At 40.0% G+C, this 72,089-nt stretch overlaps 1 pseudogene; it reads right to left on the minus strand.

Moving 5' to 3' along the window:
• Window positions 1-14,424: 14,424 nt before the first annotated feature.
• Window positions 14,425-58,654, minus strand: LOC124722801 (annotated as a pseudogene).
• Between the last annotated feature and the right edge of the window lie 13,435 nt (window positions 58,655-72,089).

Consider the following 72,089-nt stretch of genomic DNA (forward strand, 5'->3'; position numbering starts at 1 on the left):
GAGACTCATCTGATACAATGACACAGTGCCATTCCTGTGTCTGGCATTGTTGTCAGTTGCACCGCTGTCAGTTCACCTCTCTCTAGAGCTGCATTAACCCTGCTGTTCTGTTCACTTTTACTTGACATATATACTGTTCGGGTCAATATGACCCGACATATCAAAATGCTTTAGAAACATAAATTTTGGTACAGTTTTAGCTATCGACATTGTTGTTCTATTCCAGTACCTTGTTAGTAATAATAATAATAATAATAATAATAATAATAATGGTAATAATAATAATAATAACAATGCATACAACTTTATTGAGGGATATTTTTCATTTAAATATGCACATAAATTTGAAACAACAGACAGTTTCCATTACAGGCATTCAACTTAGAAAGCACTACAGTTTTTCCATACTTCTATTCTTATTGTTGACAGTTTAGACGTAAGTATTGACATTTTCTAACAACAGACAGTTGTCATTACAGATATTCATCTTAGAGCACACTACAGTACAGAACACACTACAGTTTTTTTATTACATTCCAACATAGAAAGCACTACAACTTTAGAATCCTCTCTTCTTACTGATTGTAGTTTAGGCACAAGTATTCACATAAATTTGAAACAACAGAATTTTCAATACAATCATCTTATAAAATACTACAGTTCTTTTCTTACTGCTTGCACTGTGGACACAAGTAGGTTACATGTTTCTTGCAAATATGTTTACTACATTTTCCACACACCATGTTTGTTTTATTGTCATTACTTGATGGACAGAACTTACAGCGTGCACGTTTTGTAGATTTTCTTGTTGTTACCGATTCTGACACACCACCCACATCATTCGGGTTTTGGATGCTTGTGACCATTCTCAAAGAATCTTCTGTTCTTGGGAAATGCGTTCTTGATGCAATATGTTCTTTTATCAGTGACTTTCCAAGTTCCTCCAAGAATATTCTCCTTCTAGTCAATTTGCTTGCATTCCAATTAGGGTCAACCGAAATCCACAAAACGTATGCATTATAAGCAGAAACATCAAGAATATTGTAGAAAACTATCATTGGCCACCTATTACTTTTTCGTTTGCATGTATATGTACCTAATAACTGATCAAGCGTGTCTACAGCACCTTTGGTTGAATTATAGTCCAAAATCATTTTTGGCTTCTTATCAGCCCTGTCACTGATTTCCGCATCATGGTGGAGAGTGCTCATAAGTACAACATTCTTGTGTCTCTTAGGAATATAATTAACCACAGTAGTGTCATTTGTGAAGTAAAATGAAGAGCTGTGTACCTCCTTGTTGGTCATTTTGTGTGGAAGCTCCGGCTTATTTTTCCGTATAGTTCCCAACATAGTCAATTTCCTTTTCAGAAGCAGCTGCCCCAAATTGTACGACGTAAAAAAGTTGTCACACGTGATATTCTGACCACGTAACTCAGAAGTGAGATCAGATACCACCCTCATTCCCTGATTTCTTTCTGGTGCCGCTCCACTCACCTTTCCTGTATAAATTTGGGCTTTCAGTACGTATGAAGTTTTGCTGTCACACATGGTCCATATTTTGATCCCATATTTTGCCGGTTTACTTGGGATATACTGCTTGAATGGACAGCGACCTCTAAATGCTACTAACTGCTCGTCAACAGTAACATTTTCTCCTGGATTATACAGTTTAGGAAGGACCTCTACCCACTTCTCCCAAATACTACGAATTGCGGCAAGTTTGTCAGTACGTCGTCTTTCCTCTCTAGTAGATTTCTTGTCAAATCGCAGGACACGTGATATCTTACAGAATGTTTCATGAGACATGGTTGCTCGAAATATGTTTCGCCCAGTATCTTTATCCCACAAACTTTTTGTAGACTCCCCATGAGATCGATATACACCCGCTAGGAGTAAGAGTCCTAAGTATGCATGGAAAACAGAACCATCAATATCTGTCCACTGTTCACCATAAACTCGCTGCCCTTCAATATTTGTCATCTCTATTATTTCATTTTGAAGCGCTGTGTGAAATACTGCTTCAAATGAACATTTTACATCAGATATTCTGCTGACTGCATACCTGGTAACTCCTGGGGTACTCTTGATGATGTTCGAAGCTGGTAGGCGACCATGTTGTGCTGGTGGATGCAACTGCCATTCTATATTCCCATTTTTAGAAAGAAAAGTCTCTACACTATTTTGTATGGGCTGTGGACTGTCGTAACTGTCATCGGAACACTCGCTTTCAGATGCATTGCTGATGTGATCTTCAAACTCAGAAAGTGATCCTTCATCTGGTGAGGCATTTACTATTTCTTCCAACTCACGATCATTCAATGGTCTCATCGCCATGGTGTCACAAGTCAAACTGGGCAGAAACAAAGCATTCCAATTATTGAGAACTGCCAATTATTATTTCCTGGGGAAAGCAACAAACAAGCCCATTGTTGTGAACGCATGGAGCTTTAGGTGATTGTTGAGAGTAAGTTGGAATGATGCAGTCACTATTCCCACACAACACAACAAAAATAATTTTCGCCATTTCCAGATTTTAGAAATAAATACGAGTTACACTAAACATATTTGTGTCGGGTCATTATGACCCGAACATTACATATGCAACTATTACAGTTGAAGCCCAAACTTCTTAAACTTTTTTAAAACCTTTTAAAACACATGCTGCTCATCCATTTTCAGACAAAGTCACAAAGTTTCATAAATATATATTGGTATTTACATAATGTAAAATAACGTTCATATTCGTTTCGGGTCATATAGACCCGAACAGAACAGCAGGGTTAAGGGCTTGACAGTCTGTGCTGCTCCAGATGCCATCACATTGTCTGTGTGGATACCTGTCTCACTGTATACAAGCCCACTTCCTGACTAAATGTACACAACTTCACTGCAGGATCACGTACGCATGAGTGAACACTTGTCTGCCCTCTCAGGTGCTAGTTGGGTGGCACTACTGAGGCCCTGCAAGGCATTTAGCATGGCCCTCCTGAACCTACCAATTCTATGTTCGCACAAAATGAGATTCTGAGCAATGCAAGCAGCAATATAATGAAACAATAAACCAGAGCCTCAGCAGACCATGAGCCTGCCACTGCCAAATCTGGAATGCTGATAAACATTTCTCCTTCTTCCATTATGCTTAACACGGACTTCGTGTAAACAACCAACACTGAAATAGAATTTCTGAATGAGAAACCTGCTCCATAAGCTTTTTCTTGCATACAGAATATGCATGGGAGTGCTGAAAAGTAATGCCTCTGAATTATTTATTCTGTTCTCAATATCGGTCGAGGTATGACACGTCACGCATATTACTTGGTCAACTTTCCCACTTCACTGACTCGTGGCACACCCCCCTCCCGCAAACAGATGGAGTCACAATAGGCAGCCCACTCTGACCAGAGATTGTGAATATGTTTACGGTGCACTTCGAGGAAGAGGCGCTGATGTCATCCAAATGGAAATCCATCTTCTTCTTCTTCTTCTTCTTCTTCTTCTTCTTCTTCTGTTATGTGGATAACACACTTGTCATCTGGCCTCATGGAAGAGACAAACTTCTTGACTTCTTTGTACATCTGAACTCCACACGCCACAAAATCAAATTCACTATGGAGACCAAAGAAGAAGGAAGACTACCATTCCTGGACATCATAGTCAGGAGAATAATGGACAGCACCCTGTGCCACAGCGTGTATCTGACTCTATAAAACACATAAACTCAGTTCTCCCTATGGCACTGTGAATAATTTCAATAACAAAAAGTGAGATGAATGTTGCAGCGTACATTTAATTTCCACTTTGGCTTTGCATTCAAGATCAGTCTTACCTGAGAGTGCAACATTACATCTTTGGTTAATTTAATTATATGTTCATTAGATTTTGGTTATAAGGCATGTTTTGCTGCCTAATGTTTCATCTCCAAATGCTGGAAACAATCCATGGAGGAAGAGGAGTATGTAAGACATTGGTGGACCAGGTTGGAAGAATCTGTGAATTTCAATACTCTGTAGAAGAGCTCAATCATTTGAAAATAACTTTCAGACCTTGTGGCTATTCTAACAGATATACATAGGGCACTACATTCTAAAATATTTGCATCTTTCACTGAAAAACAAGCAACTAGAGGAAAAGTTCTCTTGCCATTTGTAAAAACAGTCGCAGATCGCGACCTCCGAGTGCTATGAAGAGAAGGTATTGACGCAGTGCTTAAACCAAACTGAAGACCACAACAACAGCCATACTCAAGCAAATTGTTATGCAGTAGTTTCAGTGAATTTGACAATGATGTGGCTGCTTTCATGGTGGCCCAGTCATATTGTGGGGTAGGGAATGCCAGTGACAGGGCTGGAATTGTAGGTGACAGATGGATTTTTGGCAAAGCCTTGTGTCAATACCTCCTTAATTATTGAGCTGAAAAACTGTAAAAAACATTCATACAGCAAAATCACACAAAAAAATTTCCTATTTCTGCAGGTATTGTGCCTTCTGTTTCTTTTTCATTACAAAAACATATTGATTCAAGTTTATAAAGTCACAACTATGTCACTGTGATTTGTGTATCACACATTCTGGAACATGTTCCAGGAATGTCATAAAACAGACAGCTTTAAATACTTACTCTAGCTCATCTTTCAAGACTTGCATGCCAACAAAAACACCATCTATCCAATCTGTTTTTATTTCACTTTCATGCAAAGATTTCTCCACAAAGGATATCATCTGCCATGTAGGCAGTGCAAGAGGAATTCCACACTCATATTTGGGTAATCAAGTGGATTCTGTGTCTTGTCAGAACCAAGCACAATCAACCCAATTTCATCTTTACCACTGGTAAATATCTGGAAACATATTAAATGGTAAAAATAAGTTTTGTTTATAACAAGTTGTATACCAATAAAAACATCACACACAGATACTCTTTATAAAATTATTTAATTGGATAGATAAAAAATCAACTTACCAAGCAGTGGCAGAACACACACATAAAAGACTGTTGTGATAGGCAAGCGTTTGGAGCCAGTGACTCCTTCTTCAGGCTGAAGGGGTGCAGGGGAAGCAAGAAGGGTGAAGGAAAAGGACTGGAGAGATCTAAGAAAAGGAGTAGATTTTGAGAAAGTTACCCAGAACCGTGGGTCATGGGTGACTTACCGTACAGGATGAGAAGGAAAGACTAATTGTTGGGGACTGCATTGGGCAAGATTCAGAAACCTGAGAGCTTAAAGGTGGAAGACAGGGTAATATGCAAGACAGATATTACTACTAAAACTGTACATGAGTTAATAAGAGTGAGAAGCTAAGTGTATTGTATGCAACAGCTGTGGGAGGGGGCAGTGAAAATAGACGGGAAAGACAATGAAAGATGTAGAAAGCTAAAACGGAGTGAAGCAAAGAGTAATTACAGTGAAGAAATGCTGAGACAGGAGAAATTAACGTAAATTAAGGCGAGGTGGGTGGTGAGAACCAAGGACACGTTGTAGTGCTGGTTCCCACCTGCGGAGTTCTGAGAAACTGGTGTCTGGCGGAAGAATCCAGGTGGCATGTGTGGTGAAACAAGTGCCGAGGTCATGTATGCCATGTTGTAGAGCAAATAACAGAAAAGAAGACAAAAAAGCTCTACAAACTCTTTATCAAATCTCAGTCAAAACGGGACTACAAATCTCACATGAAAAAAACTTGTACATTGACACAATGTAAAGAGACAGACACCCACTGGTAACAAAGTATGGAAAGATATCACATGAAGGAAGTTTCCAGTGCCTGGAAGAGATTACACAGAAAATGGGACTGAACTCAACATCCAATGAAAAAAGAATCACAAAACTACATAAGGTATTCAGACTTATATCGAACAATTATAACAAAAGAAGTTTTTCCATCAATGCCAAATTAAGACACTGTAGTACAGTAGTTACCACAGGCCTTGTACACCTCAGAACAACAGCAATGAAGGGAAGAACAAAAATCAAAGAGATGGAAAAACAGAAGGAAAGATCTACAGGCCAGTTCAGAGAGAGGGGATCTGAATAAACATATTGACAAAAGAACTGTACAACTACAAACAGAGGATTAAAAACAACACCAGGTAAAGAAGGACAAGGTTCTAGAGACACATACAAATTATGCACAAAAACAGACTTACCAAGAATATTTTTTATATCGTTATGACTAATAAAGGGAAAACCAACTGGGTATACGAAACCATGGAGGACCTCAAGAAACTAAACATCTCCACAGAAGACATCACAGACAGGAAAAAATACAGAGTAAAAAACTGGAAAACAGAAATTTCAGCAGATATTGAAACAGAAGAAAATGGGGAAGGACGGTACAGAAGAGAGGAAGAAGAATCACAATGAATATATGAGAAGTTTTTGAAAGACAAACGAAAGAGACAGAAAAAAAGCCTTCAAAATTGATGGTGCTTTACTGCTCTCCTTAAGGGGGTATTAATTAACAATAATTCAATATAATAATAATAATAATAACAATAACAATAACAATAATAATAATGACACTGTCTCTGTCTCAAGAAACTGATCTTCGAAGATCAGCTGAAGTTATCTCCCATGTCTTACTCTGCCTCTGTCCATGTGAATAACAGTAAAATTTAGGCTTATTTGGGAAAACAGCATCAAAGAAATTGTTTATTACAAATGGAACAACAGTATTATAGATTGCACATGACAAAGATTTATTGTCACAAATTGATGTTATCACCACTCTTGATAAATCCTGTTAATACAGTACAATAAAAAATAATAACACCCGATAAATCTCTGTACACACGCCACATTACCACAAGTGAAAACTACATGGAGTGGAAACAGAGGGAGATACTACAACGCAAAATTGTTTCCATCTTATGACCTTTTTGTTGTTGCTGTGGTAGTCTGAAAATTGGTTTGCTGCAGCTCTCAATACTAATCTATCGTGTGCAAGCCTCATCACCTCCACCTCCACATATCTATTACAACACCCACCCATTTAAACCTGCTAGTTGTCGTGAAGTCTTGATCTATTTCTACAGTTTTTATACCCCTTCCCTTCCAACACACACACACACACACACACACACACACACACACACACACACACTAGCCACCAAGGAAGAGCCTACAGCTTTGATTCAAACCCCCCCCCCCCCCCCCCCCCCCCAGTCATACCCTCATACCTCCCTAACTATGCTTTGTTGAATACTCCATCTTCCACAATCGCAACGAATTCCTCCATCCTCCATGAGATATATACATCCTAAACACCAATCCTGTAAAACTGTTGTCAACCTTTCTGCCACAACTCTTAGCCCTGCAGAAGTCTTGGTACTTTCTAAAGGCCTCACCTTTAGCCCAAAACCTAAATTCAAGTGTGCTGGACTTGTAAAGGACCTTCTTTCCTTACCTAATCTCTGCAGTGGAAATTTCTTCAATGTGCATTAGGGAGGTATGAGGGTATGACTGGAAGGGGGGGGGGGGTGTTGAATCAAAGCTGTAGGCTCTTCCTTGGTGGCTAATGTGTGTGTGTGTGTTGGAAGGGAAGGGGTATAAAAACTGTAGAAATAGATCAAGACTACGCTCCAGGCTGAACGCTGAAAGGCATAATCAGTCTTAAATGATGATGATGATGCATCCCACTAATAACAGCCAACAAAAACCTCACATAGAACCTTGCTTAAAACAGTTCCAGCCTCCCTCCCACCCTGAACCTCCCCTTCCAGCCAGTCATCTCTTGGTTATCTTTCAGGAATTCGTCACTTCTAACCCGGCCTTACTTTCCTTTCCTAAATCCTCCCTAATGAGACCAACATCACTCCTATGTAACACACAGCTACCCATATCCTGTAAATTAATCCGTGCCTTATCATCTTTCCACAGATAAAAGCTTCATCACAGTGTTCATGAATCATAGTGACTATGTGGCTGAGAGTCTTCACCAACTTTCTAACACCTCTGCATACAAACCTTACAACCATGATCACATCCTAGAATTCCAAGACTCCAGCAGCTCTCCAAGACCTTAAGTCCACCCCATAAAAACTACACAAACCCAACTACACAGGTCTCTCCACTTGTCCAACTGTGGCTGGGTACAATCCTCCCACTGAACATCACATGCAAACCATTGTCTGTAACCTCCCATCCTACAGTGAAGACAATGCTCACTTCCTTCACCGCCTTTCTGCAGTTCCTGTTATGCTACCACATGACTCCTTGCTGGTTACTATGGATGCAACATCCCCCATGCCCATGGCCTCACTTTCCAAACATCCTCCTGATACCAAACCCATCACCTCTTTCCTAATCCCCTTGCCCAATCACATCCTGACCCACAATTATTTCACTTTTGAAGACCAAGTCACAGGGTGAAATGCCTAAAGCTCGCACCACAAGTATGAAGTGCTATTGATTTGCGGCTTTGACAGAATGGATTGGTAGTCAGGGACTCATTATTGTTACCCAATCATCAGATTGTAAAAATCCTTTCTTGTGCAGATGTACACTTTTTAAATGAAACTGTGCTTACTGACATTAACAAACTAAAAATATGGTAAATCAGAATGTCAGTGGGGTTTGTTGCAGGATTCTAGTACAAGTTGTCAATGAGATACAGTATTTTTAAAAGTTTCCACACCAATACTAGTTTGTGCCACTCAATCTGGGTAGTTACTAGGTATGATGTTGTTTGCTTACAGTGTGTTTGTGTGTGTGTGGGTAGTTGCTAGGTATGATGTTGTTTGCTTACAGTGTGTTTGTGTGTGTGGGTAGTTGCTAGGTATGATGTTGTTTCCTTGCAGTGTGTTTGCGTGTGTGTTCCTCGAGTTCATTGTGACTTGCAAGTCAGTAAGTGCGTGACAGTCCAATCAGTAGGTCGTGAGTGGACGATGGGATTTACCAACGCAGGAAAAGGTGACATGCTCATGGTGTATGGAGAGTGTACGAAGAATGCAGTTCATTCTTGTACAGTATATGCGGCAATAAATACCAATAAATGTCAAGCATCTCGGCAATCATTTATCAACCTCTTCAACCAGTTATATGGAAGTCATAGCCTAAATCTTAGCAACATAACAGATGAAACAAGTAGTTGATCCACATGTTACCTCTTGCACAATCGCATGTGGAAATGGCATTAATCGGGCAAGTGTCCTATGCATTCTCCATTGACATAGGTTTATCCCTTTCTATAAAGAGCTGCATGGAATTGATCAAGAGAATTGTGTTAACTTCCATACATGGGCATTAAGACAGGATACTCCAGATGTATCATGTATCTTGTTTAGTGGTGAAGGAAATTTTAACAATCGTGGCCTGGTAAAGTGCTGAAATAAGCACAATTGGTCTGTTAACAATTCTCTTTGGCTGTGGCAGGTGGAATGTCAGCATCCTTGGAGTGTAAACGTGTGGTGTGGGGCAGTGAACCATCAGCTCATAGGCCCATTTTTCTTAGAAAGAACACTGAATGTGCACAAGTATCACAGCCTCCTAACAAATCATCTTCCACGGATGCTAGAAGAGATTCCTCTGCAGACTAGGAGCAACTTGTGGTACCAATACGATGGCTGTACAACCCACAGTGCACGGAGTACAACATGGCTTCACAAACTGTTTACAAATCATTAGATTGGATGCAGAGGACCTGTATCTCGGTTGACCCATTCACCAAATTTCATGCCTGCAGACTTTTTTTCTATGGGGAAAGCTGAAATACTGTCTACAAGGGCATACCAACTACATCTGATGATATGCAATGATGTATTACTGCAGCCTGTTGGATTGTCCCTGCTGAAATACTGGTATGTGTGCAGCAGTCTTTCCATACCAGAATGGGAGCATATACTGTTGCTGCCAGTGGTCATTTTGAACACAGCCTGTGATGGTCAATTGTCTCATTACTGGTCACAATCCACATAACTAGTGTATGGACTTGGACTGTTCTTTGGTGTGTGCTACCTCAGCTAATGTACAAGTGTTGGCGTGGGAACTTTTCAAAATATGATATCTCGTGAATGGCTCACACTAGACTCCTGCAACAAACACCCCTGATAGACTAATTTACCCTACTTTTAGTTAATACCAATAGGCATAGTTTCATTTAAAAAAGTGTATGTTTGCACAAAAAACGCACTTTCTAATATCACTACAATCTGTTGGTTGGTTACTAGCATAAGCCCCAACTACCAATCCATCGTGTGAAAACCACACATCAATAGCACTTTCCATTTCTGCAATGTTTGTGGTGCAGGTTTTAAGCAATTATCCCTGTACAAACAAATCTGTAGTACTGCCATGAGTACTTGCATGGTGCCATCCTATACCAATTTTTTATTGGCCATCAGAAGTCCTTCCTATCCAGTCAACACCTAAAACCCCTTGTCTGATTCAGAGCAATTGAGACATTTTCATGATCTGGACTCATGGTATAGACTGCTTCTTCCATAACCTAAAAACCTACTCCCAAATCATCTTAACCCGATTATTCTCAACTCAATGCGCCATATCACTAGACGTCGATATCCATAAACACATGTCAAGTGGACCAACCACCAACAGTACCTCCCTCCACTTTGACAGCTGTCACCCATTCCATGTCAAAAAGTCTCTTCCATACAGCCTTGTCGCACGTGGACTCACTATCCCCAGTGGAAAGCAGGAGTTGTCTAAATATGGCAATAGCACTACCAGAGCCACAGTATCCTATCCGTCTCATTCATAAATAGATCTCCCGTGCCATCTCCTCATCTCACACCTGTAACCCTGTTAACCAGACAATGGTCAGCACTCATCTAATCACCCAGGCCTTGAAAAGCTCAACCACATTCTTCACTGGGGCTTTGACTATCTCAGATGGGGTATACTGTACTCAAGATACTACCCACTTCCTGCAAAGTAGTGTTCCACTGCCCGCAAAATCTAGAGAACATCCTTGTCCGCCCCTAATCCTGTGAGTGACCCAGGTGCAAGACCTGTCCCACAAATCCACCCACCACCTCCTACAGCAGTCCAGTTGCAGGCATCTCCCACCATATAAAAGGCATGATCATGTGCAAAAGCAACCTGTTAAAAATCAGCTATGCTGCAATTACCTTACAATTTTCCATGTAGGGATGACAAGTAACCAACTGTTCACTCACAGTAATGTCTAGCACCAAACTGTGGCAAACCACAGACTTGACATTCCAGTTGCCAAGAGGCTGTACACCACTTCAACAACTGCTTCACTAGACATACCATTTGGATATTCCCTTCCAGTGCAAGTTTCTCTGAACTACACAGGTGGAAATTGTCTCTCCAGCACATCTAGTGCCATCCACCTGACCTAAACCTCTGCTAATTTGTTTCCCACTGTATCACTTTACCTTTTCTCTTCTGTACACACCAATCTTTTCCCATTCAGACCATGTACTGTCTTCTCCAATCAGTCTGCCCCCCCCCCCCCCCCCTGCAGCTAGTGCGGGTGTGTACATTTGGGTGTTTGTGTGGTTTCCAAACTAAACCATGTGCATTTTAGATATGTTAGATCCATATACTTTACCTGAAACTAATTCTCTGAGGTACTGAGACTACTGCTTCCTGGCTCAGGGTTTCTATTTTCAGCTAACACAGAAGTATTGTCTACAAACAAAAGTGTATGGGACAGGATATTTACCAGTGAATCATTCACACTGGACACCAAAAATACTGTTGTGTGGCATGTAGACAACCCCCGAGATGGTGCACCAAGGCAGTGTGACTGCAGGAGCAGCCAGCAAAAACTCTACACAAAAGATGGTCCAGCACTTCTCAGAGCTTACAGTCAAAAATTATCAGGCAAGGTGTCCATATTATGCAAATTAACGTAGGATTAACAAGTGACAAATGCAGTTACCAAAGCAAATTAGATGATGAGCATGCCATCAGTATTATAGCTCTATAGGAAATGCATTTAGGTGATAATTCAGCAGCTACATGCAAGATTATGCAATATAAAGCAATATCAATACTCCTCTCAATTGTTAGGTGCATCCACAATAAATGAAAAAAGAAACAGCTCTTGGATTATGCTGGCTTAAGCTGTCAGAAAATTAGTGATGTAGAAGTAATTAGGATAAAACTCAAAGGCCTGGTTATTACATCAGTCCACAAATCACCTAACGGAAAGTGTCTGACACTAGTCTTACACACAGCAACTAGACAGCACGTATATGTTTAAGATTTTAATTCCAAAACACAACCCGGAGATACATAATTAGAGACAAAAATAGAGAACCATTGTTCGAATGGATCAACACACAAGAAATTATCTAAGTTTGATGCCAAGGAATTTAAAACGTTTTGGGCAGGCAGATGGAAACTGATACAAAACCTGACCCATCCATCTTTTCCACTGATGAGAACAAATTACCACTGAATCACTCAATAGTAGTACTGAAACATTTTTCAAGGAGTGTACATTGGCTCACAAAAGTTATCATTGGTGCTGAAATATCAGTTACAAAATACATTGATAAACCCACATGGAAATTTGAAAAAACTAACTCGATACAATACACCCAGGAAGTGGAGAGCAACCCGCACTGGACACCTCAAAAGGCAGAACATTGGGAATTATTGTAGATGTAGCTAAATGGAATATCTGAATGGAAGTAACAAAATAATGTGTACTAGGATGGGACAAACCTGCCCAAGTCCTCTACAAAGGATACCAAGGGTCTAAATAATGTTTTGATAACATTTTGTATTTAAAAATATTTGTGTGTATAAATTGTTCATGTTGATGTAAATTTGACAATTTAAGAAATGGTCATGCTTAGGAACAATGTAAGAAATAGGTGTTATGTAAAAGCCAGTGTGTTTTTGTTTGAAACGAAAATGGTTGTGGGGAGTGGAAAAGGTGCGAAAGGCGAATTGGCGTGCTACCTTGAGCAAGTGCGGGAAGTAAGTCACACAGCTTGTAGGCAGCAGTGATTGATGTAACTCCTTTGTGGAGCAGAACCTTTGCCTGTAAATTTCCATAAAAATGCCTCGGTTGAAGACTGCAAACAGCTTACAGCATAGCTGCGAGTTGTTGAGCTACTGTATGTAAAACTGAATGAAGCCAAGAAGAGAAATTGAGCCCATACAGCAAGAAACTTGCAGGCCGTAGTGTGGGTAGTGTAGCCATCATAGCTGTTCACCACACCCAAGCCTACAGCCACCAGATAAGATTTTTTTCTATTTTTACCTTTGTACAGCATGAACCATTAATTTAAACTGTGTTTTAATAATCATTCTTGAACTTTACGGAAACTGGCTCACCCTGTTATTTCATCCTAATCATACATCTGTATAGGGTTCCTTCCTGGTGTTTGATTAATCTGAGTGTCCTGTTTTACAGACTTTTGAAGTGCCAAGTTAATATAAAGAGGCACCATTTAAATTGCTTTAGTGTAAATATTAAAAATTTTTTCATAACTATTGCAAAGTGTTATAGTTTGCTTACATAAAATTTAATCAGAGTGAAGCCAAGTTACTAGAACCTGTTAGATGGCTATACAGAATTAGTTCAAAGAATAATAGCTTTTGAAAGTAAATTCCACCAAGAAAGAGGTTTTCTTTAAGTGAAATGTTCAGTTAAAAAGTGTGTGCTTTAGTGTCTAAGTATTTAAGTTTCTTGATTATGGAAAGTGCTTTTCTAAAGGTTGTCCCCCCCACCCCGGCTAATTTTTTTTACCTTCCTTGAAGTTATCTACTGGGCTTTTTCTTTTTTAAAAACATAATGTATAAAGATGTAGCCCAAAATTGTTTAAGTGGTGTAATTTATTTGAAGAGCCAAACCAAACAGTAGCAAGAAAGTAGGCAAAATTCAAATTTCTGCTTCTCCAATACTTCACTATTTCATTGCCAGGATAGGTTGGTGACCATTAAGTACATGTTTTAAACCACTAAATGAACTTGGAAATGAGTTGTCCTAGCTTCAGTATATATTCAGTATATATTCATACTGTGTTTCTATCTAGCCACTGGGTAAGATCTTAGGAAAAGGAGTGAATAGTCCAATTTACTTATCCATTAGACGCAACACACGGTAAATCCTGTAAGAAGGATAACTCTATTGATTATCTTTTCCTATAAACAGGACTATCCTTCCATAGTGTATTTTATTTGGAAACTAAACTAAATTTTAGTAAGAGGGTTATATGTGGCAACATAGAGACAAGGTTTCTGTTATTTACGTAAAAGCATACTAATATCATAATGGTAGTGTTATAAGGTCCTATTAATGTGTGGTCATGACATTTGTTAAATGTCTCACCACATTCCTATTGAAACTATTTACTCTTCTTGTAAATAACACCTATGACAATTTTATACAAATGTCCACTAAGACTTTGCTCGTCAATCAGTACTGTTAAGAAATACTGACTAGCTTTATTTTCAAGAATCTCAAGTTTAAGTTATACGTATTGTTATCCTCCAGTAAGAATCATTGGCCGATTCTTCATCTTTGACAGGTTCATCATGCCTGCAATGCAAAACATTATCTTTTGTATTAACATGTGAAATCCAACTTTTTAAATTTAATAAATGCTTATACAAACATAAATGATTAATGGAAAATCTCATATAAGATGTGAAACAAATACTAACAAACAGATAGAGGGGCTGGCCAGTACTTACCTCAGCTCAGTACAGCCGATAGATACACATAAAACAGAACTGAAAATTTACATTCCTAGCTTTCAGAACTTTGTTCCTTCATCAGGGAGGAGAGAGGGGAAAAAAGGGAAGAAGGGAAAGTGGATTCAGTTAATCACAACGCAGGTTATGAAGCAACAGGGAAAGGGCGAAAGAACAGACTCGCGAAATTACAGACCAATTCCCGTAACATCAGTTTGCTGCAGAATTCATGAACATATTCTGGGTTTGAATCTAATCAGTTTCATAGAGACCAATAAGTTTATGTCCACAAATCAGTACAAAGCATCGCTCATGGGCAACTCAGCATGCCCTTTTGTCATATGACGTCTGTTCAAAAAATTCCAGAACTTAGTCCACAAAATTTTCTATGCTTATCTTTTAGTTACTATGGATTGTCTCCTTCAAAATACTCTCCTCCACAATTGATACACTGCTCCCAATATCATTTCCACTTCCAGGAGCAGTCTTGACACACCTCTTGCTGGGTTGCATAAACTGCCATTTGCGAATTTTCTTTTATCTCATCTACCATTGCAAAACTTCATCCTTTTCAACTTTGGAAATAAAAAGAAGTCTGCAGGGGTCATACTATTCTCGCAAGGAACATCTCATTCTCATTTGTGAGATCCAAAAAGTTTTTTTGGTCTTGACTCATGAGCCGTGGAATGAACTTGGCGGCAACACAATGCATTCCAAGATGCTGTGTCATTTCATAACATGATCCAATTGAAATGTTACATTCTTCTACAATCTCTCGGACAGTGAATCTTCGACTGGAACACACAATTTCGTTGACGTTCCTGACACAAGCGTCATCAGGGGACATCTAAGAGCGTCCTGAACAAGATCATTTTTGACTTTTGTAAAGCCATTTTTAAAACGTGTGAATAATACGTAACACCAAGTATGGCTTAAGCACTCATCGCTATAGGCTCCCTGCATCATTTGGTGTGTCTCTGTAAAGGTTTTCTTGAGTTTCACGCAAAATTTAATGCAGATGCATTGCTCCTCTAACTTTGCCATCACAAAATTCACAAACCCAGATTCCATATTTCTTGATTTCCGAGAAGCATTTGACATAGTGCCTCACTGCAGACTCTTAAGAAAGGTACAAGCACATGGAATAGGTTCCCAGACATGTGAGTGGCTCAAAGACTTCTGAAGTAATAGAACCCACTACATTATCCTGACGGTGAGTGTCCATCAGTGACTAGGGTATCATTAGGATCGTTCCAGAGATGTGTGATAGGAGCGCTATTACTCATATTTTCTATGTGCATAACTGATCTGATGGACAAAGTGGACAGTAATCTGTGGTTGTTTGCTGATGATGTTGTGGTGTATGGAAGGTGTCATTGTTGAGTGATTTTGGAGGATAAAAGATGACTTGGACAAAGTTCCCAGTTGGTGTGATAAATGACAGCTAACCCTAAATGTAGAAAAATATAAGTTACTGCAGATGAGTTGGAAAAACAAATCCATAATGCCAGAATCCAGCATTAGTAGTGTCATGAATGAAGAAGTCATATTGTTTCAATATCTGGACATAACGTTGCAATGTGATATGAAATGGAACAAACTTGTGAGGGTCATGGTAGGGAAGGCGAATAATCATCTTTCGTTTGTTGGGTGGATTTTACAACAGTGTGGCTCAGCTGTGATGGACATCACATATAGGGTGCTAGTGTGATCTCTTCTTGAGTACAGTTTGAGTGTCTGGGATCCGCAAGGGGTCGAATTAAAGCAGACTTTGAGGTAATTCAGAAGCAGGATACTAGATTTGTTAACAGTAGGTTGAAACCACAACATACAAGTATTATGGAGATGTTTCTGGAACTCAAATGGGAATCCCTGGAGGGATTTTGAGGAACACTGTGCTGACTGCAGAACAATTCTGCTTGCACCAACATACATTACGCATAAGGACCACGAAGATAAGAGACGACAAATTAGGACTCATAGAGAGGCATATAGACATTCACTTTCTCCTCACTCGATTGGCAGATGGAACGGGAAAGGAACTGACTACAGTCGAATTAAAATTACTTGATAGTTGGCACTTCAAACGCCAATAAGAGTAGTCAGCGTCACACTTGAACTGTCTGCTGTTGCCAAACTCCACCAAAATTGGCCAGTCACTTCCAGTTCCTGGTTCAGCATTCTTTCTTGATGTATTTGTATCCTGAATTACAAGCCCGACACTTTTATTATGTATTTCATGATACATGATAACTACACCAAAAACAACACACATTAACAATGCTAATGAAAGACACACGTTTCATTCATAGCACTAACCAAACACTACCGAATAACTCAGCACAAGGTGTAATTCAGTATCATACATATAGTTATCATATTCACAGAGATCATCTTACATTAGATAAGCTTTTCACTACACTGCGTGAAACTGAAATTTTTAAGGTTACAATTCATAGTTGCAACTGGGTCACTATATTCACATATATAATTACTTCATGCAGTGCTGTGGCATAGCACAATGGTTGGCAGATTAATCTAATGTGTAGCACGTCATAGGTTTGAATCTCATCAATGTAGCAAAATTTTTATTTCTAAATCTAACCAAAAGAGTGTGATTATTATTTTCATTCAATTAATTGGTTTAAATGTATTTTTTTTATTTTTAATACTTTGCTGCATCATTTTTCATCATTGTTTTGACTGTTCTATTTGGTCTTATTTTTCTTCCTGTCATTATTTCTTCATTTGGAATCTGCCTCAGTCATCTATAATCCACGAACAAGTGCCCACACGGGCTGTTCACTGGTTTCTAACATGTCAGCATGTGCAGCTAGTGTAAGGATAGTTACAGGTAACAAATGACATGGAGAAATTTCAATTTGCTTTCAGCCCTGAAATTGAGTTTTTGCTGTCTTGAGTTTACCCTTAAGGGTTAGCTTTAATTGCCATGAACAAAGCGATCATGATATTAGTACTGCTGCAGACTGTTGACCACAATTTTCTCGGCTGGGTTAGGACACAAGTTTACAGTCAGGGATACAAAACGGGTCGTCTGCCCCAGTTCAGTCACTGGTCACTTTAAATCAATAGTCAACAGAGTATCCAACATTTCTGACATACCTTGCACCAGCCACTAGAAAAATTGCTCTGTGTTAAACATTTAACATAATTTGTGAAGTGAGCCGCTTGTTTGTTGTCACCTGTAACCAAACGGTAGCTGGTAGCCAATGTGGCAACATTGTTGCAGCAAGTGATTGATGTCAACTATCAAGTAATTTTATTCAGACTATTGTAGTGAGACGGGGTACCTTCTGCCATGCACCATATGGTGGCTAGTGGAGTATGTATGTAGATGTGGAATCAGTCTTTCCTTCTCATCCCATCTGGAAAGTCTCCCCTGATCTGCAGTTCTGGGTAACTTTCTCAAAATCTACCCTTTTTCCTAGACCTATCCTTCACCCCTCTTCCTTCCACTTCAACCCTTCTGCCTGAAGAATGAGCTACTGGCTCTGAAAGCTCGCCTAATTATAATCTTCTTTTATGTGTGTGTTCTGCCACCACTTAGCGAGTATATTGTTTATCTATCCAATTCAATTATCATGTAATCAAAAGCTGCATTTAACACACCAAGTCTCTTTTACCAATCATTTTTAATATGTCCTACAGAATGTACTGTCTATCCTGTCCTTTTTTGAGATTACTGTTTTGTTGTACTTTTCTACAGGCATCATCTTACTTATTAGGAGTCAGTTCCTTCATGTTGTTGTTGTTGTGGTCTTCAGTCCTGAGACTGGTTTGATGCAGCTCTCCATGCTACTCTATCCTGTGCAAGCTTCTTCATCTCCCAGTACCTACTGCAACCTACATCCTTCTGATTCTGCTTAGTGTATTCATCTCTTGGTCTCCCTCTACGATTTTTACCCTCCACGCTGCCCTCCAATGCTAAATTTGTGATCCCTTGATGCCTCAAAACATGTCCTAGCAACCGATCTCTTCTTCTAGTCAAGTTGTAGAGCTGCATGTACTCGGGAAAAATTACGGCTGTAGTTTCCCCTTGCTTTCAGCCGTTCGCAGTACCAGCACAGCAAGGCCATTTTGGTTAATGTTACAAGGCCAGATCAGTCAATCATCCAGACTGTTGCCCCTGCAGCTACTGAAAAGGCTGCTGCCCCTCTTCAGGAAAAACTTGTTTGTCTGGCCTCTCAACAGATACCCCTCCGTTGTGGTTGCACCTACGGTACGGCCATCTGTATCGCTGAGGCACGCAAGCCTCCCCACCAACGGCAAGGTCCATGGTTCATGGGGGGAGTTCCTTCATAGTCAACAGTTAAGGAATGAGTGGCTGAATTGATATGTGGCATATGTCTCTGTAAGATGACTCATGAACAACTTCCTAGAATTACAATCAAATATGAAAATGCTGAGAAAGAACACAGTGTGATATTGCAAGATCAGTAATTAAAAAGATGTGCAAAACAGTTGATGCCGTGGCCGTACCAGAAAGTGAGTGGCATGTCTGTTGAAGCCTGACTACAACCTAATGTGAAAAACAATTTGGGACAATCTGGCACACAACTGATTCTATGCACCAATCTGTTCCTGTGGATGAGAGATGACTGAAATGAAACAGCAGTTGCACAAAAATAGCCAAGGTGACTTCATCGGAGAGAAAGAGTGGTCATTGTTTTCTAGGATGCAAAAGGGATTTGTATTTTAGATTAGCTTTCAAGACTGAAACAATACCTCACAAATACTATGCAAGTATTCTGGCTCAACTGGATGAAAAAATATGGAGCCAAGACCCAGGGGGGGAAAAAAAGGTTTATCGTCAGTGAAATGCATATGGTCACAAAGGCACTTTCACAATAGGAAAACTGGGAGTTTCAAGTGTGAAGTCTTCAAATATCTATTCCACTCTCCAATTTTTTCACATTCTGACTTTAGCTTCTTCTTCTTTTCTTTTTGTATGAATGATTCACTTAAGACTACATGCGTCACACCTCAAAACCGTTTTGTGAGTCAACAACTGGATATGTTTTCACTGCTCTGTCTCTTGTAACTCCATTGGACATGGAGGTAGCAAATGAGGATGTACAATGTCCATGACATACTGCTGTGCTGTCCGAGTGACCTGAAGTCATATCCGATGCTGCCCCACACGCCCTCTCCCTATGTCGTTGTCATACTCACTGACAACTGTCATCGTGGGTCTTGCAGAATGTGACTCACTGCTGATCACATGACAGGTGCAGGTGTGAAAGGGTTACAATGTGCTTGGCGTACATTACAGCAATTCTCCCATGGGCTCGTCAGACACGGTCAACCGGAAGCTTGCTGACGAGCACGCTGCCCTTACGTTCCCAAGCAGTCCAACATGGGGCCACTACCACATCTGAATGTCTCACAAATCTGCATATTGCATAATTCAATCAGCCTGGCAAATGGAGACACACAATTAGGCCCCTTCAAATTTTGTTACATGCTGATAATGCTGACTCACAGAAGTACAGGGCATCTGTGCCCTTCACAGGGATCACTCAACATCTTACACTCTTCACATCTCTTATAGCTCCTACCATTCATGGTAACAATCCGAGACACAAACAAAGCTAATGCAATCTGGTGGCCTTTGTATCCATTTCAGAGAGTTGCGACTCTCATAATTTACCACTGGTATGCACACTCGTGAAACTATGTTGCTTCAGGGAGCTTCCCTTTTTTTTTCTTCAAGCAGTTTAGTTCTTTGAATCCATTTTTCTTGTAGCTCAGAATAATTATTTTATTGTGTAGCAAACTTACAGACTAGCATTCTGGTCTGAGCTGTCAGAGTTGGCGGTCATGTGTGTGTGAGGTGTGCTTGCTTGTGTGAATGAATGGTGTGTATTTCTATTTCTTTTTCTGATGAAGGTTGTGGCCAAAAGCTTATGTGTAAGTGTCTTAACTGTGCCTGTCTGCATTTTAACGTGCCATCTTTATGGTAATTAGCACTCTATCTTTTCCTACACTGCTGATATTCCAACCTGGAGTTTCCATTGTTTGAACTTACGGTCTACTGTTTTATGTTGCAGTGCACTTCTACAAGTGTAATACACAAATGTTGCCTTAGGAAAGAGTCACAATAACATCCATGTCTACCGTTTGCTATTTTTTATGAAATAGCATGTCACACTCGAAATTTAACTTAGCCAATGAAATAAGTTTGAAGATTTATTGTGTGTAAAAGACACGAGGGCCCACTGTGTGGGAAATGTGTGAAGTTCTGTGCAGAGACGGAGTTATCCACAGACGCGGTAAGTCTGGGGAGCCATACGGGTGTTAAAACATCGCCACCTGCTGGGATGAGGGGCCACTTACTCTGTGGTGGCGCTGTGCCAGCAACGAGCTCAACCCATTGATTAGCACCACAGATGACAATGAGCAACCAGCTGCTTGTCTGTGCAGAGATATAAAATTTATCGATTTTGGACGTCGGGTGACAATCTGTCACACGGAGAACAATGTTTACTCTGGCAATTTTAACACTAATCTAGTGTTCTGCAACATATTAATGTGAAATGTTGTCTATGATGTTGAAGAGTGTAAGTTAAACTGATATCTGAGAATTTGTTGTTTTTGTGGCATTATCTGGAAAATGGCCTCTCTTGCAGCTCCAAGCATAAATGTCAAGTGAAGAAGAATAATTAGCACAGCACACTGGAACCGAGTAGGGATCCGGTTTACTGCTCGGCCACTAAATTAGCATATTGTGTGTACACCAGAAGAGACGCTGTACACACTTGCATATACTACACACACAAGTACAAGCATCGATCAAGCTACTGTGAAACTGCACTCTGTGTGACTCATCACTACATCAGAATACTGTAAATGTGGTGATTCCAATTTCTTAAGGTCTCTTCCTGTTTGTTTTCATCAGTTGGATCTTATTTTTCAAGTATGTGGGAATCCAATGAGCTGCCTGTTTGGATACATTCTTTCTGTATGTCCCACAAGTTGGATTCTTTGGAGACACATTGTAACAAGAGTTTTTAGGATTTTGCCTGGAAATTTCACACTGGGTTCTGTGTGATGTATTCCATCTTTTATTCTTGGACCTAAGATTTTTACTACAATTTTACATTCTTGCTGTTTTCATGTCTTGTGTTGGACAAAGAGTCTCTCTCATGCATAAAGAAATTCTAATTTGATCACTGTTGTACAATGTTAGATTTTAGAGTTCCAGGAAAAATACTTTTAGTTAACTGAGAGACAGTTTGTATTTTCTGAAGTCTGGATTCTATGGCCTTCTTTTCATTATGATGTTCAGTGGTCTTTTTCACCTAACTATTTAAACTCTTTAACACCGAATACTATGTCATTGCCTATATAACTTCACCCAGTGCCATTTTGGTATCAGCCAAGAATTTTTTCTCCATGTGAAATTAGTAGTCTAATTTTCCTAGCTTGCTCCCTTAATATTTCAAATTGCTTTAGCACATCAGTGATGTTTTTGTCAATTAGTATTATGTCATCGGTGTAGGTTACACAATATAATTCTATCTTTAAGTTTACGTTCTAGTCAGTGTAATAGTGCACCTGCTCTTCTCCATTATCTTACAATTTTCTTAGGGGCATAGTTGAATAGCAATGTAATATGCCATCCCATTTTCATATTCCTATGTCTGTCTTAAATTACACTGCTTGAAAAAAAGTGAGACACTCAGAAGGTGGGGAGAAAACAAATTGAAACATAGCGAATTTAGAGCGTATGTAATGTTATTTCAGTCATAACAAAACAGAGTCAAATTTACACAGAACTTATCAGTTTGAGCCCACTTATCAATACAGCAATGCACCCTGTCTGGTCTGGACAGTGCGGGAGGATGTCGTAAAGCTGCTGCATACCCTCCTCAGAAAGGTGATCCACAACTGTTGTAACTGGACATTGCAATCGTGGATACAGGCAGTGGGATGGAGTTGACGTCCATGTTGGTCCCATAATGTTCTATCGGGGACAGATATGGGGATTTTGCTGGCCACAGGAGTATATCAACATCACGCAGACAATTTAAAGAGACACATACTACATGTGGACAAGCAGTGGCCTGTTGAAAAATAGCACCACAATACTATTACACACTGCTGTACCATCAGAGTTCCCTCGGCCATTACAAGCCGTGACCTGAAGTCATACCCAATGGCTCCCCACACCATGGGACTGCTTTGTGACCCCCCCCCCCCCCAAATGTGGAAGAATGGGACCTCTCCCCATCTCCCCTGGTCACGGTCAAACTTCTCCACGATAGTCATTTGGAGCAGTGCAGGACTGGGAGACTCATTAGTGAACATAATGTGACGCCATTCATTAGCAGTCCCTACTTCTCGATCGTGGTACCACTTCACATGCAGTCATTTGCTTGGGTGTTAATGGCAGCCTATGCGCAGGACGGCAATTCCATAGTCTGGCTGCTCCTAGCTGTATGACACAGCATGTTGCAAGGAGTCTATTACAGTGAACTCCTGTTTATCCGAAATGATCGGGATGGTGGCCGGTTCCAATAACGAAAATTTCAGATAAATCAAAGTCCCCTTTTTTCACATGTGAACACTCCAAATTGCATCAATATTGCGAAATACAATCGTAAAACGTGCGTAGGGTATGTAAAACGTTACCGATACGGCTGCAAATAACCCTGCACTTTTTTACTGAAAAAATTGTGTTGACATGTTAAAAAGGCACCAAACTATGATTGAAAACTCAAAGCTTTTAAATGCTGTATAACAAAGCTCGTTTATTTTGCATTCTTACAGAAAAAATCTCCCTTATTTGGCAGTAGGAAAAACAGGAGTTTTAATTTTATTACCTACTCTTTTGAATAAAAAATAAACTACTGAACAAAATTATGAAACAAATCTAGAGATAACTCAAAGGAACGAAAAGTCTGTCTAGAGGAACTTTCAAGAAAAGTAAAAAAAAAAACTTTTTAAGTTATGGACATAGAAGTTCTAGGATGCTTCATTAGAGTTTATTTTTTGGTAACAAAGTCACAAATGTCTTTTTTTTTGTTTTTTTGTTTTTTTGCTTGAGAAACTATTTCTGCAACAATACATCTCCAACGTTGAAATCAAACTATTTCAGGATAAATCGTCTCCTCCTATTGGCTGATGTACTCCAGGGCAGTTTGGATCACTTCGTAACAGAATGTGTGAGGAATATTTTTCTCTGATTCATCATCAGAAACATAGTCTTCTGACACTTTATGATCGGTCACAATTTGGACGATTTCATCCTCAGGCACATGAAAATATGCCATTTTCCATCCACTCTTCAATGTCTTCGAAGTGTGTGTCTTTACAACCAGCTTCTCCAGTAAATTCACCAAAATTATGTCAGCTTGAGTTTCGGTGTTGCCTCCTCCTTCCCACCACTTAGGTTGCCTTACGATCTAAGAGTTTTTTCCAAGACCTAACAAGAGGAAGTGGAGGAATTAGACTCCAAGCGTCAGCAATCAATGAATGACACTTAAAACATCGATTTTTTAAGAACTTCCACAAAATCATCTGCAGCATCAATCACACCTATTAAGTATTCCAGCATCTTGCGTCTGTAATGTTTTTCCATCGCCTCAAGAATACCTAGGTCCATCGGTTGACATAGAGATGTGACATTTTGTGGGAGAAATACAACTTTGATATCCCCATCTTGCAGATCACCTGGGTGATAAGGAGCATTGTCCACAAGAAGTAGCGCTTTTCAAGGAAGTCCATTTCCTGCCATGTAATTTACTACAGCTGGAACAAACTCTGCCTGGAACCACTCTCTGATGATGGCACTGTTCATACATGCCTTAAGACTGATTCGTGTACCTCAGTGGCAAAGCTGGTTGGTTGGTGTCTAAATGCTCTTGGTGTTTTGGATTTGCCAATTAAAGTAAGACACAGTTTATGATTGCCAGTGGCATTACTGCAAGCGAGGACAGTAAATCTTTCTTTGATATTTTTGTATCCGGAAGCCATTTCTTCTTCTTTAGAGGCAAGGGTTTTCGTTGGCAGCATTTTGTAATTCAACCCAGTTTCATCACATTTGTAAAGTTGATTGCCAGTATAACCTCCTTTGTCAATGATTGTGTGCAGTTTCTTCTTAAAATCAGCATAGCAGCTTCATCCCCAGATAATGATTTGGCACTGATGGCAATTTCATGAATGCCATGCCGCTTCTTGAAACGATCCTGCCGGCCATTATTTCCAAGGAATTCTTGCTTCTTTCCTTCAATCAGCTCATCAGCTCATTTTGACAAAGTAGAGGACCTGAAACTGACACACCTTTGGCTCTTATTTATTCGTGCCACAAAAATAATGCCTCTTCTAACTGAGGATGTGCACCTTTTCTCACTGTTTTTCAAGATTTCACTGCACTGCCCAATGCTTGGATGGAACAAAATTTTTCAATTCCTGATCGATTTGTCTCCCGATCAGTAATTGTACTCCTACTCTGCAGCAACTTTTGTGGGTGGCTCACCAGCATCAATTCTCTGCAAAGTGTGAAGCTCTTTTTCCAACAAGATCACATTCGTTTTATGTTTCGTGCCCGTAGTCACGTTCAGTGTTCTTTTTACAGACACTCGACTGAGTCCTTTATGGTTTTTGGCCCCTTTTATCTCTGGACACTTTAAGGCACATAGTGGGAGCACAAAACCTCAAATCAGAAACACACAGATGCACAACTTGACAACACTCGAGATGCACTAGACAAACTTTTGACTTTTGAAACCAGGCTGTGGCAGCCATCAAATGAAAGCATTCGATACATCTATGCCATTTCCTCTGTTCTACTCAAGCCCACGTGGCAACACAACAGGGTGTTGTACGTTCACTGTTAAACACTCAGCTTTGATGTACCGACAACAAGTGGAAAGTGTTAGGCGGCGCGCTCTAATTGTCAGTTTCGACAGGGCTATGTTGCGCTGCATAGAACAATACTGTATGTACTGTACTTACAAGGAGTTCCAATAGATGGCAGTGGCATGAAACCATGCAATACGAATAAGAAACACACTAGAGCTTCAACCAACACACGCACGAATTGACAATACTTGGACTTTTGACACGCACCAGTGCACTGATTAGCAGTAGATTGCCAAAAAAACACCAGCAAATGCTTGGCTACAGGTGCACGCAAATTGAAACTTGTCAAGTGTCAATCTAGCTAGCCAAAAGTGTAGCTGCACGAGAGTTTACTGTACTTGTTCTCAGATGGCAGTCACAGACGTGAACAGGTTACAATGTACTCAGTACACTACACAGTGATGCTCCCTTGTAGTGGTCTGATGTAGTCAACTGGAACATTGATGATGAGTATGCCCTTACTTTCCAACATCAGGCCACTGTCAGATCCAAATACTCCAAAAATACAGATGTTGCAAGGTTTAACCAGGCGACCAAATGGACATCCACAATGAGGTTTCTTTCAAACTCTCATCAGATAATGCTGTCTCACACCAATATGCAGCACCTTCATATCCTCCAGAGTGATGATTCAACATCTGACGCTATTCGCATCCCTTATATACCACACAATGCTTGCTAAACAGCAATAAAAACAAAGAACACTAATGAATAATGAAGGAAAAGACAGCCTGTTACTTACCATAAAGAAGATACCTTAGGCTGCAGATGGGCAGAATTAAAAGACACTTACATAAAGCTTTCAGCCACAGCCTTCATCAGTAAGTAGTAATCTGTCTTTTCCAACATTGTTGATATTCCTACTGGAGTTTCCATTGTTTCAAGGACACTGATGCTTTTCTGTGAGTGTTTCCTTTATGATGTTTTCTGCAATTTAGCTTTTTTTTAAAAAAGAAAAAAAAAAAGAAAGAAAGAAAGAAAGAAAAAAAGATTTGTTGCTGGAAAACTTCTGAAGTCCAATAAAGGAGTTACAACAGCCATATATGGTTATCTGGTGGACCTTGCAGAACCAAATTCTAGGGCTGAAATGTACTGTTGACCAATGGGCATTAATCAGAATGAATACTAAATAAAAAATTAAATCCAATTTTACACAAAAAACACAGGTTCTATCACTGTTGTTTTTCGTTCTATTTTGCTCTTATGTTTGCTATGACTTGTTAAGCAGAAATTTTCTTTCTATCTATAGAGTTACATTTGCTGTAATGTATCTTACCTGCATGTTGTTTCTTCTTTCTACTCACTCCTGCCCCAATCATGGCAAGCAAGTCATCCTCACTGCATTTGCTTCGTATTGCATCTCTGAAACAACAGTTAAAACACCCATTAAACAGTACCAGGCAATTACCACACAGTGAAATGTTGGTACACTAAAAAGGAAGAAAAACTTTGCAGAAATCTTCAACAGTAATCCTGTAGTTTGCAGTAGGCAACAGCAGGATAACAAACCCACTGGACAAGAATGGGAAAGTCATGATAGAAATTACTTTTATTTTTATAAATAAACAGGTATCTTACACAAATGCTCAAGAGTATACATAGGATCTCGGGCTGAAGAGGTGGAGCAGAAACTGACATTAGTTTTGTTGAAGAGGGAGTAGTGGAACATAGCACAATTTCTTGCAAAATGACGCCAAATTTATTGATAAACTGTTAATTAATTGCCAAGCTCACTAATGTGACCATTTTACAACAGGTACTTACTGCTTGGAGTATATGTGAATTTTCAGGCTTGCCTGATAGATCTGTTGCAAAAACACTTTGGGTTCGCCACCAGATAACATTATGCAAGTCCCTCCCTCAATATTTCAGTGACACAACATTTTGGCATCTTCTGGTGGTGGTGATTTCCACTATCACTGCTGCAAGATGCAACCGGCAATTTCCACGTGACAGCTTTGAAATTTATCATGTGGATGACTATGATCATCATATTTAGAATTCAGAGGATTTCATAGAATACCTGAAGATGCTTAAACTAGAACTTTCAGATATTTTAGTTAGCTCAAATGTTATATCATTACTTACAAAAGTGCCCCTGCAGCCCTCATTAGAGATTATTAGCAGCAAGTTTGAGAAAGAAATTGTGGTGCTGTTTAAACATGTGCATACCTCATCCTATTTCTTATGTAACACCAACTACTTTGATCAAGTGGACAGTGCTCCCATGGGAGATCCTCTATTTCCCTTAGTAAATATCCAACATTCCTCCTTCTGGCAGAATGCTGAAGAGACATTTGTGGTGTGGCCCACATAATACAGACACTACCTATGTTCCTGCAGCATTTGCACTCGCTCCATCTGAATATTCAGTTCACTGTGGAAGTATAATAAGATAGCAGCTTACCATTCCTGGATGTCACGGTTAGAAGAAAAGCTGACAGAACACTGGGGCATAGTCTCTACTGCAAACTGATACATGCAGAGTTATATTTGCGGTCCAAAAGTTGCCATCACCCTGCACAATGTGGTAGTGTCTTACACTCCCTGGCACATAGAGCACACGTGATCTCAGATACCGACAGTCTGCCTGGTGAACTGTAACACCTAAGAACAGTGTTCCAGCAGAATGTTTATTCTTGTAAACAGATTTGCAATGTGTTCTGAGCAAAGCAAGTTCAGTGTAGGGATGTAAATGAAGATACTTAGACAAGCACTGCAAATGGCTTTCTTCCCATATTTCAGTGGCATGTTTTCAAAAATAGAAAGAATCGCTAAGAGAAACAGAATCAAGTGTGTTTTTCGTCTACCAGCAAAACTAAGGAATTGTTTGGGTTCAGTTAAAGACAATCTTGACCTTAGAAAACACAGATCATATATAAGATCTGATGCCATTATGGGAAATCTTATATAGGGCAGACACCTCACATTGTGCAAGAACACTGTGTTCAACAGCGCTGACAAAAATGCCACCCAGTAAATTAATGGTAGCAGAGCACTGCCTGAATACAGGGCACCACACGTTTCCCAAGAGGACTGAAATTTTATCCTCAGCATCATCACTCTAGGATTGTGTTTTTAAGAATGAGGCATGTATCCATACGGTGGGCAATCTTACCAACAGGAATATGGAATTTTGACTAAGGACTGCCCAGAATCCAGCACTGACTGCTATGAAATTAACACAGTAGAAACCAGATCCTCCGATGTATGACCTGATGCAGCACCTTGCAGAGAGTTAATTCAGCTTTTAACCACACGAGTGTCCAGAAGTGCAGTCATTGCTCACAACACATAAGCAGAAGGCTACTATGAATGGCATTTCCATCCAACTGGGAGTGCCTGTCCACACATTCGTACTCCTGCTTCTAGCCTGACAAATTTCAATTCTGCTGTGCGAATATCACCAGTCACATCTTGCAGCAGTGATGACAGGACCCACCACTACCTGAAGATGACGAACAGTTGTGTTGGTGAAATATTGTGAGGCTTGCACAAAATTATTCAGTGGCAAATCTGAGAAGATTTGTATACTTTATTTTTCTGTGACGGAGGTAATGTGCAGCAAAATGTGATAACTTTCTGCATTTGCCTTTTTGTACATTTCAAAATACCCCAAAAATTGGTGAGAAACACTGAACATATGACGTAACCAGATGACATACCCCACAGCATGTGCAGCAGTTGGGGCTGAGTGTAAAGGAATGATTGAGCAGTGCAATACTTTCATTTGAGCAAACAGAGCAAATTTCAAAAACATTTTGTAAATATGATCTGTTGTAAATGTAGATGTTACAAAATTATTGTCCCTGCTGTAATCAAGCAAAAGCAGTTCTGATTTTGTGTTTTTTGTTTCTGTCCCTTCTCTTTTTGTTTACAGACATTAGTTAGTAAAAAAAACATAGGTCATTTAATGGCAATGATGCTATTCTGAAGTTTATACTCATCTACTTGTTAGGCAATATGGTAGGTTTTCATTGTACTGTACTTTGCAAGAAATCAAGGAAACTGCAAGGCCGGTAAATAAAATAATAAACTTCAATATAAATACATAATTGTTTAACACAATGAAAGAATACTGCCTGCCAGATGCAAGACTCAAATCCTGAATGCCATCACTAAAGTCGCACAAGTGTGTCCGTAGCCACAATGATATGAATACTTGACTTGGGTTGGGATGATCAAGTGTGACAGGCCGAGAGGCTCAACCACTGCAAGCATGGCAAGGTACATCATCTGGTGACATTTGTCATTCGCTTTTGACACATTTCCCAACATTTTTATCGTATCCAACATTTGTGATCCCATGTGTCTTGTATTAAATTACTTGTCTCAGGGTCATCTACAGTGCTTTGGAGGTTTTTAAATGATAATACGCATCACCCTGTCTGTGTGTGTGTGTGTGTGTGTGTGTGTGTGTGTGTGTGTGGCATACTGATCTGAACTAAGCAGCCTTCAAATGGAAGTTTTTTGATCACTCCTTATTTTGCACCCTGCCACCTTGGCAATATGTACCGCAAATCATCAGACAGACGACCTTCCTGCATGCTTCGAGCATCCCCTTGTAACTGCGACGAGCAGTGTGCAGATTGCATCTTTGTATCCCACAAAGAGGTGACAGTTCCCAGTGGCATGAATGGTTACTGTTTATTGACTGTCACTGAGTTGGTGAGTCATTTGCAACATTGTGGCCCACCTGTACACTGCTAAAGCCATGCTAGTCAGTGGTAACCCCAGTCAATGATATCCTGTTGCCCATAGCAGTTCACTCTGCTGATTGTGGTAGTATTTTCCTTGAATAAATCTGCTCACATTACACCTTTGACACTGTGGTACAAGAAAGCCCAATGACTACACACCCTTATAGAATAAGTGTCTCGAGCCATGGGTACCCAGGATATGGCAGTGATAAAATCACCCTGTGATCAACTGTCACACTGCAGCTGTAAGCTGCACCTCCTTTTTCAGAATACTCAGGTTTATTAACTTGTAGTAAATCAGATCTTTTGAAGGAAGATTTAACAAAAAGGGCACATCCAGGAAAGGATGAAACCATGTCTCATTAACTGGCACACAAAATTAATAATTAGTGGTGACAAAGATCCTCTGCAATAAAAAATAATGTCCACTGACTTCATGTATTAGTCTTCAAGTGACAGAATATATGTAACTGTGTCCTTCTTATTTACACTGATTAAACAATGGAAATTCCAGGTAGGAATATCAACAGTGCAGGGAAAGATAGATCACTATTTACCGTAAAGAACACAAAGTTGCACACAGGCACAACACACAAGCAAGCACACCGCGTGTGCACGCACGCACGCACACACACACAGAGAAAAAAAAACTGCCAAGTCCAGCAGCTAGAGGCAAGCTGCTGGAGTTGGCAGTCATATGTGTGTGACATGTGCTTGCCTGTGTGTATGAATGTGTGTGTTTCTCTGTATCTCTTTTGCTGATAAAGGCTGTGGCCGAAACCTTTGTGTAAGTGCCTTTTTAATTGTGCCTGTCTACAATGTAACATGTCTCCTCTACAGTAAGCAGCACTCTACCTTTTCCTATATTTTTCATTTACACAGATGTAATTAACAAATCAGAGTCTATTTATTCCAGAGAAGTGACAGTTTGTTCATGACAGTTCAGCACAAATCTGATTTTTTATATACAGCAAGGCTACCTATAAATTATTCTGTGTGCCAGTGTTCATGCTGACTATAGGGATTCACACTGATCATGTGTAATTTGACATCTGGTCCTGTAAACTTACTTCTGCTCAACGTGAAAAATTCTCCACTCCACATTTTGTAATTAACCTTAACATATCAAATAATGCACCCTTCGATATAACTGCTTATTGTCCACTTCCCATCACTCTATTCCCAATGTCAACCCAGCTGACCTCTACTTCTAATCCAAAAACCATGGTTGACTCAATGTTTGCTATTGCAAGCTATTGCAACACAAAAGTGCCAGAGGCACCAGTAATGATATATAATTAAAAATACTAGAAAGTAAGGCTCACCGGTTAGTTCATGCTAAGACAAACACTACAAGTGTCTAAGACACTGCGCTCTCACACAAGTACGAGGTCTGAATACATTCCAGTTACGATACACTAAACTATTTCATTCACGGTGGCAATATACATACTCTCTCCCCAATAAACAGAATAGTTATAACTCAATTGTTCACAAGTGTATATTATGACTCTTGCCGCAGCTATGCAGTCAGTATGCCACAGGCGTGCCATAGAAAGGGATCAGGTTCAATTCCTTGTAGAGCCGGGAAATTCTGCTCGGTGGACAGACTGGAATAGGGTACACACTGCTTGTAGTTCCAGCTGAGGAGCTACTCAAGTGAGAAGTAGTGTCTTCAACTTCTGAAAGTTGATAACAGCCTGGAGAGTTGTATACTGACCCCTTAACTCTCCATAGATATATAGTAGAGAACATCTCTCGAAGAGCATTGTGTGGTCTTCTGGGCCCAATGCAGAGTTCCTTTATCAATGTATATTGTATATCACCACTTGTACACACTCATCAGCACAGTACCATATTGTCTCTTCACGTGGCAAATTTTTATTCCCTTGTTTCCAGATCAACATTTTTCCTCTTCTTCTTCTTCTTCTTCTTTTTTTTTCTTACTATCATTTCTTGTACCACACATATTCCACACGGTTTATGCTCACTCCTTCAATGATACTGCCCATCCTTCTCTAGTGTGCGAGTTGTCCCTGCTTTCCTGCGTGTTTGTTGGTTTAAACACCCTTGTTTCAAAAGAGAGTGACAGCTTAGATACAGTCTTGTCAACATTTTGTATTTTTATTTAGCAATTATTGTTTGAGCCTTATAGGCGAATGTCACAAGATATTGTCAACCACTGCATTCACTAGATTGGAATGGGGTTCATGGTAACTTATCAATTCATTTTTTAAGTTGCTGTTATCTTTTTCATCCTATCTTGGACTAGCTTTTCCATACTCCCACTCTATTTTACGTAGTCAAACAGTTATCTGCCCTTGCAAACTTGCTCCTTTACTACCAAGTTAACTAATACTGGGCAGCCTAACAGAAGTTCCAATATCCAGTCTTTCACCACAATTCACCTACACACACTTTTCACTCACTGATTTTCTTTTTTCAATGTCATAAATATTTTGCTTTCACAGACTGCTGTGCTTTGAACATAAAATTGTAGGAACATCTGCCTCACATGTCAGTTTTTTTTTTTTTTTATTTATTAAAGAATATGTTCCTTGCTTATTCCTATCTGCTTCTGATACATTTCCATTCTCACTTTTATTTTGTTTTGATCCATTTCTTTTTTCTTTGATAGACAAGTCAAACAACAATGGCAATATGTTGCAGCCCCCTGTGTTTCACCCTACTTACTACGAACTTACTTTTCTTAGCTTTCAATTTTATTAGTCATTTGGTTTTTAAGATACTTAATTGTTTGACCCTGTATTTTTATATCTTATTTTACCTTGGGTTGATAAAGGATTTCTGTTATGCTCACAAAGAGAGAGCTGATTCTTCTCACCCCCCCACCCCTCGTACCTTGTCCTGAAACAAACTTATCGCCAAAGTATCTTGCAGTTTTTTTCCTATTATTAATCTCTTAGTCTAGTCATCAATTTAAAAGTGTCAGTTGTTGGTCCCATTGTCTAATAATTTGTACATCTATACACAGGAAGTTCCAATTTTTATTTGGAACATATAGACTCTGATAATCATGAATCACAGTTCAAATGGCTCTGGGCACTATGGGACTTAACATTTGAGCCAAGGCAGGATTCAAACCTGCGACCGTAGCAGTCGCGCGGATCTGGACTGAAGCGCCTAGAACCGCTTGGCAACGGTGGCTGGCGAATCATAGTTACCATCACATGGACAGAAATACTGTGTTAACTTTATTACAACCTAGGGACATAGCTAAAAATGTCTTTACATAATTTCCAGTCCTGATTACTTTCCTTTAATTTAATCTCACAAATAGGTTAGTGTAACATGATGTTGACAGAGGCAAATTATATATACTCACAAATTATTTAGCTAGAGGTATCTGGTTTGTATGTCTGGGAGGGAGGAGGGTGCAAGCTGAAAACTTCAAGAAAAGATAACTCATTTCATACCTGCTGGATTTAACTGCAGTTTATCTCTTCCATATACCAACCACATACCTAATGTGCATGGCAAACAGTTTAAAAGTATTATTCTATACTTAGCATTTGGAACTATCAGTTTCTTCATGAGAGAGGAAAGAGGGATAAGTTTCTGAAGGTCTGAAAGGTCACTCGGACTCCACGACTAATGTGAGGACAAGAGGAACGAATGTGTCTATAAGAAGTTTTGGAATTTCACCTCCTGAAGGTAAAATACTGATCAGTCTGTCAGTCTTCTAGTAATTTTATGGTTTCCTCACATGAATTTTCACTTGGACACGATTATTCTATGTTTCATCACTCACCTGAGAGATATCTCTGAATTCCCAAAGAGACACACCTCCAAATTGCCATCAGCTGTTATCCGTAAACGGTTGCACGTGCCACAGAAGTGTTCACTCATTGAGGTAATAAATCCCACACATCCCTTGAAGCCCGGGACATGGTATGCCGGCAAAAAGAAATTGTAAGAAAATAGCTACTGCTGTTGTGAAAATACTATAAATGTGTCGCTTACCAAGTGGAGGAAGGAGAAAACGTGCATTAAGGGGAGTTTGAACGCCCTATCCTGACAATGTTAAATTTAGTGACTTAACTTCCCCGTATTTCAGGAACAACTGTAGCCATTGACAAGAAACTTTTACAGCACATTAAACTATATGATCTGAGTCTTACAATAATTGCATTTCCGCCACTGCTTTTGGAAATACAATTTTTTAATTACACAGTTAAAGTTTTGTGTACTTTTTTGTATGTTATTCTAAATAATTTTATTTATACATAACATTATGTTTTTCTTTTAGTTAAGAAGACTCAGGATACGTATGTTATTACTCCCTGAAAATTTGAATTCGCTACTCAAAGTAGTTTCTGAGATTTAGGGAAAAATGCAAGAGAAAATGTAAATTTTCAGGAAGAGTTTTTAAAGTTTTAATAGACTGTAACTCAATATATGCTTATCATTTTATTTTTAGTCACTCAGAAGCACCCTGCACCATACTGTATATCATCCTCTTGATCTTTTTTAAGTTTTTTCTTGTTTTCTTCTTTCTGGACTCCGTAGTGGCCAACTGTGCTGCATACTTTGCTTTACCAATGCAAACCTTGTCCATCCATTCAAATTCTCTGATGCAGTTTGCTCCAGAATTAATTCCCATATGTTGTAGCACTTTCACGCTACCAATGTTGCCATCATTAAAAGCAATAACAGCATAACTGACCCCCACTTTAGTGCCTTCATTACGAGAAAAACATTTTTTGGTCTACATCTACATCTACATCCATACTCCTCAAGCCACCTGACGGTGTAGGGTACCTTGAGTACCTCTATTGGTTCTCCCTTCTATTCCAGTCTCGTATTGTTCGTGGAAAGAAGGATTGTCAGAATGCCTCTGTGCGGGCTCTAATCTCTCTCATTTTATCCTCATGGTCTCTTCGCGAGATATACGTAGGAGGGAGCAATATACTGCTTGACTCCTCGGTGAAGGTATGTTTTCGAAACTTCAACAAAAGCCCATACCGAGCTACTGAGCGTCTCTCCTGCAGAGTCTTCCACTGGAGTTTACCTAACATCTCCGTAACACTTTCACGATTACTAAATGATCCTATAACGAAGCATGCTGCTCTCTGTTGGATCTTCTCTATCTCTTCTATCAACCCTATCTGGTATGTATCCCACACTGCTGAGCAGTATTCAGACAGTGGGCGAACAAGTGTACTGTAACCTAATTCCTTTGTTTTCGGATTGCATTTCCTTAGGATTCTTCCACTGAATCTCAGTCTGGCATCTGATTTACCGACGATCAACTTTATATGATCATTCCATTTTAAATCACTCCTAATGCATACTCCCAGATAATTTATGGAATTAACTGCTTCCAATTGCTGACCTGCTATATTGTAGCTAAACAATATGGGATCTTTCTTTCTATGTATTCGCAGCACATTACACTTGTCTACATTGAGATTCAATTGCCATTCCCTGCACCATTCATCAATTCGCTGCAGATCATCGTGCATTTCAGTACAATTTTTCACTGTTGCAACATCTCAATATACCACAGCATCATCCGCAAAAAGCCTCAGTGAACTTCCGATGTCATTCACAAGGTCATTTATGTATATTGTGAATAGCAACGGTCCTACGACAATCCCCCGCAGCACACCTGAAATCACTCTTACTTCGGAAGACTTCTCTCCCTTGAGAATGACATGATGCGTTCTGTTATCTAGCAACTCTTCAATCCAATCACATAATTGGTCTGATAGTCCATATGCTCTTACTTTGTTCATTAAACGATTGCGAGGAACTGTATCGAACGCCTTGCGGAAGTCAAGAAACACAGCATCTACCTGGGAACCCGTGTCTATGGCCCTCTGAGTCCCGTGGACGAATAGCACGAGCTGGGTTTCACCCGATCGTCTTTTTCGAAACCCATGCTGATTCCTACAGAGTAGATTTCTAGTTTACAGAAAAGTCATAATACTCGAACATAATACATGTTCTAAAATTCTACAACTGATCGACGTTAGAGATATAGGTCTATAGTTCTGCACATCTGTTCGACGTCCCTTCTTGAAAACGGGGATGACCCGTGCCCTTTTCCAATTCTTTGGAACGCTATGCTCTTGTAGAGACCTACGGTACAGCTGCAAGAAGGGGGGCAAGTTCCTTCGCATACTCTGTGTAAAATTGAACTGGTATCCCATCAGGTCCAGCGGCCTTTCCTCTTTTGAGTGATTTTAATTGTTTATCTATCCCTCGGTCATCTATTTCAATATCTACCATTTTGTCATCTGTGCGACAATCTAGAGAAGGAACTACAGTGCAGTCTTCCTCTGTGAAACAGCTTTGGAAAAAGACATTTAGTATTTCGGCCTTTAGTCCATCATCCTCTGTTTCAGTACCTTTTTGGTCACAGAGTGTCTGGACATTTTGTTTTGATCCACCTACCGCTTTGACATAAGAGCAAAATTTCTTAGGATTTTCTGCCAAGTCAGTACATAGAACTTTACTTTCGAATTCATTTAACACCTCTCTCATGGCCCTCCTCACATTACATTTCGCTTTGCGTAATTTTTGTTTGTCTGCAAGGTGTTGGCTATGTTTATGTTTGCTGTGAAGTTCCCTTTGCTTCCGCAGCAGTTTTCTAACTCGGTTGTTGTACCACGCTGGCTCTTTTCCATCGCTTATGATCTTGCTTGGCACATACTCATCTAACACATATTGTACGATGATTTTGAACTTTGTCCACTGATCCTCAACACCATCTGTACTTAAAACAAAGCTTTTGTGTTGAGCCGTCAGGTACTCTGAAATCTGATTTTTGTCACTTTTGCTAACCAGAAAAATCTTCATACCTTTTTTAATATTTCTATTTACGGCTGAAATCATCGATGCAGTAACCACTTTATGATCGCTGATTCCCTGTTCTGCATTAACTGTTTCAAATAGTTCAGGTCTGTTTGTCACTAGAAGGTCTAATATGTTATCGCCACGAGTCGGTTCTCTGTTTAACTGCTCAAGGTAGTTTTCAGATAAAGCTCTTAAAAAATTTCACTGGATTCTTTGCCCCTGCCACCCGTTATGAAAGTTTGAGTCTCCCAGTCTATATCCGGCAAATAAAATCTCCACCCAGAACTATAACATAATGGGCAAATCTACTCGAAATATTTTCCAAATTATCCTTCAGGTGCTCAGCCACATCAGCTGCTGAGCCAGGGGGCCTATAGAGACATCCAATTACCATGTCTGAGCCTGCTTTAACCGTGACCTTCACCCAAATTATTTCACATTTCAGATCTCCGTCAATTTCCTTCGATACTATTGCATTTCTTATCGCTTTAAACATGCCTCCCCCTTCACTGTCCAGCCTGTCTCTGCGGTATACATTCCAATCTGAGTTTAGAATTTCATTACTGTTTACATTTGGTTTCAGCCAACTTTCTGTCCCTAGTACTATGTGGGCATTGTGACCGTTTATTAATCAGAGCAGTTCTGGGACCTTTCTATAGACGCTCCTGCAGTTTACTATTAGCACATTAATATTGTTATTCCCTGTTGCATTTTGTCTACTCCTACCTTTCCGCATCTCAGGAGGTGTCTTTTCGGGCCTAGGGAGGGAATTCTCTAACCTAAAAAACCCACATGTGCACTCCACACATACTCCACTACACTTGTAGCTGCTTCCTGCATGTAGTGCACACATGACCTATTCAGGGGGACCCTACATTTCTCCACCCGATAGCGGAGGTCGAGAAATTTGCACCCCAGATCTCCGCAGAGTGGTCTGAGCCCTTGGTTTAAGCCTTCCACTCGGCTCCAAACCAGAGGACCACTATCGTTTCTGGGTACGATACTGCAAATAGTTAGCTCAGATTCCACCCCACGAGGATTTCCGCCTTCACCAACTCTGCTAACTGCCTGTAAGAACTGAGGATGACCTCTGAATCCAGACGGCAGGAGTCATTGGTGCCGACATGAGCAACAATTTGCAGTCGGGTGCACCCAGTGCTCTCTATCACTGCCGGCATGGCCTCCTCCACATCTCGGATGAGACCCCCGGCAAGCAGACAGAGTGAACACCGACCTTCTTCCCCGACCTTTCCGCTATTTCCCTAAGGGGCTCCATCACCCGCCTAACGTTGGAGCTCCCAATAACTAATAAACCCCTCCCCCCATGTGCCTGCTCGGACCTTGCTGAAGGAGTGGCCACATGTCCACTCACAGGCAGAATGGGCGATGCCACACGGCCAGCCTCCACACTGACCCTCCGCCTCGTGCGCCGCAAACGCCGCTGAACCCGCCACTCCCCTTGCGAACAGAGTGGCCCAACCGCGCCCGGTACCCGCAAAGATGTGTCAACAGCAGGGTCAGTGGGTGAAGCATGTAACACCTGGGGTGTACCATGCAACGCACCAGACTCCCCACTGCCACTACACTCCGAGGCAGCAGCCAGAAGACGGCTAACCACGGCCATCAACACGTTCAGCTGTTCGCGAACAGTGGCCAGCTCCTCCTGTGTCCGTACACAGCAGTCTCACATCCTATCCATCCTAAGAAATCAATTTACTGTAGAGAGTTAATCAACTTATAACTAGACTGCTAATTCACTAAAGGCGGCTGATAGTTGACTAAATTGTGGTTACTAGATACTTCCTGTAGAAAACAATGAAAATAGCACTACCTGTCTCTGGACTGTATTCAAAACAAACACTAGCACTACTGGCACTATGGCTGACTAAACGGACTCTCTCTGACTGTATTCAAAACAAACACAAAATCTATGGAACACTCGACAATTAAAGCTTCCTAAAAGCAAAAACACACGGAAGAAGAAGTGACAAGTAAGAAAAATAGAGTTAATACTTAAACTAGCGTAGCTCGCTGCACAGCAGACGTGACGCAGACGGCAGTTACGATGACACTGACACTATAAGATTATTGAACGACTCATTGGGATTTTGAGTCTGACAATGCAGACACTTCTTCAATAATTCAGGATTGGCAGGTCTCTGTAAACAGGTTTTATGATATCCACAACTGCTGCTGGGATAGAATGTTTATGGCTGTATGACCTGTTTGAGTACTGGGCATTGCGGTAATTGCACCATGAATGAGATCCAGGAGGGCAAAGATGGTGTACTGGTTTATCATCAGCTGACAGTCTCTGGAAGAAGGTAGTCCATACTGCCTGCTTCATTTTCAACAAATCCTCAGTATTATTTCTAATGGCAATCTCATAATACTGTTGTAGTTCATCAATCATGTTGTCTGTCAGCCTGCTTCTTATGGTCTTACCACCTGAAAGTTTCTTGTCTCTCAAACTTTGTTTCAATTTCCTCAATCTGGTACCCATCCTCTTCTGGACATGACCAACACATTCCATTTCTGTGATAAGCTTCTCACCATAAGGCTGAGTGGCTACTACACTGTTATATTTATTTGAGTCTGTCTAACCTAAGAACTTAGTGTAACACACTCCCCTTTAGTTTACAGATCGATTATAAATTTCAACAGCTGCACAGGCCTCCGTACGACTAGTTGTCCTTCATAATTTCTGTCACAGATATGCCCTTCTTCATTCCCTGGTTTATACTTTTAAAAATATTTGGTTAAAATTTGGAAATCTATTAGCTTTCCAGTATCCACACTGGTCACTGTAGCAACAGAATTCTTAGAACTGCAGCTGCACTTCTACCAAGTGCCCCAAAAGCTACTGATATGTCAATCATACCATCGTTTATTTCAGCAGCTTCATTTGCAGCACCCTTAATTGACTCACATGCAGCTGATTTCACAGCAGCTCCAATAAATCCTGCATACTTGTCCATTTTACAAAGTGGGCGTGGCATATACATCACGACACACATTGTTTCTGCTGCAGTGTGTCCTTTGCCAATAGCTCTCAATCCATAAGACCACCTAATATTTATTTTAAAATAATTATCTTTACACTTATCAGAACTCCAAAATGAATGAGTATATTTACAACTGGCAGAATTAATGATAAGTTTCCTGGCTAGTCCATTTGATACCTCAATGTCTTCATGTAAACTAACTGGCCCTCCACATACATACAGCACACACATTCACATAACATCCCTATTAGGATGTGTAAATGTATCAGAATATAACCTAACCTACCGTTTACATGAGTTTTGTTTTGAGATAACTGTGTTATCACTATGTTTTATTTTAATCTTCGAAGCACCAATGGGTGTTTCTCTAGATACTCATGAGTTTGCCAGTATTTCATTGTCTGTAACTTCACACACCACATGCTGAATACAATGTTTCTCTTTATTCAAAATTTTATTACCATGAAACCCACATTTCTTAAAAACACTTCATTTTGGAGTCATACTTTTTGAGAGATTTACCAGTCTATTCGTCACTTTTCCTCGGAAAAACGTTAGCACTTCGATATACAAAGCATGTTTATACTATGAAAAGATACGATACTATTTTTGACAGTGCTACCAATACAAACACATAATTTAACCTTTATAACACAGCAATCCTCAGCTTTCTACAGGGTGGTCCATTGATAGTGACCGGGCCAAATATCTCACGAAATAAGCATCAAATGAAAAAACTACAAAGAACAAAATTTGTCTAGCTTGAAGGGAGAAACCAGATGGCGCTATGGTTGGCCTGCTAGATGGCGCTGCCATAGGTCAAACTCATATCAACTGCATTTTTTAAAAATAGGAATCCCCATTTTTTACTACATATTCATGTAGTACATAAAGAAATATGAATGTTTTAGCTGGACCACTTTTTTTGCTTTGTGATAGATGGGGATGTAATAGTCAAAAATGGTTCAAATGGCTCTGAGCACTATGGGACTTAACTTCTGAGGTCATCAGTCCCCTAGAACTTAGAAATACTTAAACCTAACTAACCTAAGGACATCACACACATCCATGCCCGAGGCAAGATTCGAACCTGCGACCGTAGCGGTCGCGCGTTTCCAGACTGTAGTGCCTAGCACTGCTCGGTCACTCTGGCCAGCTGCTGTAATAGTCACAAACATATAAGTATGTGGTATCACATAACATTCCGCCAGTGCGGACGGTATTTGCTTCGTGATACATTACCCGTGTTAAAATGGACCGTTTACCAATTGCGGAAAAGGTCGATATCGTGTTGATGTATGGTTATTGTGATCAAAATCCCAAGGGGCATGTGCTATGTATGCTGCTCAGTATCCTGGACGACATCATCGAAGTGTCCGGACCATTCGCCGGATAGTTACATTATTTAAGGAAACAGGAAGTGTCCAGCCACATGTGAAACACCAACCACGACCTGCAACAAAAGATGATGATGCCCTAGTAGGTGTTTTAGCTGCTGGGGCAGCTAATCCACACATCAGTAGCAGACAAATTGCGCGAGAATTGGGAATCTCAAAAACGTCGGTGTTGAGAATGCTACAACATCGATTGCACCCGTACCATATTTCTATGCACCAGGAATTGCATGGCGATGACATTGAACGTCATGTACAGTTCTGCCACAGGCCACAAGAGAAATTACAGGATGATGAAAGATTTTTTGCATGCGTTCTATTTAGCAATGAAGCATCATTCACCAACAGCGGTAACCTAAACTGCCATAATATGCACTATTGGCCAACGGAAAATCTACAATGGCAGTGACAAGTGGAACAGCAGCGACCTTGGCAGGTTAATGTATGGTGTGGCATTAAGGGAGGAAGGATAATTGGCCCCCATTTTATCGATGGCAATCTAAATGGTGCAATGTATGCTGATTGCCTGCGTAATGTTCTACCAATGTTACTACAAGATGTTTCACTGCATGACAGATTGGCAATGTACTTCCAACATGATGGATGTCCGGCACATAGATTGCGTGCGGTTGAAGCAGTATTGAATAGCATATTTCATGACAGGTGGATTGGTCGTCAAAGCACCATACCATGGCCCGCACGTTCACCGGATCTGACGTCCCCAGATTTCTTTCTGTGGGGAAAGTTGAAGGATATTTGCTATTGTGATCCACCGACAATGCCTGACAACATGCGTCAGTGCATTGTCAATGCATGTGCGAACATTACGGAAGGCGAACTACTCAATGTTGAGAGGAATGTCATTACTCGTATTGCCAAAGGCATTGAGGTTGACAGACATCATTTTGAGCATTGATTGCATTAATGTGGTATTCACAGGTAATCACGCCGTAACAGCATGCGTTCTTAGAAATGATAAGTTCACAAAGGTACATGTATCACATTGGAACAACCGAAATAAAATGTTCAAATGTACCTACGTTCTGTATTTTAATTTAAAAAACCTACCTGTTACCAACTGTTCGTCTGAAATTATGAGCCATATGTTTGTGACTATTACAGCGCCATCTATCACAAAGCGAAAAAAGTGGTCCAACTAAAACATTCCTATTTCTTTACGTATTACACAAATATGTAATAAAAAATGGGGTTCCTATTTTAAAAAACACAGTTGATATCAGTTTGAGCTATGGCAGTGCCTTATAGCAGGCCAACCATTGTGCCAGCTGGTTTCTCCCTTCCAGCTAGACAAATTTCGTTCTTTGTAGTTTTTTCGTTTGACACTTATTTCGTGAGATATTTGGCCCGGTCATGATCAATGGACTACCCTGTACATAAAAAATTACCGATTTTATTAGGTCTTGAAATAATGCATGTAAAAATTTTAACATTTTCAACTGGTGTAGATTATATTTTAGAAAATAAAATAAAATACTTCCCACGCAAGTTTATAAGTAATATACATCTCATTTTATTTGGAAAATTGCAAATTTTATAATCAGATAAAAACCCAAAAAAGTGAAAAAGAATGTTTTCCCCTTCTAACTCCCCTTAAAGTTACGGAAATGTGCAAGCTTTCGGAGCCAGTGGCTTCTTCTTCTGGCAGAAACAATGAAGGGGAAGGAAAAGGGAAGAAAGAAAAGGTTTGTCAAGGTTTAGGAAATGGGGAGAGTTGCAGAAAAGCTACAGAGAAACCCAGGCCAGGACAGACTTACTGAATGATATGAGAAATATATAACTAAACCAGTCCATCTCTCATACCACCAGCAGATGTGAAGTATTCTTGTGATTGGTAGTAAGTCATAAACATTAAATTATTTTCAATGTATGTTCATATGTAATACTGCACGTACCTTTGAGGTATCATTGGGCCCATTGGGAAGAGGATCGAAATTAGGCCACTGCTTTCTAATTATTTGGAGCATTTCACTAAATGAGACCATCTTCCCATCATTCCATTTGTTGCCGCTGAAAGGCATGTACTCGATAAATCTGACGTCAACATTACTCTCTTTTGTTAACTACACAAAACTGCACACTTGATGTTCATTAAAACCTTGCATTACAACACAATTTATCTGTGGAAGAAAGACACCATTAAAAACTTGGTATCAGATAAAGCATGGTTTAAACAGAGTTTGAAAGACTCTATAGATGAATATCTTAACAGTGGCTGTTAGGCCAGCTTAAATAAGAATGTCTGTTAGATTTCAGTTCTGAGAGCACTTTGTCATAACAGTCAAGATTATGTACTTTTTGTTTGATAAATTTATTAATAGTGCATAACAATGTTTGAGTCTGACAGCGTATCAATTCTGAAAATATTAGCTGTTCCAGTTTGTATTGTATTCACCTAGTTTGACAATCTCCTGACAAACCATCAGGGTATTCAAATGTTTTATATTTTTTATGTTATACTTTCTGGCATGTTACTCACCCATGAGAATCATCTCATGTTTTGGGTCTTGGAACAAAAGCTGAATCTAATCTAATCTAACCTACAAAATAATGGTTCTACAAGTCTGTTGTTATATTTGTATACCTCACTGATTCTGTTAAATTAATCTTTTTCTCTTTTTTTAGAGAATGTCTGAATTTATCTTAGCATGCCAAGCTGTTAACCTTCTTAACAATTTACGAAAATTAAACTGCATACATCTCCAATCTTTTTCCCCACTCCAACGCACACATCTTTTGCTGAAGGTATTATTTTAACTATTACATTAAATTAAGAAGCTTTCTTGAAACTGTGCTGCCATTTGTGAAACAAAGTTAAAAGTGTTCTCAAGATAAAAGGTCTTCACAAAAGGAGCATTTAGTATCTGTGCAGGTGGTTAACGCTGACAGCCTTCATATAAACAAGCCCAAATGGTAGAACATCCTGCTTTACACATACATGCAATGGCAGAAAAAAGGAAAAGAGCACACCTTTCATTCAAGCATTGAATATATAAACTGATGAGACAAAACACTATGACCTCCTGTTTGATAATGTGTTTGTCCACTGTTAGAACACAATACAGCAGTGATTTTGTGTGGGACAAGTTCAACAAATTTCAGGTATGTTCCCAGCATTATGTGAGGTATGTTCCCAGCATTATGCAGCACCGCATGTCTAAGCACAGGTCATGTAATTCCCATAAATTGGAGATCAGTGGTTTCTGGGTGCAGAACTGGTATCTGATAGCATCGCAGATGTATTCCATCAGATTCAGAAGGGGTGAATTTGATTCTGGCCTCGTGACACTGAAAGTCATATTGTTGAAACATGTCACCTTCATTAGGGACAGGGTGCGGACAGTGCACAATAATGTTCACACAGAACAAAGCTGTTATGGAGCCTTCAGTTACTACCACAGGACCCACAGAAGACCAGGTGAATGTCCTCCATAGCATAATATTGCTCCCACTGGCCTACGTCTGTAGCAAAGTGCACCTTTCAAGCACCAATTCACTCTGTTGACAGTGTATGTGCACAAAACCGCCAAGCAGGTGTAATGCGAAACATGAATGATTCAACCAGATGACACATTTCTATTGATTCACTGCCCAATCTCAATGCTCCTGAGCCACAGAAATTGTAATTCAACAGTGTTGTCAACATGGGAACATACAGGGGTTGTCTGCAGCAGAGCCCTATGTTTAACAATGTGCAATGAATGGTGTGCTCTGAAATACTCGTGCTCCCACCAGCACTGTGTCATCAGACCTGCCACAGAAATTAGCTTTCTCAGCCGAATGTCATCTTTTTTAAAGGAACCATCCCAGAATTTGTCTTAAATCATTTAGGGAAATCGAGGAAAAGCCAAATTTTGGTGGCCCGATGGGACTCAGGTCTGTTGTCCTCTCGAAGGCAAGTCCACTGTCTGACCACTGTGGTGGCATGACCTAGTCTTAATTAAGCCAGAAAATCCTGGGAAATGTTGACATACTTATTGATTTAAGATATAACAATTTAAAACAATCCTTTCATGAATTTCACTACAATTTTCTGCTCTTTTGAAAAAAAATTTCTTTTGACTTATTTGATATTGTTTAGTATGTTTAAATAATGATGGCAGTCTCTATAAAAGGGCAGTTTGACTGTTAAGTTTAGTTATACTGTTTTAAACTACATCCTTCATCTATTTGTCCACACAGAAGTGCTATAGGATATAACTTGAAGACTATGGTGAGGCGGTGGGGGGCAGTCATGTGTTGAGAAGGTGGTGCTGCCAGAAATGAAGTGTGACACTGCATACAGGGAGAATAAAAATACTCTATTCCATATTCATTTACAATCTAATTCTGGCCCCCATATGGTTTTACTTTTCTCCAATAAGAAAAAAGAAATTGTCAGTAACTGTCTTTATAAGGTCTTAAAAGGAAACAAACAATAGAAAATCTAGGCTGGAATAATGACCATATTATAAAAAAGATACATTGCTATTCACAGTATACAGGAGATGTTAGGTCACAGACAAGCACAACAAAAAGACTACTAAACACGTAAGCTTTCGATCAGAAAGTCTTCTTCCAAAGTGGACAAAACACACACACAAACACACACACATGACCGTTGTTTCTCCCATGATGCGCAGTTGCTCCCAGTCTGGCCCTAGCAGCCAGAGACAGTGGTCATGTATGTGTGATTTGCATTTGCGCGCGCGTGTGTGTGTGTGTGTGTGTGTGTGTGTGTGTGTGTGTGTGTGTGTGTGTGTGTATGTGTGTATGTGCATTACTTCTGCAAACCTTTCAGAAAGGACACAGTATGCATTTTATTCAGCAAGATGAGTAATAAACAATATTAGCAATACTGCATCAAACTTGTTCACTTTCATCTTTGGATTAAACATTCGATTTCAGAGAGTACAGAATTTGGCAGAATCAAATTTTGGGGATATGTGGAACTGGGACAGTGGCATATTTTTCAGCCATTCAACAAACTAAGCACTGCTGATTGCTACTTTTATTGTGTCTGCTGCTGCAATGCATATATGAAACTGTAAGTGCAGCATCTATGATGGAATAAAATGTTATACAAATGAAACAAACTCTCGTTCAGAACATTTTCTCTCATACACAGTCTATTATTTGGTTCTTGTTGATCATTATGAAAGAAAGCAGCAGTGTAAGTAACAAGAAATAGTAGTCTCTTGCCATTGTTTCGCTAATGAGACGATTTCTCTCTCTTTTCTTCTTTCACAAAGAAAAAGGAGCCACAATTGCACTTTGTGTGCCAGTTACTTTCCAATACATTGGCACCAGCTGATCTTATTTAAGAATACTCAACTTTCGTAGCCATACAGCACATCCTTTGCTTCCTGGCCTAAATCCAAGTTAACTCCCAGCCCCCCTGCCTCCCCCCCCCCACACACACACACGCCACTCCCCCCCCCCTCTCCCTCCCCCAAATCAGCTAGTTGTGTGCTGTTATCTCACGTCACACCCTAGTCTATGAGTGCCCAGCTGTCTGTCGCCTGACCCCTCTGCCTGCACCCCTAGCCCACAGATGGCTCCCCACTCTCCCACAAGCCACTAAATGCTTCCCTCCAAACCCCTCCCATCTCTCTCCATCTCTCACATTGCCTCAACCCACCCCATCCTACCCCACTCTAAAGCCCCACCTCACTCCAGAACACTCACCGTGGGCCAGTAAAGAGCTGGCAGTTGAGCGACCACAGCATAAGGAGACATGCATGCGCATGTGAGAATGTGTGTGTGTGTGTGTGTGTGAGTGTGCGTGCACGCGTGCGCGCGCGCGCATGTTTTCCCTACAGCTAGAAAAAGAAAGTGCATTCTGGAAGCTCGCCAAGCAACGTACCTTTGTTTGGAAGGTAGAAGGCGAGGTACTGGTGGAAGTAAAGCTGTGAGGACGGGTCGTGAGTCGTGCATGGATAGCTCAGATGGTAGAGCACTTGCCCACGAACGGCAAAGGTCCCAAGTTCGACTCTTGGTCCGGCACACGGTGTTTATCTGCCAGGAAGTTTCATATCACTGCACACTCCACTGCACAGTGAAAATCTCATTCTACATACCTTTTGTTCGTGTGCCTATCGATGAGACAGTGCTTCTGCCTTTTGGTGAGCCATCTCCTTTATTCCTAAATAATTTGTAATTTTCAACAGAAACCTTCCATACGCTATTATTGCATCCTACATTACAGTATGCAATTTCCACAATATGTGGTCATCTGTGAATATAATGGGGGTAACAACAGTAGGAGACCAAAAACTGACTGCAGTAAGCAAGTTCAAGTTACTGTACGCTGCAGTAGTTATGCAGAGGTGAAGAGGGTCACACAGGATAGGCTAGCATGGGCAACTCCATGAAACCAATCTTCAGATGGAAGATCACAACAATAAAAACATTTGATTCAGCATACACCAGACTCCAAACAGCGTACACAACCTGTATGCTCAGAAACACAGAAAATCATATTGGTTCCATCAGCAGGAAACTTCAGCCAGTAATTGATACGGAACACTGTGTCGATTTTGTTCATTAATAAAACCCAAAACTGGGGAGTAATAAGAGAGTATTGTTGTAACTTCTTATCAACCTGGTTACCAAAATACATATTAAGAAGAATGGTAAAGTGTTATTTTAAAGGGGTCACTCCAAAGCACCACGAAAGTATTTGAGCAATGTATAACATTAGAGAATCAGTGCGCAATATTGAAAGCCTATCTACATTATCTATATCTGCATGACTAGTCTGTAATTCACAATTAAATGCTGGCAGAGGGTTCAGAAAACCACCCTCAACCTGTTTATCTACCATTCCACTCCCCTACAGCATTTGAGGAAAACCAAACACTTCAATATTTCCGTACAAGCTCTGATTTCTCTTATTTTATTACAAGATCATTTCTCTCTATATAAGAGGGCTCTAACAAAATATTTTCACATTCTGAGGAGAAAGTTGATGATTGAAATTTTAAGAACCTGCTCCAGCAAAATGTTTTTGCTTTAATGACTGCTTTATGACACTGAGGAGAGCTACTACTAAGTTACTCACAGTTGCAGTTGTTCTTGATTTGAATACTGCAATATTTACTTTGTTGTCTTTGGTGAAGAAATTTCAGAAATCCGTGTTTAGTAACCCTGCTTTAGTAGCACTGTCATCAGTAACATTACCACAGCTATTGCGCAGTGAAGGTATTGGTTGCGTCTTGCCATTGGTGTACTACACATGCAACCAGAACCTCTTTGGATTTTCTTCCAGATTTCAAAACGAAGTTTCACTATGGGAACTATTAAACACATCTTGCACTGAAACCCACCCTAAGTTTCGAGCTTCAGTAAAACATCGCTAATCTTGGAGATTTTGCATTCTTTTAAACTTTTACATGCTTTTTTTCATTGCTTCTGCAGCTGAGTTTTGACATATTTTGTGCACCATCCTTTTAATTTATTTTGTATCCTTTCAATTTATTTGGTATATATCTCTTAATTGATGTCGATACTATTTCTCTGAATTTAAACCATGTCTGGTCTACTCTTACATAGTCAGACTTGAAGGAGTAGAGACTTAGTAGAGACCGTCTCCTTGGAAGGCATCAAGTTAATTTTTATCTGCTTTCTCATTAAATGCCCTATTGTGTAGGGCTGAAAATTAATAGAGATAAGGCAAACAGAATGTGCAAAGTAAGTGGAAATTACTCATCTCTTCCCCGATTACAGTGCAATAGAAGATACTACAAGATGTTGACAGATTTCCATATCTCGGTAGCTTTATATGTAATAATGAGGTCACAGATGCAGAAATCACCAGCAGAACTGGAAAATCAGTCCATATGGCAATTAGGTCTGTAATATGTCAACAAAGCTTTGACTGTACTCCTTTATCGTTTATATGTGTGAGACTTGGGAAATGTCAGTAAAATCAGCACACAGTCTCCATATTTTTCACCAACAATGCTAGAGATGAATTCTGAAGATGTTAACCCAACCAAGTTACAAACGATGAAGTGCTGAGAATACAACGTCTAGACAGCCTGCACAAAATTATTGTTGAAAGAAGACTGAAGATTGCAGGTTATGTTCTACGCATGTAAGGTGGAAGAATCCCAAAATCAACACTGTTGTGGAAATCAATGGACAGATACAGATGTACAGGAAGTCCTTCTAACACCTGGAACTTTTGCAATGAATCTTCAATGCATGGACTTGGAGGAAGGTGAGAACTTGGCAGCTGATCGAGTGAACTAGTGGAAACCAGTTCCTTGTATGGTACACAGCAAATCTGAGTAGGTTAGTAAGTAAGTAATTAAGTAAAGTAAGTACAACTGGGGATTTTGCAAAATTGTTGGATGATCGATATTATTGTCTAGATTTGACACTGTTGGACTTCTACCTTTTCCTTGATGTGTATTCTTCAAATTGTGAGTTTTATGAGAAAGCTGACAGGTACTTACCAATCAACATTCCCTCACATGAACTGACATTGTCTCTTTGTAAATTCTACTGTGCTAACAATTATCTACTGAGAATCCTCGACTAGGTCTCCGCAGCTCAAATGAGCCAGTTTCTTTTAAATTTCTGTCTTTGGCTATAATTGTCTTCCAAGTATGGTGACACAACATCCTGTCGTGAAACTTTTGCCTTTACACTTGTTTACTTTTCTGGAAACTGCCTTTTTCTACACTGTGCACTAAATACATTATGTGAGTAACGCCCAATCTCCAACAACCAATCGTGAACTGTAAACAGTTGTAAACTCTATCAGGGCACATAACAAACAATTAACATTTGTGTTTTAGTGTTCTAAGCTGTGAGGTCATCAACGGACAAATAATTTTAGTACCTATTCCTGGACAGCCGGAGTGGCCGTGCGGTTCTAGGTGCTACAGTCTGGAACCGAGTGACCGCTACGTTCACAGGTTCAAATCCTGCCTCCAGCATGGATGTGTGTGATGTCCTTAGGTTAGTTAGGTTTAATTAGTTCTAAGTTCTAGGCGACTGATGACCTCAGAAGTTAAGTCGCATAGTGCTCAGAGCCATTTGAACCTATTCCTGACGTGCTGTTGTTTGGAACAACAACTGACATGATCCAAAATATTACTTTCATTTATTATAGCTTCACTTTTATTTTGTCTAATGATTACTACTTTCAGTATCAAATTCCATCATCAAGCCACTATATGATCAGAAAGCATAGTGTTTCGTTAAAATATTGTTTAATAAACAGATTACCATTATATCATCATACCTTAAAGTAATGTCCAAAGTGGAAGGACAGATGATTAATTTTGAGTGTATACAAAAGTCAGAGTGCTGAACTGGATATGAAAGAAGGAAAACCAGAAGGGCAGTGAGAGACGGGTGCCTTCTATCACCTTACTTCCATAATATGTTCATCAAGGAAGTAATAACAACAACAAAGAAAAGATGACAAGAATCAAAAGGTAATTTCTGGAATACTCCAAGGAAATGTGATAAGACCATTACATTTACAATGTATATAAATGATCCAGTAGAAATTGTCAGAGGCTCCTTAATATTGTTCACAGATACTACACTTGTCCATCAGAAAGTAGCAACAACAGAAGACAGTATCAATTTGCACAATGACCTGCAGAGGATTGGTGAATGATGCAGGCTCTGGCAGTTGACCCTGCACATAAATAAATGTAACATATCACACACACACACACACACACACACACACACACAGGAAAAGAAATCCAATGCTGTACAACTACACTATTAATGACAAATTGCTGGAAACAGAATCTACCATAAAATATCTAGAAGTAACTATCCAGAGCAACCTTAAAGTGGAATGACCACATAAAACAGCAATAGAAAAGCAGATGCCAGACTAAGATTCACAGGAAGAATCTTAAGTGAATATAAATTACCCCTGTGTCCTTACCCAGTAGGACTGACAGAAGAGAGAAAGAAGATCCAATGAAGTCTGGAGTGTTTTGTCACAGGATCATTTAGTCACTGTGAGATCATTACAGAGATGCTCAGCAACTCCAGTGGTAGATGCCATAAGAGAGCAGTTGTCCATCACGGAAAGATTTACTACCCAAATTTCGAGAGAGTAGTTTCCGAGAAGAGTCTGACAACATAATAGTTTCTCTCATATACAATTCACGAAATGATCACGAAAAGAAAATTTGAGAAGTTAGAGATAATACAGAAGTGGAACAAGGCAGAGGGGATCAGTTGGTGGCATGAGACGTACCCCCTGCCGCACACAGTTAGGTGGTTTTTGGAGCATGATGTCGATATGGAAACTTAATTGCATGCATATACACTGCAGATTGACAACATCGCAATAGTAAATCAGAGTAGGAACTAAATAAAATGTTTCAGGCCTTAAATCAAGAAGTGGTAAAACTAAAGCTAAAAATGAATACAAAGAAGACAAAAGTTATGGCTACAGACAAGAAAGGAGGTGGAGGTAGGACTGACACAAGAACAGGCAATGAGCAACTCAAGAAAGGAACTGAAATTCACTATCTCAGTAGCATTTTGCAAGAAAACAATCAATATTTCAAGGCATTCAAGAAAAGAAAAGCACAGGTGAAGAGTTCCTTCCGAAATAAGAAGAAGCTGCAACTGAATAAACATATCAGCTTCCACATTAAGAAAATATTTGTAAAGACCTTTGTGTGGAGTGTTCTGACACACAGATGCAAAATCTGTACATTAGAAAAGCCAAAGAAAGCTCGCCTCAAACCTGCTGAAATGTGGTTCTGGAGGAGAAGTACAAGAACTAGCTGCATTGACAGAAAAGTTAAAGGAAATAGGAGACAAGAAAGAACCACTGAAAGTTATAGGCCAGGGCAAAGCAAAATACACTGGACACTTAACTGGAGACGATAATCTTTTAAAAAACATTTCTGAAGGCAAGATCGTAGGTAAGAAAACAAGGGGATGACTGAGAACATCCTACTTAAACAATATGATCAATGAATGGGATTTTCTTCACACATGGAGATGAAGACAACTGCTGAAGAGAGAAAGCTGTGGCTGCAGAGACAAGGTTTAACCTTTTGGAAGAGTAAGGACAAACTAATACAAAATATGAGTCTGCATGGTAGCTACATATGGAATAAATGACAACTTCTTGTGTGCAGTCATCAAGTCACTTACCCCAGTAGGTGTCTTATCTACCGTAGCAGCAGCACGGTTCCGGACTGAAGTGCCTAGAACCGCTTGGCCACAGTGGTCAGCTTTTATTCTGCAAAGAAATTTTTGATAATAAGGTGAACTGATGCTGGTACTTGCTACTGAAACCAGTAGTACTTAGACACAACAAAAGTGTGACTACAGAATTAAGAATAATTTTTCCAAACAATCGAGTATTTTTTCAAAACAACACCACAATAGAGGAAACTTATTTTAAACTAAAGACACAAAAGAAAAAAAGAGAAACTGTAAAGATCTTGAGTCTCATAAGACTCTCTTGGGAGGAAAATATAAGATATTTAATTGGTAAACTTGCAAGGCATACTTTTTTATGTTGTATAAACTATGAAACTGTTAGCATCGTCAGCTAAAATTTACTTCTTCTGTCTTACTATACCTTCCTTCACTTACAGCTGCAGTGTGGAGACAGGGGTGAGGGTGGGAGCGGTGATGGGGGCGAGGGTGAGGGCATACTGCTTTAAAATGGTGATTCTTGTATTGATATTCTTAACAACAGATTTATATCTTTTGCTTATGAAAGTCTGCATGCGATGACAGCTGCACTAGTAATACCTTCACAGGGTCGTATTCAAGTTGCAAGGCTAGATCTATGCCAGCCATGACACGCTCCCAGCCTTTCCTCCTCGTGATCTGGTTGTAGCGTTGGGACTGCAGGGTGTCTAAGCTGATGTTCAGACCGTCAAGCCCTGCCCTCTGCAAGGCAACCAGCTGTCTTGTCAACATGAGGTCATCGGTTGTCATTAAGACACTTTTGAGATCTTTTATTTTCTTCAAGGCACCTGTGAAACAGCAAATTATTCTAAAGAAACTGAAACAAATAATTTGTAACATTGCTGCTGCATATGAAACAAACCTCCAGTTGATAAATTGAAAATACAAATTCCTTAAAAGTTAACTGTACATTTGCCCTAATACAAAGAGATAAGAAGGGTTAATAAACTGAATTGAAGAATGCAAGTTAAGATAGCAATGAAAAAATAATTAGAGGCATGAGATCACCTACTGCAACAGGGAAATGGGAATCAATATGAACCATTACCCAGCTACTGTCAACTGACTCCATGTCTCCATGCACACTGTATAAACCACTGTGGGTTGTACGACAAAGTACATTGTTGTACCACACATTATGGTTTTTCCCCATTCAATGCTCATGTGGAGTGTGGGAAGAATGATTCTTTAAATGGTTCTGTGCATGCTGTAATTAATCTTGCCTTCATGGTCCCTATAGGAGTGACACATATGCGGTTATTGTATAATCCCTAAATACCTCACTTAATACAGGTTCCTGAAATTTCATAAGTTGGGTTTTGTCATATATTTGGCGTCTATCTTCACTTGTCTGGCATTTCCAATTTGTAGTAGCTTCTTGATGCTCTCCCATGCATCAAATAAATCTATGATCAATCATGCTACACTATTTTGTATACATTCAATGTCTGCCATTAGCCTTATTTGTTATGGGTCATACTTAAGCAATATTCTAGAATGGGCCACACAAGTATTTTGTAAGCAATGTCCTCTATAGACTGATTACATTTTCCAGTATCTTACCAATGAATTGAAGTCTGCATTCTGCTTTGCCTACAAGTGAGTCTATGTCACCATTTCATTTCATCCAGATATTTGTATGAGTTGACCAATTAAAACTGTGATTATTTGATAATGTAGTCATACAATACTGTCTTTTATTTGTTTTGTGATGTGCTCCAATTTACATTTCTGAAAACTTAAACTCAGTTGCCTATCTTTGGACCAATTTGAAATGTTATGATCTGACTCAAATTTGTGCAGATTTTTTTCAGGCAATAATTCATTATAGACAACTCTATCATCCAGGAAAAGTATGAGGCTCCTTATAATATCGTCTTCCAGAACATTAAGGTACAACATTAATGTAATGGTATAAATTACTATAAATGTATAAATAAGTTTATAAGTGTGTAAAATACATTGAACTATTTGTTACAACAAAACATTGTACTAGTATACTCAGCAAGATGTTAAATCAACAGATAGCTACATTTTATGTTCAACATTTTGTGTACAGCATATATGCTGGAAAGGATTTATACCCAAATTAAATAAATCTGAAGAAATGGTAGGGTGTCTCTGGAAAAAAAATCCATAACAACTCATACAGTCCAATTTGCTATTATGTCACTGTTACTGAAATATAATACAAAGTATCTGAATTCGATGAACATTCTCAGAGTGCAATATGCCTCAGAGTTTGTGAAAATGGATGAAAGCAAACCACACATTTTGTTCTCAATCTGCGGAAGCATTATGCACTGTGAAACACTGTACTGCTGTTCTACATAAAAGCTGTCTCATTGCCAACATCTTTCCCCTGCTGGCTGTTCTACACTTCTCATCACTGATTCAACAAGCTGTAAGATATTTTATGCTGTATGACACCACAGTCCAATCTGGTTAGGATAGCATAAAAATAATATATGAATTTCAGTATTGAAACTGGAACAGCAGAACAGCTCTCATCACACTGGATATCAAATCGAGGTTGGATTACAGCCATGGGTACATCATTTCATGCTACTCAACTGTATGTCATATGTCAGAGTTCATCAACTGTAGTGGCTGGCGACTGGTGGCATAGCCATCTCTTGTCAGTTGCACCGCTGTCAGTTCACCTCTCTCTAGAGCTGCATTAAGGGCTAGACAGTCTGTGCTGCTCCAGATGCCATCACATTGTCTGTGTGGATACTTGTCTCACTGTATACAAGCCCACTTCCTGACTAAATGTACACAACTTCACTGCAGGATCACGTACGCATGAGTGAACACTTGTCTGCCCTCTCAGGTGCTAGTTGGGTGGCACTACTGAGGCCCTGCAAGGCATTTAGCATGGCCCTCCTGAACCTACCAATTCTATGTTCGCACAAAATGAGATTCTGAGCAATGCAAGCAGCAATATAGTGAAACAATAAACCAGAGCCTCAGCAGACCATGAGCCTGCCACTGCCAAATCTGGAATGCTGATAAACATTTCTCCTTCTTCCATTATGCTTAACACGGACTTCGTGTAAACAACCAGCACTGAAATAGAATTTCTGAATGAGAAACCTGCTCCATAAGCTTTTTCTTGCATACAGAATATGCATGGGAGTGCTGAAAAGTAATGCCTCTGAATTTTTTATTCTGTTCTCAATATCGGTCGAGGTATGACACGTCACGCATATTACTTGGTCAACTTTCCCACTTCACTGACTCGTGGCACACCTCCCTCCTGCAAACAGATGGAGTCGCAATAGGCAGCCCACTCTGACCAGAGATTGTGAATATGTTTACGGTGCACTTCGAGGAAGAGGCGCTGATGTCATCCAAATGGAAATCCATCTTCTTCTTCTTCTTCTTCTTCTGTTATGTGGATAACACACTTGTCATCTGGCCTCATGGAAGAGACAAACTTCTTGACTTCTTTGTACATCTGAACTCCACACGCCACAAAATCAAATTCACTATGGAGACCAAAGAAGAAGGAAGACTACCATTCCTGCACATCATAGTCAGGAGAATAATGGACAGCACCCTGTGCCACAGCGTGTATCTGACTCTATAAAACACATAAACTCAGTTCTCCCTATGGCACTGTGAATAATTTCAATAACAAAAAGTGAGATGAATGTTGCAGCGTACATTTAATTTCCACTTTGGCTTTGCATTCAAGATCAGTCTTACCTGAGAGTGCAACATTACATCTTTGGTTAATTTAATTATATGTTCATTAGATTTTGGTTATAAGGCATGTTTTGCTGCCTAATGTTTCATCTCCAAATACTGGAAACAATCCATGGAGGAAGAGGAGTATGTAAGACATTGGTGGACCAGGTTGGAAGAATCTGTGAATTTCAATACTCTGTAGAAGACCTCAATCATTTGAAAATAACTTTCCGACCTTGTGGCTATTCTAACAGATATACATAAGGCACTACATTCTAAAATATTTGCATCTTTCACTGAAAAACAAGCAACTAGAGGAAAAGTTCTCTTGCCATTTGTGAAAACAGTCGCAGATCGCGACCTCCAAGTGCTATGAAGAGAAGGTATTGACGCAGTGCTTAAACCAAACTGAAGACCACAACAGCAGCCATACTCAAGTAAATTGCTATGCAGTAGTTTCAGTGAATTTGACAATGATGTGGCTGCTTTCATGGTGGCCCAGTCATATTGTGGGGTAGGGAATGCCAGTGACAGGGCTGGAATTGTAGGTGACAGATGGATTTTTGGCAAAGCCTTGTATCAATACCTCCTTAATTATTGAGCTGAAAAACTGTAAAAAACATTCATACAGCAAAATCACACAAAAAAATTTCCTATTTCTGCAGGTATTGTGTCTTCTGTTTCTTTTTCATTACAAAAACATATTGATTCAATTTTATAAAGTCACAACTATGTCACTGTGATTTGTGTAACACACATTCTGGAACATGTTCCAGGAATGTCATGAAACAGACAGCTTTAAATACTTAAAGCTCATCTTTCAAGACTTGCATGCTAACAACAACACCATCTATCCAATCTGTTTTTATTTCACTTTCATGTAAAGATTTCTCCATGTAGCCAGTGCAAGAGGAAATTCCACACTCACATTTGGGTAATCAAGTGGATTCTGTGTCTTGTCAGAACCAAGTACAATCAACCCAATTTCATCTTTACCACTGGTAAATATCTGGAAACATATTAAATGGTAAAAATAAGTTTTGTTTATAACAAGTTGTATACCAATAAAAACATCACACACAGATACTCTTTATAAAATTATTTAATTGGATAGATAAAAAATCTACTCACCAAGCAGTGGCAGAACACACACATAAAAGACTGTTGTGATAGGCAAGCGTTTGGAGCCAGTGACTCCTTCTTCAGGCTGAAGGGTTGCAGGGGAAGCAAGAAGGGTGAAGGAAAAGGACTGGAGAGGTCTAAGAAAAGGGGTAGATTTTGAGAAAGTTACCCACAACCGTGGGTCATGGGTGACTTACCGTACAGGATGAGAAGGAAAGACTAATTGTTGGGGACTGCATCGGGCAAGATTCGGAAACCTGAGAGCTTAAAGGTGGAAGACAGGGTAATATGCAAGACAGAGATTACTACTAAAACTGTACATGAGTTAATAAGAGTGAGAAGCTAAGTGTATTGTATGCAACAGCTGTGGGAGGGGGCAGTGAAAATAGATGGAAAAGACAATGAAAGATGTAGAAAGCTAAAACGGAGTGAAGCAAAGAGTAATTACAGTGAAGAAAAGCTGAGACAGGAGAAATTAACGTAAATTAAGGCAAGGTGGGTGGTGAGAACCATGGACACGTTGTAGTGCTAGTTCCCACCTGCGGAGTTCTGAGAAACTGGTGTCTGGCGGAAGAATCCAGGTGGCATGTGTGGTGAGACAAGTGCCGAGGTCACGTATGCCATGTTGTAGAGCATGCTCTGCAACAGGATATTGCGAGTTTCCAGTATATACACTATGCCTGTGCCCATTTATCCTAACTGATAATTTGGTGGTAGTCATGCAGATGTAGAAAGCTGAACAGTGTTTACATAATAGCTGGTATATGACATGTGTCGTTTCTATTTTTCGCCTGATCCGCAGTTCTGGGTGACTTTCCCAAAATCTACACCTTTTCCTGGAACTCTCCAGGCCTTTTCCTTTACCCTTCTTCCTTCCCCTTCAACGCTTCTGTCTGGAGGAGCCACAGGGTCCGAAAGCTTGCCAATCACAACAGTCTTTTATGTGTATGTTCTGCTGCCGCTTGGTGAGTAGATTTTTTATCTATTCAATTAAATAATTTTATCAATAATTTATTGTTTATGTTGTTATAGTTACTCTTTATAACCTACTTAAAATACATCACGTACCCTCCTCTCCACAATTCTTCGAACACATAGTTTTGCCTTTTGTAAAAATTCACTGCGTTTCTGTATAACATACTTGGAGTCAAAGTGTCCAACATCTATTACAATTATAAACAGAAGAAAGAAAGTCATTGTATTTATTGGCAGTATTAAGCAATCAAATATTTTGAAAGAGTTCCAGTGGTATAAATTTACAATATCTTACAAATAAATATATACGTTTATTCTTTAAATCAGTTCTTAGCAATAACATAATAGTATAAATTGCAGAATCAATATAGCCAATTTTAATGTAATGACTGCAATACAAATACAAAATAACAGCAGTAAGTTATAACAAATGAGAGAGAGAGAGAGAGAGAGAGGCATTTAGACAATGTTTCATTACAGTGTGAAACTTATTAGAATTAAAATGAAGCCATAGTGAATTATTACATTCCAAAAATAATAATTATTGTGTCCTTTCACCCCAAAATAATACTTTCATTAGGTAATATATACTTTTAATTTCAGAAATTTTTACAACAGCTCTGGACTTCACTGCCTCGATGAATTTATTACATGTGTCAATGAATGAGGGTTGATAACACTGCTTTAGTCATTCAATTGTTCGTCATGTGATATTCACAATGTTCTTAATAACTTCTTATGTAAAGTTCCATCATCAAAAAGATAATCTACGTAAGTTTTAAAAGTCGTGAATCTTTAAACAACAACTTGAAAATGGGTATATCAGTATTTTGTATACTTTCTAGCATTGCTAGATTTACTTTTAAATTTTAAAGTATATGGGCAGATTGAGCGACTTTCCATCCAGAAAATTTGATGTTGGCAAGGCCTCACTACAAAGATAAATGGTCTTTCCGGAGTCAAATGCAAAAAAAATTCATAAATACCAGCATTGTAAGTGATACAAACAGGTATTAAGCAATGGGCATAAATATCGTTCTGCTTGACGAGAAAAAAAAGTAGGTAGATGAAAGAGTAAATTGGGTGCAAGGATTGAACATAAACTCACCCAAATTGCAAAGGTTTAAAAAAAAAAAACAAAAAAACAAAAACAAAAAAAAAAAAAAAGAAACAAGAGGGTCACTGCTCAAGAATTGAAAACTGCCCCCCCCCTTTCTTTTACAGGCTTGCTTTCACTTTTCAGATGAGACCATGTCCTGCATATGTGAAGAAAATAGTCAATATGTAAAGAGAATTACAGATAAAGAGTTTTCTAGAATGAGATTTTCACTCTGCAGCATAGTGTGCACTGATATGAAACTTCCTGGCAGATTAAAACTGTGTGCTGGACCAAGACTCAAACTTGGTGATCGTAACCCCAGACCTGTGTTGCCGTTTTGGGAGGTAGATCTCGTATCTGGAAAGAGGAGATGAGAGTTAGGGTACTATGGGCGAGCAGCTGCCATCAATTTTTGATGGTGCAGAACCCACAATAGTGGAACTGCTGCCTAGTCCAAAGGCACCTGTTACCAGTCTTACCCCACAATAGTGTATCGAATCCAGACGTAATGTCGAAGCTGATAAAAAGTCATATGAGAGATTCCTGTAATCTAGGTGTGACTGCACCAATGCTGCATACAGCCATATCAAAGTAGAGTGGACCACACCGCGGTCGGTGTCGCTGAGGCATAGAAGAGCATTCAGGTGCGACCTACATGTCTGCTTTAGTTGACAAAGACGGGGAAGCCATGTCAACTAGGCATCAAAGACCGGTCCTAAAAAACACAATGACAGAAATGCATAACGTAGGTCATAGCAGCCAAAAAATGGATGCTATGAGTGAAAGCCCAGGATTGTGCTTGGTGTATTGCTCCCTGCATTCTGCCTCCAGCAATAGCCGTCGCGGACGAACAAAAAAGATGGGGACACCATACGTCATGCAGCTGCCGCCAGATCATTGATAGCCACAAAAAGGAGAGCGACACTCAAAACAGAACCTTGTGCAAGCCCATTCTCCTGCAGGGGGGGGGATGCTACAGGAGGCACCAACCTGTACCCAAAAAGTGTGACATGGAAGAAAGTTCTGGATAAAAATCAGGAGTGGGCCATGGAGGCCCCACTCCTTTAAGGTGGCAAGGACGTTATGGCACCATGTGGTATCATAAGATATATACGCAGATCAATGAAAACTGCAACAAGGAACTGATGCTGAGCAAAAGCTGTTCAGATAGCACACTTCAAGTGGACTAAATTATCTTCAGTAGAGCGCCCTTGGCGAAAAGCACCCTGGATCGAAGCCAAAGATCCGGGGATTCAAGGACACAATACAGCCTCCGACTAACCATATGTTCAAGTAACTTGCAGGACACTGAGTAAACAATCTGGACGACAGCTGTCCATTTGAAGAGGCAATTTATCTGATTTCAAAATTGGAATAACAGCATTTTCTCGCTACTGGGAAGAGAATTCTGCATTGCACCAGGGATGGTTAAAGAAAGGCCAGGTACATTGACAGAAAAATTTGCAACACCAAAAAATAATTAATGTAGAGTAATGAAATACCAGGAATATATTTGTTGAGACAACGTATGTAAAGTGATTAATGTTGCAAGATCAGAGATCAATGTGAGTGTGAGATAAGCCACTGCAAATGTAAATGTAAATGCTGGTACGCTGTTGTACACGTGTCATGTGTCAGTTTGTGGGATGGAGTTCCATGCCTGTTGCACTTGGTTGGCCAATATAAGGACAGTTAATGATGTTTGTGGATGGGTTGAAGCTGTCATCAGATGATGTCCAATATGTGCTCGATTGGAGGTAGAGCTGGTTATCGAGCAAGCCAAGGCAATATGTTGACACACTATAGCATGTTGGCTTACAACAGCAGTATGTGAGCAAGTGTTATCCTGTAGGAAAACACCTCCTGGAATGCTGTTTGTGAATGGCAGCACAACAGGTCAAATAACCAGACGGACATACAAATTTGCAGTCAGCGTTCGTGGGATTCAGACAGACAGTTTTGTCAGTGGAAAAGCGAAAGCCATTGTCGATGCTCCAGGAGTAAAGACAATCAAGACATTGCTGAACGTGCCACTAAGTGAGACAGGTTCATAGAGAACTGCAATAGAAGGCAAAATCGTCAAAAAAAGGGAGCCGGAGATGCCCAGTGGGAGACAGGCCATTATAGGGTTAATGGCGATAGCAAAGAGAATGACACTCAGAATGGAACCCTGAGACACACCATTTTCCTGGATAAAGGTGTCCGACAAGGCAGACCCTTCATGCACCTCGAAAACTCGGTCTTTTAAAAATGTCTGAAGGAAACAGGGTAGGTGGCCACGGAAGCCCCACATGTGAAGAGTATGGAAGGTACTAGCTCTCTAGCAGGTGTCATAGGCCTTCTCCAAATCGAAAAACACGGCCACAGTCTGGGATTTCTGCAGAAAACCATTCTTGACATGGGTGGGCAAAATAATGAGACGGTCAACTGCAGAATGCCGTGTTGAAAGCCACACTGTGCATCCATCAAAAATTGTGAGACTCGAGCCACCATATCATCTGGGCATGAATCATATGCCCCATCACCTTGTGAACACACTGGTAAGAGAGATGGAGTGGTAGCTAGAAGGGAGAGTGTGTGTGTGTGTGTGTGTGTGTGTGTGTGTGTGTGTGTGTGTGTGTGTGTGTGCGTGTGTGTGTGTGTGTTTTTGTGTGTCTGTGTGTGTGGGTGGGTGTCAGAGAGAGAGAGAGAGAGAGCTAATTTCGGCAAGAGCTGGATTTCCATCAATAAACTGAGTTGAAGTCTGCTGTTGTGGTCTTCATCCAACTACTCCTTTGGTGCATCTCACCAGCCTATTCCAGCCTTTGTAAGCCTCTTCATCTCTGCATAGTATTTCAACCTAAATCCACTTAGAATGGTGAACCACCATTCAGAGAATAACTTTTTAACAACACAGTTTGACTTCTGTAAAGGCTTCTATACTGAGAATCCAACATAATATCTCACAAATTCAATTCCAGTAGAATTAAATAGTGGAAATTATCCCCTCTGTCGTCTTGCCAAAGCCTTTGACTGTTTAGATTAAAAAATTCTGTGAGGGGGAGCTAAAATAGTATGGCATTAAAAGTCTTCCCCTTGCATGGATTGAGTTGTACTTTAACTACAGAAAATGGAAGGTCACATTAACAAATGATAAGACAGGAATAAGATTAAACTCAAAAAGGGAGAACATAAAATATGGTGTGGCACACAGTGTTTGCTGCCAAGTCCACAAAAATGATTTACTTGGGGCACTGGAGGGCTTTGGAAAAACTCTAATGTTTTGCAGTGTCACAAACTTATTGATGCAAGATCTAAACTCATCCATACCAGAAACATCCAGGAGAATAACAGAACAGGCTTGTACTGATCCACAGGTACCAGCTTAATGCCTAAAAACTTGTATTGTGCAGTTCTAAAGAAATAAAAGTGACTTACAGAGACGAATATCAAAAGTAGGGATAAATGGGCAGTTAGGCTCCCGTGTTCTAAGTTCCTGGGTATGCAGATACCACTCACGTGTGAGACCAGCATGTGAGTCAGCTAACTGAGAAGCTCAGTTCCGCCCATTTTGTGCTTAGAAATCTCTTACTGTATCAAACTGGACAAAGGATTGCTAACACACTTTCACTCAGTTTACTCATATGGCATAATCTTCTGAGGTACTTCAGCTAAGCGGAAAAAAATATTTATTCTACATGTTGAAAAAGCTTCTTCAGGGACCCATGGATTCTCACACTTACATGCCTATAGAAGTTATATTCCCTAATGGTATTTGTGATTAATAACAAGAGTTAGTTTAAGATAAACTCAGCAATTCAGAACTGCAATACTAGAAGCAAAAATAATTTCCATATATAAAAACCTAAAATCAGGGTTGCCACAAGTTTCTCCAAGTGAAATTCCCTGATATTTCTCTGATTCCACAGACACGTTTTAGAATTTTTCCCCGACAAATTTTGAGTTCTCAAGGGGAGGTAAAGACATAAGTCGACAAAAGAATGTAAGGGCTTTGTATTTCTCCCCCATTTTGTTTTAGGGCGCAAAAACACCTAGGGTCATATGTGTCCATGCCAAAACTGTGAAACACAAAGATGAAGAGAGGAGTTAAAAATGATTACATGTCAACGTTTAATGACAGAAGAGAGGACAGCTACAAACAGGGATGTGGAGAAAGGTCTATGAAGTACGCAATAGGGAAATGGAGGCCCAGAACTAAAAATTAAATGGCCTTCACCATATTGCTACAACTGATAAAAAGTAAAACACGGTCGACAGCCCACGCATTGTTCACTAAAACGGCCAATAACTCAGATGGCAAACCCAAACGGGAATGTAAACGGTAAAAAAAAAAGGGCATCCCCTCAGGAAACAGCAGACAGTTAAAAGTTGGGTGCAATGTGCACAAAGTAGTAGGGGAGCACCACTTAACAAATGGTGATGACTAAAAAGGCAGTGCCCAATATGCAACCTAGTTAAAATGACCTCCTCGCCACAGGAGGGCTGAGAGGTGGTTGTCCAAGCCACTGGGAGAGGCTTAATAACCCAGAGCTTATTCCTATGAATGGAGGACCAGTGGTGATGCCAAAGTGACATCACCTCCTGACAGAAAGCAACAAGAGATCATCAGAGGGAATGCAAGAATTATTGGGCTGAAGTACGAGGAATGCAGCTTTGGCAGCAGTATCAGCAACCTCTTGGACCGATATGACCTGGAACCCACATAAACATCACAGTGGCTCCATAAAAAGTGAGCAAGTGGAAGCTTTCCTGGAACCGGTGCACTAAGGGATGGACAGTCTACAGTGCACAGAGGCTTTGAAGGGTGCCAAGAGAGTCTGAGCAGTGACACAGTTGAAAAGAGTATGTCACCAGATGTACTCCATGATCTGATACAGGGTGAAGAGCTCTGCTGTAAATACTGAGCAATGTGTTGGAAGTCAGTACCAAAAAATGTTGGTTGACGTTGAAGGCACACCCGACACCATGGTCAGTCCAAGAGCCACCAGTGTACACAAAGATACTATTGCAAAATTCCATGCATAGGTCATGAAACTGAAGGCAATAGACCGAGCCTGGTGCAGTGCCTTTAGAAAGTGAATGAAGGTCAAGGTGAAGATGGGCTGCCGCACAAAGCCAAGATTGTGAAGGGTTCACACCCATCGAAAAAGCTGCAGGGAGCATGAAGTGGGAGGACCAAGATAGTTTTGTATAAAGCAGGAGCCTCAGGAATTTTGTAGTGTCAATGAATGAAAGAGCAACAGGCCCAAGATGTAAAAATGGTGGGAGAAACCAGCTGTGCTGCCAGAAATTCATACAAATGTTTTTGTCAGTAGAAAAACGAAAGCCACTGTCGATGCTCCGTGAGTAAAGACGATCAAGACATTGCTGAAGACACCACTCAATGAGACAGGTTCATGGAGAGCAGCAGTAGATAGCAAAATTGTCAACAAAAAGAGAGCTGGAGATGCCCGGCAGGAGACAGGCCATTGTAGGGATAATGGCGACAGCAAAGACGACGACACTCAGGACAGAACCCTGAGGTACACCATTTTCCTGGCTAAAGGTGTCCGAGGAGGCAGACCCCATACGTACTTCAAAAACTCGTCTTTTAAAAATTCCTCAAGGAGATGGGGCAGTTGGCCCCATGTGTAGAGAGTACAAATGATACTAGTCCTCCAACAAATGTTGTAGGCTTTCTCCAAATTGAAAAACACAGCCAGTCTGGGATTTCCACAGAAAACCATTCATGACATGGGTAAACAAAGTGGGTGATAGCCAGAAGGAAGTTGTTTGTCCTTACCGGGCTTAGGTGTGGGTATGACAGTGGCTTCACGACAGTGGCAGGAAAACATGCCCTCTGCCCAGGTCCGGTTGTACGTATTAAGCAAAAAGTGCTTGCCCACAAGAGAAATGTGCTGCAACATTTGAAAGTTAACAGTGTCTGGTCCAGGGCAGAGGATTGAGATGAAGTGAGAGCGTGACCTAGCTTCCTCATAGTGAAGGCAGCACAGTAACACTCACGATTCTGAGAAATCCAGCTCTTGCCGAAATTAGCTCTCTCTCTCTCTCTCTCTCTCTCTCTCTCTCTCTCTCTCTCTCTGACACCCACACACACACACACACACACACACACACAAAAACACACACACACACACACACACACGCACACACACACACACACACACACACACACACACACACACACACACTCTTCCTTCTAGCTACCACTCCATCTCTCTTACCAGTGGGTTCGTAAGGTGATGGGACATATGATTCATGCCCAGATGATATGGTGGCTCGAGTCTCACAATTTTTGATGGATGCACAGTGTGGCTTTCAACACGGCATTCTGCAGTTGACCATCTCATTATTTTGCCCACCCATGTCAAGAATGGTTTTCTGCAGAAATCCCAGACTGTGGCCGTGTTTTTCGATTTGGAGAAGGCCTATGACACCTGCTAGAGAGCTAGTACCCTCCATACTCTTCACATGTGGGGCTTCCGTGGCCACCTACCCTGTTTCCTTCAGACATTTTTAAAAGACCGAGTTTTCGAGGTGCATGAAGGGTCTGCCTTGTCGGACACCTTTATCCAGGAAAATGGTGTGTCTCAGGGTTCCATTCTGAGTGTCATTCTCTTTGCTATCGCCATTAACCCTATAATGGCCTGTCTCCCACTGGGCATCTCCGGCTCCCTTTTTTTGACGATTTTGCCTTCTGTTGCAGTTCTCTATGAAACTTTCTCACTTAGTGGCACCTTCAGCAATGTCTTGATTGTCTTTACTCCTGGAGCATCGACAATGGCTTTCGCTTTTCCACTGACAAAACTGTCTGTCTGAATCCCACGAACGCTGAATGCAAATTTGTATGTCCGTCTGGTTATTTGACCTGTTGTGCTGCCATTCACAAACAGCATTCCAGGAGGTGTTTTCCTACAGGATAACACTTGCTCACATACTGCTGTTGTAAGCCAACATGCTATAGTGTGTCAACATATTGCCTTGGCTTGCTCGATAACCAGCTCTACCTCCAATCGAGCACATATTGGACATCATCTGATGACAGCTTCAACCCATCCACAAACATCATTAACTGTCCTTATATTGGCCAACCAAGTGCAACAGGCATGGAACTCCATCCCACAAACTGACACATGACACGTGTACAACAGCGTACCAGCATTTACATTTACATTTGCAGTGGCTTATCTCACACTCACATTGATCTCTGATCTTGCAACATTAATCACTTTACATACGTTGTCTCAACAAATATATTCCTGGTATTTCATTACTCTACATTAATTATTTTTTGGTGTTGCAAATTTTTCTGTCAATGTACCTGGCCTTTCTTTAACCATCCCTGGTGCAATGCAGAATTCTCTTCCCAGTAGCGAGAAAATGCTGTTATTCCAATTTTGAAATCAGATAAATTGCCTCTTCAAATGGACAGCTGTCGTCCAGATTGTTTACTCAGTGTCCTGCAAGTTACTTGAACATATGGTTAGTCGAAGGCTGTATTGTGTCCTTGAATCCCCGGATCTTTGGCTTCGATCCAGGGTGCTTTTCGCCAAGGGCGCTCTACTGAAGATAATTTAGTCCACTTGAAGTGTGCTATCTGAACAGCTTTTGCTCAACATCAGTTCCTTTTTGCAGTTTTCATTGATCTGCGTATATATCTTATGATACCACATGGTGCCATAACGTCCTTGCCACCTTAAAGGAGTGGGGCCTCCATGGCCCACTCCTGATTTTTATCCAGAACTTTCTTCCATGTCACACTTTTTGGGTACAGGTTGGTGCCTCCTGTAGCATCCCCCCCTGCAGGAGAAGGGGCTTGCACAAGGTTCTGTTTTGAGTGTCGCTCTCCTTTTTGTGGCTATCAGTGATCTGGCGGCATCTGCATGACATATGGTGTCCCCATCTTTTTTGTTCGTCCGTGACGGCTATTGCTGGAGGCAGAATGCAGGGAGCAATGCACCAAGCACAATCCTGGGCTTTCACTCATAGCATCCATTTTTTGGCTGCCATGACCTACATTATGCATTTCTGTCATTGTGTTTTTTAGGACCGGTCTTTGATGCCTAGTTGACATGGCTTCCCCGTCTTTGTCAACTAAAGCAGACATGTAGGTCGCACCTGAATGCTCTTCTATGCCTCAGCGACACCGACTGCGGTGTGGTCCACTCTACTTTGATATGGCTGTATGCAGCATTGGTGCAGTCACACCTAGATTACAGGAATCTCTCATATGACTTTTTATCAGCTTCGACATTACGTCTGGATTCGATACACTATTGTGGGGTAAGACTGGTAACAGGTGCCTTTGGACTAGGCAGCAGTTCCACTATTGTGGGTTCTGCACCATCAAAAATTGATGGCAGCTGCTCGCCCATAGCACCCTAACTGTCATCTCCTCTTTCCAGATACGAGATCTACCTCCCAAAACGGCAACACAGGTCTGGGGTTACGATCACCAAGTTTGAGTCTTGGTCCAGCACACAGTTTTAATCTACCAGGAAGTTTCATATCAGTGCACACTACGCTGCAGAGTGAAAATCTCATTCTAGAAAACTTTTTATCTGTAATTCTCTTTACATATTGACTATTTTCTTCACATATGGGGGACATGATCTCAACTGAAAAGTGAACACCCAATTTACTCTTTCATCTACCTAGTTTTCTTCACGTCAAGCAGAACGATGTTTATGCCCATTGCTTAATACCTGTTTGTTTCACTTACAATGCTGGTATTTATGTATTTTTTAGCATTTGATTCCGGAAAGACCATTTTTCTTCGTAGTGAGGTCTTGCCAACAGCAAATTTTCTGGATGGAAAGTCGCTCAATCTGCTCATATACTTTAAAATTTAAAAGTAAATCTAGCAATGCTAGAATCTACAAAATACTGATATACCCATTTTCAAGTTGTTGTTTAAAGATTTGTGAGTTTTAAAACTTACGTAGATTTTCTTTTTGATGATAGAACTTTACATAAGAAGTTATTAAGAACATTTCGAATATCACATGACGAACAATTGAATGACTGAAGCAGTGTTATCAACCCTCATTCATTGACACATGTAATAAATTCGTCGAAGCAGTGAAGTTCAGAGCTGTTGTAAAAATTTCTGAAATTAAAAGTATATATTACCTAATGAAAGTATTATTTTGGGGTGAAAGAACACAATAATTATTAATTTTGGAATGTAATAATTCACTATGGCTTCATTTTAATTCATTTTAATTCTAATAAGTTTCACACTGTAATGAAACATTGTCTAAATGCCTCTCTCTCTCTCTCTCTCTCTCTCTCTCTCTCTCTCTCTCTCTCTCTCTCTCTCTCATTTGTTATAACTTACCGCTGTTATTTTGTATTTGTATTGCAGTCATTACATTAAAATTGGCTATATTGATTCTGCAATTTATACTATTATGTTATTGCTAAGAACTGATTTAAAGAATAAACGTATATATTTATTTGTAAGATATTGTAAATTTATACCACTGGAACTCTTTCAAAATATTTGATTGCTTAATACTGCCAATAAATACAATGACTTTCTTTCTTCTGTTTATAATTGTAATAGATGTTGGACACTTTGACTCCAAGTATGTTATACAGAAACGCAGTGAATTTTTACAAAAGGCAAAACTATGTGTTCAAAGAATTGTGGAGAGGAGGGTACGTGATGTATTTTAAGTAGGTTATAAAGAGTAACTATAACAACATAAACAATAAATTATTGATAAAATTATTTAATTGAATAGATAAAAAATCTACTCACCAAGCGGCAGCAGAACATACACATAAAAGACTGTTGTGATTGGCAAGCTTTCGGACCCTGTGGCTCCTCCAGACAGAAGCGTTGAAGGGGAAGGAAGAAGGGTAAAGGAAAAGGCCTGGAGAGTTCCAGGAAAAGGTGTAGATTTTGGGAAAGTCACCCAGAACTGCGGATCAGGCGAAAAATAGAAACGACACATGTCATATACCAGCTATTATGTAAACACTGTTCAGCTTTCTACATCTGCATGACTACCACCAAATTATCAGTTAGGATAAATGGGCACAGGCATAGTGTATATACTGGAAACTCGCAATATCCTGTTGCAGAGCATGCTCTACAACATGGCATACGTGACCTCGGCACTTGTCTCACCACACATGCCACCTGGATTCTTCCGCCAGACACCAGTTTCTCAGAACTCCGCAGGTGGGAACTAGCACTACAACGTGTCCATGGTTCTCACCACCCACCTTGCCTTAATTTACGTTAATTTCTCCTGTCTCAGCTTTTCTTCACTGTAATTACTCTTTGCTTCACTCCGTTTTAGCTTTCTACATCTTTCATTGTCTTTTCCATCTATTTTCACTGCCCCCTCCCACAGCTGTTGCATACAATACACTTAGCTTCTCACTCTTATTAACTCATGTACAGTTTTAGTAGTAATCTCTGTCTTGCATATTACCCTGTCTTCCACCTTTAAGCTCTCAGGTTTCCGAATCTTGCCCGATGCAGTCCCCAACAATTAGTCTTTCCTTCTCATCCTGTACAGTAAGTCACCCATGACCCACGGTTGTGGGTAACTTTCTCAAAATCTACCCCTTTTCTTAGACCTCTCCAGTCCTTTTCCTTCACCCTTCTTGCTTCCCCTGCAACCCTTCAGCCTGAAGAAGGAGTCACTGGCTCCAAACGCTTGCCTATCACAACAGTCTTTTATGTGTGTGTTCTGCCACTGCTTGGTGAGTAGATTTTTTATCTATCCAATTAAATAATTTTATAAAGAGTATCTGTGTGTGATGTTTTTATTGGTATACAACTTGTTATAAACAAAACTTATTTTTACCATTTAATATGTTTCCAGATATTTACCAGTGGTAAAGATGAAATTGGGTTGATTGTACTTGGTTCTGACAAGACACAGAATCCACTTGATTACCCAAATGTGAGTGTGGAATTTCCTCTTGCACTGCCTACATGGCAGATGATATCCTTTGTGGAGAAATCTTTACATGAAAGTGAAATAAAAACAGATTGGATAGATGGTGTTGTTGTTAGCATGCAAGTCTTGAAAGATGAGCTTTAAGTATTTAAAGCTGTCTGTTTCATGACATTCCTGGAACATGTTCCAGAATGTGTGTTACACAAATCACAGTGACATAGTTGTGACTTTATAAACTTGAATCAATATGTTTTTGTAATGAAAAAGAAACAGAAGGCACAATACCTGCAGAAATAGGAAATTTTTTTGTGTGATTTTGCTGTATGAATGTTTTTTACAGTTTTTCAGCTCAATAATTAAGGAGGTATTGATACAAGCCTTTGCCAAAAATCCATCTGTCACCTACAATTCCAGCCCTGTCACTGGCATTCCCTACCCCACAATATGACTGGGCCACCAAGAAAGCAGCCACATCATTGTCAAATTCACTGAAACTACTGCATAGCAATTTACTTGAGTATGGCTGCTGTTGTGGTCTTCAGTTTGGTTTAAGCACTGCGTCAATACCTTCTCTTCATAGCACTTGGAGGTCGCGATCTGCAACTGTTTTTACAAATGGCAAGAGAACTTTTCCTCCAGTTGCTTGTTTTTCAGTGAAAGATGCAAATATTTTAGAATGTAGTGCCTTATGTATATCTGTTAGAATAGCCACAAGGTCTGAAAGTTATTTTCAAACGATTGAGCTCTTCTACAGAGTATTGAAATTCACAGATTCTTTCAACCTGGTCCACCAATGTCTTACATACTCCTCTTCCTCCATGGATTGTTTCCAGCATTTGGAGATGAAACATTAGGCAGCAGAACGTGCCTTATAACCAAAATCTAATGAACATATAATTAAATTAACCAAAGATGTAATGTTGCACTCTCAGGTAAGACTGATCTTGAATGCAAAGCCAAAGTGGAAATTAAATGTACGCTGCAACATTCATCTCACTTTTTGTTACTGAAATTATTCACTGTGCCATAGGGAGAACTGAGTTTATGTGTTTTATAGAGTCAGATACACGCTGTGGCACAGGGTGCTGTCCATTATTCTCCTGACTATGATGTGCAGGAATGGTAGTCTTCCTTCTTCTTTGGTCTCCATAGTGAATTTGATTTTGTGGCGTGTGGAGTTCAGATGTACAAAGAAGTCAAGAAGTTTGTCTCTTCCATGAGGCCAGATGATAAGTGTGTTATCCACATAACAGAAGAAGAAGAAGAAGAAGAAGAAGAAGAAGATGGATTTCCATTTGGATGACATCAGGGCCTCTTCCTCGAAGTGCACCGTAAACATATTCACAATCTCTGGTCAGAGTGGGCTGCCTATTGTGACTCCATCTGTTTGCGGGAGGGGGATGTGCCACGAGTCAGTGAAGTGGGAAAGTTGACCAAGTAATATGCGTGACGTGTCATACCTCGACCGATATTGAGAACAGAATAAAAAATTCAGAGGCATTACTTTTCAGCACTCCCATGCATATTCTGTATGCAAGAAAAGCTTATGGAGCAGGTTTCTCATTCAGAAATTCTATTTCAGTGTTGGTTGTTTACACGAAGACCATGTTAAGCATAATGGAAGAAGGAGAAATGT

This window comes from Schistocerca piceifrons, chromosome X, assembly GCF_021461385.2.
Source record: "Schistocerca piceifrons isolate TAMUIC-IGC-003096 chromosome X, iqSchPice1.1, whole genome shotgun sequence".
Classification (NCBI taxonomy): Eukaryota; Metazoa; Arthropoda; class Insecta; order Orthoptera; family Acrididae; genus Schistocerca; species Schistocerca piceifrons.